At 44.3% G+C, this 72,089-nt stretch overlaps 1 protein-coding gene across 3 annotated transcripts; it reads right to left on the bottom strand.

The window, feature by feature from the left end:
* Window positions 1–31,857: 31,857 nt before the first annotated feature.
* LOC147615968 (uncharacterized) lies at window positions 31,858–70,453 on the bottom strand. Of its 3 annotated transcripts, none has more exons than XR_015262666.1 (3): window positions 69,326–70,453; window positions 32,999–33,138; window positions 31,858–32,849 (listed from the first exon to the last, which is right to left on the bottom strand). XR_015262666.1 is itself a non-coding variant. In XM_086778598.1 (2 exons), exons 1-2 carry the CDS (start codon window positions 70,266–70,268, stop codon window positions 33,131–33,133), a joined length of 951 nt encoding a protein of 316 aa, XP_086634724.1. In that variant the 5' UTR covers window positions 70,269–70,453; the 3' UTR covers window positions 32,458–33,130. The 3 variants fall into 3 exon arrangements, 1 of the variants encoding a protein (XP_086634724.1); XR_015262667.1 differs by having other exon boundaries at window positions 32,458–32,890; XM_086778598.1 differs by having other exon boundaries at window positions 32,458–33,138.
* Between the last annotated feature and the right edge of the window lie 1,636 nt (window positions 70,454–72,089).

The following is a 72,089-nucleotide window of genomic DNA, read 5'->3' as shown; positions in this document are numbered from 1 at the left end:
ATAACTAAGACTATCTTTTATGGATTTATAGGTGGCATGTGCAGTCTAGTATCCCAGTGATTTGGTCATTCTTTGAGACTGGTCACGGGAAGGGTGAGCATGATGGTGCAGGCGCGTGTGTGAAACGTGCCTTGAGGCGTCATCAGCTGCGACAGGATGCTCAGCGGTTCAGAGATGCGGGCCACGTAGTCGAGTGGTGCTCCCAACATTTGTGTGGGAGTGCAGCATCATCGTACCCCAGACGTGATGCTCGGATTGTCAGGAGATTTTTTTGGCATGTGGATGGTGGCACGATTGACCGCAGAGCCTCCCATGATTGTGACACAGTACCTGGCACCTTGGGCTTACATTCCATCAGGAGCACGTGCATGGCGGCCCCCATGATTTACACACGACGGTTTGCATGCTTCTGTGGAGCATGTATGGATGGCGATTGGTCACATTGTGCCTCGAGAGGATGGGCAGATGCATGGATACAGACATTCCTCTCCCCCGAGCATCCTTCACATCCAGTGGTGTCTGATGAGCACACAAGTCCTGCGTTCATGGTCAGTTATGATGACCTGACAGATTTGCTACAGGAGGGTGATGTATTTGCTGTTATTGCCAGTGAGGGAAATAGCGAGGGAGTAGACTACTATCTGATGAGTTGCACTAGGCCAAAGTGCATGCTTGACCAGGATACAGTGGATGATCATGGGTTTTCTTATGACGCCCATAGCATGATTGTGGCAGGCCGGTTCTACCAGCAGATTCGACTTCATCGGGGGGGAGTCTTGAGTTCCAACAGTGGAAGTGGGAGTTAGAGGCATTTCAGTTCTCTCATCTAGTGGTTGCTACCAGACTCACTCTTGTTCGAGTACAGAGCCGAAAACACAGTTCTCACCCTCGTTTTCGGCTTCGAGTGGATGACCATGAGAGCATTCTAGAGCAGTTGAGAGCTAGAGAGGGTGCTGCTGACTAGATCTCTATCTTGATAGTGACTAAACTCAGACTAGCTGGGTTAGCTCACTTACATTGTACTTAGATTTTTGGGCAGTGACTAACCTCAGACTAGCTGGGGTAGCTCATTTTCATTCTGATGTACTTATTTGATGTTTATATCATTATGAGTTTTCTCATTATTGAGTATCATTACATTTTAGTTGATGTTCTTGATTTTATTATATTTTTTCACACTTTGGCTATCATATTGTTTGTTGAAAATCTCCATGCCATCGTACCCAAACATGCTCTGATGGTGACCAAACTTTGCAAGCATGGGGAGGGGACCCACCCCCACACGCTTGCAAAGTTTGGTCACAATCAGACCATGTTTGGATTGGCAATTGGCGCCCAGTGCGGGTTTTTCAAGTCTCTTGGTGCTTAAGAGGCCATGGAAAATCCGGGCCTTCCCCATGCCATCGTACCCAAACATGCTCCGATGGGGACCAAACTTTGCAAGCATATGGGGGTGGGTCCCCCCCACATGCTTGCAAAGTTTGGTCCCCATCAGAGCATGTTTGGATTGGCAATTGGCGCCTAGTGCGGGTTTTTCAAGTCTCTTGGTGCTTAAGAGGCCATGGAAAATCCGGGCCTTCCCCATACCATCGTACCCAAACATGCTCCGATGGGGACCAAACTTTGCAAGCATGTGGGGGTGGGTCCCCCCCACATGCTTGCAAAGTTTGGTCCCCATCAGAGCATGTTTGGATTGGCAATTGGCGCCTAGTGCGGGTTTTTCAAGTCTCTTGGTGCTTAAGAGGCCATGGAAAATCCGGGCCTTCCCCATACCATCGTACCCAAACATGCTCCGATGGGGACCAAACTTTGCAAGCATGTGGGGGTGGGTCCCCCCCACATGATTGCAAAGTTTGGTCCCCATCGGAGCATGTTTGGATTGGCAATTGGCACCCAGTGCGGGTTTTTCAAGTCTCTTGGTGCTTAAGAGGCCATGGAAAATCCGGGCCTTCCCCATACCATCGTACCCAAACATGCTCCGATGGGGACCAAACTTTGCAAGCGTGTGGGAAGGACCCACCCCCACATGCTTGCAAAGTTTGGTCCCCATCGGAGCATGTTTGGGTACGATGGCATGGGGAAGGCCCGGATTTTCCATGGCCTCTTAAGCACCAAGAGACTTGAAAAACCCGCACTGGGCGCCAATTGCCAATCCAAACATGCTCTGATGGGGACCAGACTTTGCAATCATGTGGGGGGGACCCACCCCCACATGCTTGCAAAGTTTGGTCCCCATCGGAGCAAGTTTGGGTACGATGGTATGGGGAAGGCCCGGATTTTCCATGGCCTCTTAAGCACCAAGAGACTTGAAAAACCCGCACTAGGCGCCAATTGCCAATCCAAACATGCTCTGATGGGGACCAAACTTTGCAAGCATGTGGGGGGGACCCACCCCCACATGCTTGCAAAGTTTGGTCCCCATCGGAGCATGTTTGGGTACGATGGCATGGGGAAGGCCCAGATTTTCCATGGCCTCTTAAGCACCAAGAGACTTGAAAAACCCGCACTGGGCGCCAATTGCCAATCCAAACATGCTCTGATGGGGACCAAACTTTGCAAGCATGTGGGGGGGACCCACCCCCACATGCTTGCAAAGTTTGGTCCCCATCGGAGCATGTTTGGGTACGATGGTATGGGGAAGGCCCGGATTTTCCATGGCCTCTTAAGCACCAAGAGACTTGAAAAACCCGCACTGGGCGCCCATTGCCAATCCAAACATGTTTTGATTGTGACAAAACTTTGCAAGCATGTGGGGGTGGGTCCCCTCCCCATGCTTGCAAAGTTTGGTCACCATCAGAGCATGTTTGGGTACGATGGTATGGGGAAGGCCCGGATTTTCCATGGCCTCTTAAGCACCAAGAGACTTGAAAAACCCGCACTGGGCGCCAATTGCCAATCCAAACATGCTCTGATGGGGACCAAACTTTGCAAGCATGTGGGGGGCCCCATCAAACTTTGCAAGCATGTGGGGGGGACCCACCCCCACATGCTTGCAAAGTTTGGTCCCCATCGGAGCATGTTTGGGTACGATGCTATGGGGAAGGCCCGGATTTTCCATGGCCTCTTAAGCACCAAGAGACTTGAAAAACCCGCACTGGGCGCCCATTGCCGATCCAAACATGTTCTGATTGTGACCAAACTTTGCAAGCATGTGGGGGTGGGTCCCCTCCCCATGCTTGCAAAGTTTGGTCACCATCAGAGCATGTTTGGGTACGATGGTATGGGGAAGGCCCGGATTTTCCATGGCCTCTTAAGCACCAAGAGACTTGAAAAACCCGCACTGGGCGCCCATTGCCAATCCAAACATGCTCTGATGGGGACCAAACTTTGCAAGCATGTGGGGGGGACCCACCCCCACATGCTTGCAAAGTTTGGTCCCCATCGGAGCATGTTTGGGTACGATGGTATGGGGAAGGCCCGGATTTTCCATGGCCTCTTAAGCACCAAGAGACTTGAAAAACCCGCACTGGGCGCCAATTGCCAATCCAAACATGCTCTGATTGTGACCAAACTTTGCAAGCGTGTGGGGGGGACCCACCCCCACATGCTTGCAAAGTTTGGTCCCCATCGGAGCATGTTTGGGTACGATGGTATGGGGAAGGCCCGGATTTTCCATGGCCTCTTAAGCACCAAGAGACTTGAAAAACCCGCACTGGGTGCCAATTGCCAATCCAAACATGCTCTGATTGTGACCAAACTTTGCAAGCGTGTGGGGGGGACCCACCCCCACATGCTTGCAAAGTTTGGTCCCCATCGGAGCATGTTTGGGTACGATGGTATGGGGAAGGCCCGGATTTTCCATGGCCTCTTAAGCACCAAGAGACTTCAAAAACCCGCACTGGGCGCCAATTGCCAATCCAAACATGTTCTGATTGTGACCAAACTTTGCAAGCATGTGGGGGTGGGTCCCCTCCCCATGCTTGCAAAGTTTGGTCCCCATCAGAGCATGTTTGGGTACGATGGCATGGAGATTTTCAACAAACAATATGATAGCCAAAGTGTTAAGAAATATAATGAAATCAAGAACATCAACTAAAATGTAATGATACTCAATAATGGAGATTTTCAACAAACAATATGATAGCCAAAGTGTTAAGAAATATAATAAAATCAAGAACATCAACTAAAATGTAATGATACTCAATAATGAGAAAACTCATAATGATATAAACATCAAATAAGTACATCAGAATGAAAATGAGCTACCCCAGCTAGTCTGAGGTTAGTCACTGCCCAAAAATCTAAGTACAATGTAAGTGAGCTAACCCAGATAGTCTGAGTTTAGTCACTATCAACAGCAACCCAATCAAAATCGTCATCTCTAACTGCCGGTCGACGTGCGCGTCGAGGCTGCTGTGCACGTCGAGGAGGCTGTGCCGGCTGCGGGGGTCGTCGAATGTCTGCGGGGAGGTCTGCCTCAAAGGAAGGATCGTGAGCTGGTGCCGGTGTACTCGGGAGCTCACGAGTCCCAAAAGCTACTATGGCCCTCTCTCTCTCTCTATGTCGTGCTAATGCAAGACGCCTCTGTCTATAAACCCAAAATCGATAATCTGCAATGGTGCGTGTCTGCCACTCTGCTCGTGTAAGCTCCTCTGCTGTAAGGACACGCTGCTCATGAGAAGCAGCACTGCTGCTAGCACCATCACCCGCTGTGCCACTAGGGCCAGCACCACCAACGCGCTCAAATGCTGTCACCTGGCTCTCATGTAGGACTCTCTGGTAAGCGTCGAACTCATGTGAGCTCCACTCTATCTCAGGAGGCACCTCAGGCTCCTGGGCTCTATCGTCGAAGGCGTCGAGTCCCAAGTCCATAGCTGATGTAAAGTCGACTTGCCTGCCAGTCCTGGCATCTACTCGTACAAGGCCTGGGTGAAGATCATCGATGCCCAATACCCTGTACGTCGCTAAGTTGACGCGTGCACGGCAGGATGGGCATGCTGAGAACCGGACGAGCTCCTGGGTGATGCAAGACAACAAGTGGAAAATATGTCCACATCCTAGGGCATATCCTCCTGTACTATCAATGTCCTCGATACATAAACAGCAGCACGCATCACGTAGGAAGGGTGGTGCATCCTGCGGGAGAGGTCGTCGAAAAACCTCTGTGACAGGCCGTGGATATAACGGTAGGTAAGGCACTGTCACGTCCGATGATCTACGATACTCTCGAACATGCAGCATCAGCTGCTCTGCCCTGTGCTGGGCAATCTGCTCCATAATCTGATGATGCTGTGCCTCAGCTCTGGAGCTCTCTACCTCGGTCCGAGCCTACGCAAAAAAGTAAAGCATTAAAATATTTGATTAGTCTCTCATTAGGTATTACTTAAAGAAATTTGTAACTTAAACGTGCAAGAGAAACCTACCTGCTGGATGTCGGACTCTCTCAGATGCTGTGCCTCTGCAGTAGCTGCCTCTGCCATCTGTAATGCAGCTCGGAGGCGGTCTATCTCCGCTCTCGCCTCTACCAACTCCTGAGTGAGCCTCTGAGTGGCAGGTGTGGGAACCTGCGTGACACAATCAACCATGCTGCTCATGTAAAAATATAGAAAAGTACATATAAACATGAAGATAAATGACCAAAAAAACTTAAGACGTAATATATATGTAAATACCTCCACATCTGTCGTCGTCGGTATAGATCGTGAGAATAGGCGCACCACGTGCTGGATGCTCTCCGTGGTACTCCGTACGTCAATGCCGACCTGCGTGCCAAGAGCCTCTACTGTCGACAATGGCACAAAGGAAGGATCGTGAGCTGGTGCCGCACGAAGGGTTGGTGGAGGCCGCCTACCCTGGTCCTGGAGACGGCCTCGGCCAGCACCACCACCCGGACGATGGCTGGTGTAATCGACCTCCTCCCCTAAGACAAACTCCGCATATAACTGCTTTGCGAAGTATATGGGAATCTGGCGGTTGTTCGGCATCCTCCCATATGCGGCAACATATCGACTATAGATATGTGCCGCCATACGAGGATGCGAACACCGCGAAATAGTGAGGGGCTTGCCCGCCCCGGGCCTCATCCCACGACTATCGAGGAAAAGATCTAGGAAAGCCCCATCCCTAATAGGAGCAAGATCACAGACCTGACGATATGTCAGGCCATGTGACACAGGAGCAGCGCGATGGTGGGCTATCCACTCATCTACATAAACAATATCGTGAAGGCTACGAAGGGACGCAAGCATCGCCTCCAAGTCTGCCACGATATGTAATGTAGACGGATTGTCTCTAGCACTCCTACGGATAGCCGCTAACTCACGGTCTATCTCCGCGATGAGGTCCGCAATAGATGAGCGGCCCTCCTTGTGGCCCTCCTCGTGGCCCTCCATGCTAAAACCTAGGCCAAATGTGAAGGGTCCAATGTGAAGGGTCTAATGTGAAAGGTCTAATGCTTAGTGCTAAGTAGCACTAATTAAGCTAAAAACAAAGCTAATGGGCTCACTAATACTAATCCAAATCAAGAGCGCAAGAGAGTGAAAACGACTTGTGAAAATGAGGCAAAAAAAAAAGTTTTCCGGTTTTATAACCTCGATCGAGGTTCGGAAACATCATGCAATTTAGGGTTTGCAAGATTAACGCTCTGGATATTAGGGTTAGTGCAACATACGGCCAAGATACACACCTAATTCTAGGGTTGGGGAAGGATCGACGGCTGAGATTTGATATTACTATCTCGTTCGAGGTAAATGGACGGCCACGATTTAAAGGCATTACCACGACAAGGTATCTCGACGGTCAAGATTCATTATATACCTCGATCGAGATATTTAAACGGCCGAGATCGCATCTTCCAGCGTACGTGAATGGACGGTTTAGATTGCTTTTTCGTATCTCGATCGAGATAATTGGACGGTGGATATTGCATCTACGTATCTCGATCGAGATACTCGGACGGTGCAGATTGAATCTATGTATCTCGATCGAGATATTTGGACGGTTGAGATTTGAACTCAGTATCTCGATCGAGATATGGGGACGGTGGAGATTGTATCCGATTACCTCGAACAATGAATGGTCGCGATTGGATGTATATTTCTCGTTCGAGATACGTGGACGATGGAGATGTGCTAGTCAAATATGCCTACGGGGATACAGCGTGGCCCTGATGTGGATCCGAGTGGCATAGATATCTCGATCGAGATATTGTGGTGGCGGTGACATGTATTGGTGACATGGATGACGCCTGGAAACCCGGACCTGCTAGCGTGGCATTGGTTGGCATCTCGATCGAGATATGTCGATTTAGGCTCGGGAGGCACGTGTCGTCTTTTGATTCGCGGCACTATCACGATCGAGGTACTCCGCCCGAGATGCATGGATGTCCCAATTTTGGAGAGAGTGAACGAAAGTGAGTACCCTCATCTTGCAACCACCCATATTGCTTTGCCTTGTTGATTAGCGATCTTCTCTTTGCAATGTATCTTTGAAATTCCATAGCACGACCTACATTGTTTGCCTCCTTTGCTTCCTTTAGGCTAAGCAATGTAAAGCTTTGGGATACATTCAAGTATTACAAAGCAACCTAAAGCTTTGGGATACAATTCAAGTCATAAGAAAAACTATATTTGAAGGTATTATCTAGTACAAAACTTTCTTGCTACCAATCAAGCCTAGCAAGGGAAGTATATCAATCTAACAAAATTGATAATGATGCATGACTTCATGGTCTTAGAAACCAAGGGGGGCTCCAAAAACCACAACAAAATTTGCACCATAGACTGTAGGTGCTCTGTAATATTCCTAGCAAACCGCAACACCGTTGTGCAGTACACTTATAGGGAATGGAGAGGTCATTACGTGGCCTCCCGCTCATCAACATGGAAAAATGAGCCCTACTGATGCTACATGTAAAAACAAAATTGTCGATCTAGGTGGGAAGGTTGTGAAAATCCCTAACTTCTAGCTCCTGGGCTAAGAGGGCATCCTCATCAGGCTAGATGGCGACCTTGATAGAGAATAAGTATCATGCAAGTTCGGAAGCAGTGATTATGCCCATGAGGAGTTGAGTGCTTGTGTGCTCTCAAAGTGCTTGTACAAAATGGACAACAAGACAAAGGGTGCTCATTTATAGTGGCCAACATAACCATTACATGAAACCCTAGTTTTTGGAGAAATGTCACACACCAAAAAAATGGGTTTTTAAACACGAAAGATAGCATGGTTCCATATTAGGAAAAAAAGAACCATTTACATTCTCAATTATAACACCTGATTACATTCAATAGATAATATCCCCATAGATCAGCTACACATCAGCCCCCCTAGACCTCATTCAAGTCTATAGGGACCCATACTCTACCAACTCTCCTACTTGTAACCCTCCATGCCGCATGACATGCAGGTCATGTCCCTGTCCCCTCCACCTTGCTATTTTCTGACCCTTACTTTTTATTTTGGCAATTTGGGCCAATTTGGACATCGGAGCCCTCTCCCTTGAAAGGTTTCTTCCAAAGGTATAACGGAAGAACCAATCAAACATTTCTTTGAGATAGTTTGATCGAGTCCTGCCACCTCCATATCATGTGTTCTTGAAATAAACTCCCCTTGCACGGTAATGACCTTTCTCCATTCCTTGGGTGCTCCACATGTCAAGCGAGCTATAGGCATTCATAAAATATGCACCATGAGTGTACAAGATGTGTTGCGGATACCAAACAAACCACCATTTAGGAAAAGTGCATTAGAAGAAGAAATCTATTTTGCAAAATATTTAAAAGAATTATATTACCATGTAATGCACAATATTCAATCCACCCCATGTGTGGACCACAGCTTCAATGAAGCTTTGCAACTCTGCTTGAAATTGTTTATAGTTTTCATCTGTTGTGCTGCTTTGACTCATCAACCACACTACCTTATTGAAATTTTCCCACACTTGCTCATGCAAAACAACAATGTTTGTAGCCAAGCAGTCCAAAGTAGTACAAGCACAAAGGTCTTTCCACAGCTCCCATCTATCCGCCCCGCAGGAACATTTTCACCTTCCTTGGCATGTTGCATGTCTGCATTTCTCTGAACCTTGTCCCATTTGTTGAAAGGTTTCTGGAGAAACCTTCTCGCCTTACCTCCACCCATTGAAACCTTTTGAGAAACCATATGTAAAACTCCACAGGTCTTTTGGTTAACTCATATCTCCATGTTGCCCCCATGGCAACAAATGTCATTTAAAATCTTCTCCACGCTAGCAATCGCCTCATCCTGACAAGTTTTACCAAGCATAGTGAACACATAGTCTATGTGACACTTTAAGAGGCGGTCAAAGATACGCATGAAAGCATGCAAAGTACAAAAGTGAACATTCCTAAGAGGGAAAGGAATTATGGGGTTCCAGCTACTATCCCTGAAGTGCCTATTTGGAGGAGCCAACATAGGTGATGAAAGGACACCACCATCCCACTCTTCCTTTCAATTTCCTATTTCCTCGAATTCCTCTTCACACCATTGGCCGTCCCCCTACGTTTTTTTTTATTTCAATCCATGCATGCATCAAGGGCATGGGTGAGTTGTATTTGCACCTTGAGTGCAAACCTAGCATACACTTTATTGTCTTAAGATCCCCGCCAAGATGCCAATCAATGTCAAGGCTCCCTAAACCATCAACATCCAACTTCTCACCCCCTATTTGTGACTCCTTGGGAACCTCAAATGCTCCTAAACCACCATATATCTTTCTTTGATTGAACACTAAACGTTAGTGTGTGAAATATTGTCATTCCCTTAATCTTGAAAATCAATTGTGCTCTCTCTCTCATCATCGGGCCCTTCTACAACAGAGTGGTAGAGCAAATGGAGACTTAAAGGCTACCCGCTGCCATACACGCATTCTCTCTAGCCTTCTTCCCTTCACAATCTAGCACTCCTCCAACTTCAACAACAATGAAGGAGACCTTGGAACCTATAAAACACGAAAATCAAACAAAATGTTAAGTTGGTCCCTCTATAAATGAGCACAGACCTAATGCGTACAAGTTTACAAAACCTACTTACATGCAGAAGGCAACCCATAGAATAATATTATTGCCTTTCGTAGCTTTTGCATTTCAACAAAAATGTTGTTGAACTCACTGAATTTGAATGAAACATTACAATCCGCAGTCTCTTCTTTTCCCATGCTGCTGCAATGGAAAGTGTATCGTTGATGTGGTAGTAATCCCCAATCCTACATTTTACATCTTCATTGCTCACTCCCTTTACTAGACGAACCCTCTTTGGTGGCGGGAAAAGGTTGTGTGTGATACCTTTCTTTACGCGAAGGGTGTCTCCTAGCAATTGATGAAGAGCTTTGTAGCCCTGGCTACGTGCTAATTCCTACCTCATTGCATTGAATTAACAACATCAACATGATACTTTGGGAAACCTCTTGTATGATGTCATTAGAAACAGTCATACGTATCTTCTTACAATGGGGATCCCTAATCATTTTAACATGCTATCTCGTTTTGTGAAAGAGCGCAAGAGCTCATTACAATCCCCGGTATGATCATAACCTGTGGCATCTTGAAGGAATACTATAAAAACCAGCAAAATTACATTGACATTACACAATTGCACACATGATTTACATTGGCATTTTGAATTGGAAGTGCTAGAGAATAAGAAAGAGGAGCCATACCACACTGCTTGAATTCTCCACTTACTAGCTCCAATAGGAGTGCTTTTAATGTGGGAGATGGTCTGCGTAAGCTTTTCCACACACACTGCTCTCTCTTGATTTACACCCTCAAGCTCTTTGATTTTTTCTTGAGCCTAAAGTAGGCCTTGGTATACACTAGCAAGGTTAACTTGGAGCATATGCAAGTATGATGACAAGTAGAAGATGCTACCAGTGTCAGTTGTGTTAATCTCTTGCAGTAGCTGAGCATCCCATTCTCACCATCTCCCACATACTAAATAAATGATGGTAAGTCTTTGAAAGTGGGTGGGTAATGCGCTCCTGGGTCAGCTGGGTTGGGTCAGCTGGGTATAGATGTCCATCAACCCATAGATCCACATTAGTGTGACCCCCTTGTCTACGTACATTCCTCTCCTGTTCTGTGAGATTAACCTTGTCCGAAGTTGCATACTCTTCCAACACCCGCACATGCAAATCCACCTTGCGTCAATTCAATGGCACATTAGTGTTGGTGATTTCACGCAATGCCATGCTTATAAGGAGTTGATAGGAGAAAAGAAGAGGGAGGCCCTAAGATCATAGTAGAGAGAGAGAGAAAGAGAGAGATGGTTCAATTTTGGGGAGAAATGAGATTGAAAATTAAATTTTTGGCTTAGGTTAATTCGTAGCTTTCAGAACTTGCAATAGGTAAGTTTTCTAACCTGAGGTCCAAAATTAATTAAATTAAGGCCTAATTCTAATCATACGACCATTTTCTCTCTCTAAAAGCTAGTCAATTTCTCTCTCTATAATCTCTACCACTATGTCTCTTTTCTAACTTAGAAGGTCAATAATATGGAATATGCCAATTTATCCTAAGGTCAAAAGAAGGATAATTCACATCCCATGTGTAGCCTAATTAATTAAATCATAATTATATATTAATCTAAGATTAACCTAAAATTAGGGCTTGACTCAATTTGATGTGAAAAACCTAAGTCTTAACTTTACAAATCTTTCCTTAACCTATGGGTTGAATTTAGGTTCAATTACCCCTCCAATTTCACTTAACAAGTTGCACTATTGGCAATATTATTAACCTAAGAACATCCGTTTTTCTACGATTTATTTACAGAAATGCACTCTGTAAGGTTTAGCCTAAGATAGGGATTCTCATTCATTCCCTTTTTTAAAATTAAAGACTAAGGTTGAAAACAGTAATTAAAGACTAAGGTTGAAAACAGTAATTAAAGACTAAGGTTGAAAATAATAATTAAAGACTAAGGTTGAAAACAGTAGTTAATTATTCTAACATTCCAAAGGTTTTTGAGTAAAGGGTTTTGAACACTATTATTAATTTCTATTGGTTGTAAGCTATTTGTAGAAAATTTAAAAATATAAGACAACTAATAGGAAAATAAAAATCAAATTAGGAGATGAAAATAACATAATGCATTTGAGAATTATTAAAATTTTTTGAATTAAAATTGAACCTACTTGATGTGAGCTTGATTAATTGAGGCGAGGCAGTGCTGTAGGTGACCAAAGCTTGCCCAAGGGTCCACTTCTTCTTGGAGGAAGCACCAAGGGTCCACTTCTTCTCCATGCCCTTCTTCTTGGAGGCAACACCAAGCCAAATCTCCAAAAGGTAAAGTACTAGCATGTAGACCTATGGAAGGGAGGCATTGGAAAAATGAAGAGTCAGGGTCCTTTTTATAGTGGAACACCCCCCCTTTATGCATGGGAAGGCCCCCAATATGGTATAGCCACCATGCACCTTAGTTAACTCCATCTCACTTGAGTAAAAAGGGGCTAAACTCATATATAAAATTCAAATTGTGGGCTAGACTAAGGTGAACTCAAGTATCACTTAGTAAACTAATAGCATGAGGAGCCCGACACCACCAAACTACTTTGGCAAATACCATCTACCCAAAACCACAAGCAGGAAGACTTACCATTTTTCACAAACCATTTTCCTAATTCCACATGGTATTACAATAAACCATGGTTTTATCCCAACCCTTTAACCTTAGTCCTTAGCCTAATTAATTTAAATTTACCTTAGCCCTTTATTAAATAATACACAAATCTTAGCCTAGGTGCATTTAAATCATTTTTGGTGAGGTTTTCTCCAACATCTAATCTAGGTCCAAGTTTTTTGGGGTATATCCTACTTTCCAAATTTAATGACAATGTTAGTTTTCCCAAAATTTTTTGTTTACTAGGTGCTTCAATCCATGAATATCATGTGTGCACTTAGTCTGACCATTTAAAAGTGTTAAATTTTTATCTCTTTTTAAGGGATTGCTGATCAACATAGTTCCTCATTGTGTTTTACCAAGTCAATTTATCTGTTCACTTTACTATTTGTGGTGCACACATGCACACATATTGCAATTCTTACATGTGTACTTCTAAGGTCCACATTTGGGTCAAGCTAAAAAGTCTTAATGTTCCAACAAAATATACCTCTAAATTTCCTACGGCTTTTTTTTTTCTAAATTTGTGTAGCTCTGGTGGAAAAGAGAATACTTTTATCACTTTCTCTCTCCTCACAATTTTCTAATTTGGAATTTATTACACATAAACAATACAAGAGGGTAGGAGGGATCTTACATCCTTCCCCACTTAAGCTTTGAGATGTCCTCATCTCATAACTTAGGATAATCCCTTTCTAGGTTCTCCTCCTTCTCCCAAGTTGCATCCTCAGGAGGGAAAAGCTTCCATTTTACCAAATACTCCCTTAGGATTCTATTTCAAAGAGACTTTTCCCTAATGTCAAGAATTTCTTTAGGTTCTAATTGCATTTGACCTTGAATTCGCATGGCAACCTGATCATCTTCAAGAATATGTTCCGGACTAGAAACATACTTTTCAATGAGCTAACATGAAAAACATTATGTACCTGAAGATGTGGGGGGGTAAAATAAGTTCATATGCTTGATCCCCAATCTTTGGAGTGATCACATAAGGTCCACAATATCTTGGTGATAGCTTCTTATACTTGCCTAAAGATAGTGAACTTCTCTTAGGCCTCACTCGCAAAAATACCATGTCTTCTTCATCAAATTTACAAGGAGATCTTTTTAAATTTGCATATGCTTATTCCTACCCTATGCTCCCTTTATATCTTTCTTCTGTAAAAGGACTCATGCCAATACTTCGATGAGATGGGAAGCACTGTATGCAAATTCTACCAAGTGAAGATAATTCATCCATCTCCTTGGCTCACGACTACAGAATGCATGAAGGGTATATTTGATAACTTGATTTACTCTCTCTGCTTAGCCATCAGTCTCTAGGTGATAGGCGGTACTGAGGTTAAGATATGTACCGACTGCTTTAAAGAAAGCCCTCTAGAATAGAGAAGTGAACTTGGCATCACTATCACACTGACGATTCCACAAGGTAGGACATGTAGTCTAAAGATTTCACATAGAAATACTATAGCTACATCCACTACAGCAAATGTCTTGTTGGCTGGAATCATATGGGTTGCCTTAGTTAGACTATCAAAAATGAATCATACCCTGAACTCGAGAGTAACCTAGTGATGAAGTCCATACTTATACACTCCCATTTTATTTTTGGGATGTCCAAGGAATGCAATTTTCCACGTAATTTTACCCTCTCAGCTTTGAGCTTTGAAAAATGAGACACTGGCATACATGATATAACATAGCCCTCTTTTGTCCTAGCTATAAGAAGCTTCTTTTAATTACCATAAAAGTCTTCACATAGCATGGGTGTACTGCTATGGGGTTGTCATGTGCTTCCATCAAAATCCTTTTCTTGAAGTTTCCTTTATTATGGACGCATAATTGATTATTGAAGTATACGCATCCATCGTCAATTTTTAATCCTTGTACCTTGTTCCTCTCCAAGGTAGTTTTTCCTATTGTAATGAAGTAATGATAGGGTCAAAGAACTCATGTGACCCGATTCCTTCCTTAATTTGAGTAGGGAGTGGGTTAAAGACCATTGTTATGGAAAGCAAGGATGCTTTTCGACTCAAGGCATCATAGCACTAGCTGCATTTTCTTTACTAGACCTATATTTAATTTGAAGTCAAACTCTTGTTATATGCATAAATAGATGCATAAAGAATTTTTTATATCAAAATTAGATTCTCTTTAATTCTATGTTTAATTTCTATGAATATCTTTTTTGGAGAGGTCATAGGAGGAAAAGTGTTTCAAGCATGACTATGGTGGCCGACAGCATTGAAAGTTTTTAAAGGAGTGTGAAATGTGCCAAAGGCTAGGGCAGCCAAATGACGTAGACAGAATGCCCCACACCCCGATACTACCACTTGAGCCATTCTAGAAATGGGGTATGGATTTTGTAGGCCCATTCAAACTAGCGACTTGGAGAATAGGAGGGAACAGATACATACTGGTGGCTACATATTACTGCACAAAGTGGGTAGAGGCTAAGGCTTTGAAAGACTATGAGGCATCTTTAGTGGCAAAGTTTCTATACAAAACTATCACATGACAAGATTTGGATGCCCAATAGAAATAGTTAGGGAGACACTTCCGTAATAAAGTGATTAAGAAGCTGATAGAGCAACACATGATCATATATAAGAAATCAATATTCTACTACCCACATGCGAATAGCTAGGAAAAATCCACCAACTGAATCTTGAAAGGAATTATGGTCAAGACACTGAATGAAAAAAGGACAAACTGGGACACAAAGTTGCATTCTATGTTATGGGCATTTAGAACAGCTTACAAGAATACAACAAAACTTACGCCATTCAGCATGGTGTATGGACTGGAAGTAGTAGTGCCCATGGAGTTTCTCACACAAAGCCTCAGGATAGCCATGGCAAAAAGACTCTCCGAAAGAGTCAGAAGTGCACAGAATCAAGAAACTCCTCCAACTGGATGAAAAGAGACTACATAATGCATGACAACCAAGATTGTGCAGAAAAGAATAAAGCTCCAAGTGTGGGTAAAAATGCAAAGTTCAAAATCTTTGCAGAAGGTGATGCATTCTTGCTATTCTCATCAAGAATGGGACCTCACCCAGGAAGGTTGAAGATGAGATGAACATGCCCATTTGGAATCATCAAGAAAATTGAAATGGGAACCTTTGAACTGGCAAGCCTGGATGGTGAAAGGCTAAAGAAACTGGTGAATAGATATAGGCTGAAGCCTTATCAACGGAAGGATGCAAGAACATGAAGGGACCCAAGTAGAAGAAACGCATCTAGATCCGAAGAATCTCCAAGAAGAAAAATCCAAGTCTAGTCAAGATTAGGAATTTGAGTGACAGGATTTTGGAGCGAGCAAAAAAAAAGCTAAAAATAGAAACTATCAGTGTGCACAAAAAGCGAGGAGCTAGCTGGCTCCTTGGAGGTGGCAGGAAAATCAATGTTGCTGCCCTAAAAAAAGATGCATGGATGGAAATGGAAAAGCGTCCGATCACCTTTGCCTCACCACAACCTGACCATAAATGACCTCGCGACTTGTGCAATAGGCACTCATAGATAAATTTGAAAAGGATTGGAAAAATCATGAAAATATCAGGCAATTATGGTCATACGCACCATGACAACGGCTAGAAGATGCTGCACTTTCTCAATCGAATGCCTAATTTTCATGTTTATATTGTGCAAAAGCTCTCTGATTCACTATGCTTCCTACTCTCTCTTTTCTAAGCGTTGTTGTAACCCTTGCCTTCTTTCACTCAGCCCTAGCTATCTGTTACTACCTGACAAGATGATGGAATTTGAATATCTATCATCCACCCTATACAAGTAGATAAAAGTGCAGAGTGGTTGGAGAAAATGGACCTAAAGTAGTTCACAGAGCTGCCTTGGGAGGCCAAATATCACTATGTGATGTTCTGAAAGAACCATGCATCATCCTGAAAAACTACGCGTGTGCAAAAACAAAAAACAAAACCTAAAGAGGAATCTAAAATCCCTGCTTTTCTTCTTCCTCCTCAATCTTTTTGGATTCTTTTTCAAGATTTTGTGTGCTTTTGGGATTCCAGAATCCAGGGTCTCCCACAACCTAGATTCTAGAATCCAAATCACATATAACACTAACACACTAGCAAACTAAAACAGGATTCCAGAATCCAAAAACTCCAAACATCTCCTCACAAATTTTGTTGCTTAAATCCTAGTGACCTCTCGAAGAATCTTATTTGTCTCTCAACCTACATACTTGGACATGCAAACATGATTCCAGAATCCCAAAATTCCGAATTCTTCAAAACATGAGAGTTCTTGTTGATGTAAAATTTGAGTGAAAAAACTAGAACTTGGAAACTAGTAGCTAAATTTTGGAATCTGAAATCTCATATCTAGATTTCACAATCCAAATCTTGGATTTAAAAATCCTAATCTTGGATTTTAGATTTCCAAAATTACCCAACACACTTAATGTTGTTAGAAGCAAACTCTTTTGTAAAGCTTTTTAAAAATCTGAGTCTCTAACTTGGTGAATGGATTCTAGAATCCAAACTAGAGACTCACACCTCTAATTTTTAAAAAAGATAATTATTTAACTAAATTTATGTTTATTTTTACAAAATCTTAAATCCGTCCAATTTTATTAAGTGTTTTCTACTTTAAAACATTAAAATTTATAAACTATACATTTTGTTTCTATTTTCAATCGAAAAAAAATGTGAAAAGATGAAAATATTTTAATTTAAGAAATAGTCACGTTTTTAAATGCAATGCAACTAAAATCCAGTTGTGCCTATAACATCTTTCATGCTTAATCCTTACAAAAGTTTAATTTTAACAAACTAAAGCAAACATTAAAATTTTAAAAAATAACTAATTCTACCAATGTGACCAATTGCTGAGAAAAGGAAATGTGAAGCTAACCTTAAAATGAGAAATCTACTCAAAATTGCTTGAAATATGTATGGTACTGCAAAACTAGCAAACGAGTGCTCAAGAGCTCCAAACTCCACTTGTGAGTGTGTATAATGAACCATCCCTCTCCCTTTTAAATCCCTAAATTTTTTTAAAATTTGATTTTTTATAATTAATGTTTAAATTCTTTAAAATAAGGTTTTTTATATTTCTTTGATGATATTTCTCAAAAAAATAGGCTGCCTCCCTTTTCACAAGGTCTAACCTTACCATTTTTGCTAAAACACTTTTGCAAAGTGAAGCTCCTAAAACGAGCCAAGACAATCACAACCTTTTTCTTCTTCATTTTCTCAATCAACCTCCTTGGGCATGGATTTTGAAGTTGTTGACCAAATTCCAAGGTCTAGAAGGGTTTCTTTTTATGTGCCTGATCAGGATCAACCACAACCGTGCCTTAGCGCACTAGAGGACCTTGAAATTTATGAGTTATAAGGAAAGAACGTTATAATCAAGGATATCCATTTGCGCAACATGTTGGGAATATTGTTGTGCTAGGAATTGTTTGAGAAATTTGGGTTTTCAAACAATTTAACAAGAGTGACAAAATTTCTTCGGCACGAAGAGAAGACAACAAAATATTTTCTTAAGGTCTTTTGTGAGAACCTCCACCTCTTTGACTCCAATTTATAAAGTTTCAGACTTTGTAGTGTAGAGAAAGTTTTCTTAAAGTATTCGGTGTTTGCAATCAAAGAGTTAAAAGTGTTATCTCAACTACAACACTTGGGGGTTTTTCTTTGGCTTTCAATACTCATGAAATACCATAACTTTGTTTTCTAAGGAAATGGCTAGAAAACTTTGTATTTTTTAATGGGGAAGCTCCCAAACTCTAGTTTCACTCAATTTCCAGATAGTTTTACCAAAAGAAGAGTGTACAATCTTTATGTGGAGTCAATGAGGGACAGAGTGGGAATACCAACGAATGGATTACAATTTTGAATGACTGGCCTCAAGCCTCTCACAAAGCTTAACCCTCACATGTCCTCATAATTTTTCACTTTCCTCATTCCTGAGGATATGGAGACAATATTTTTTGCATGTGAAAATTGCCAAGAAGAGCAGGATGGGTGTTTGTTAAACTTGTGCAGAGCTGAAAGCAAAGCGGGATACATCAAAGAGTGCACAAGTTAAAATAATTAAATTTGGAGCTATGTCTTGTGGTGTAATGAAACATGGTTTTCTTTTGCACTTATTTCCAAGGTCATTAAACCTTTAAATATTTATTACAGTGCCCATTCTACAAGATTTAAAGATTCGTAGAGAACAACAAAGCACAAAGCATCATAAATTAGCAAAACATAAGAAAACATGCTTAGAGAAAAAGGAGAAGTACTTGGGCTTGGTCATTGATGGAATGGATCAAAAGAAAACCATGTTACCTCACTTCATACGTTCACCTAAAAATTTGAAGGAAGAAAATTTTATTTAACTTCATGTGGTTGGAGTATTAGTCTTCAATGGCATCACGTCATCTAAAGTCTTTCTAAATTTTCCCAACATTCATAATGATCCAAACTTGATAGTTACAATTATTCAAAAGATCATTGGAGAGTGGCCTAGTGATCTACCGTCTATTCTCTACTTACAACTAGATAACACTAGTAGAGAGAACAAAAATCAAGTGTTGCTTGCATTCTTGAACATGTTCATGCATAAGAAGATCTTCAAGAAGATTAAGCTTGGGTTCTTGTTGGTGGGACACACCCATGATTAGATCGACCAAATATTCAATAGATTCTCTGTCAATTGGCAAAGAAAAGTGCTATTGATCTTCCTCAAATTTGCTCTACTACAGGATGCATACATTCCACAGCCAAGTATAGAAATTATAGAGGAAATGTATGATTTTAGATCTTTTGTAGCAGGAGATGCCATACAAATGCATCTGAATCATTTGTGCAACTCAATTTCAACATCAGTTTCAAATTGAGCAACGGAAAGAAGAAACCCTCATGTGGTGCAAAAAGTACTCAAACTCTGATGTATGGCTCCCAAAGGAAGGTCTTAAGTTTCTATTTTTTATTCCACAACTTGGAATTGCCCGAGCAAAGTACATGTTAATATCTTCCACAAATGAGATGCTAAAGTCTTAGAAGGAGAATCGCTTGTTTGATTTTATTCAGTGCTTGACTAAAATTAAGGAGACAATATATGTTGCACATGTGTATTTTACAGCAAGCCCACTAGAATGGTGGGAAACATTTTTTGTGAAGCAAGAGAAACTCATTGAAGGGCTAGAAAATGATGCCTTTCAACTAGTTATTCCATTTGTGTGGCACGAAAATGAAATTCCTCTATGGAAACCAATATAGTTGCAACTAATGGTCCCAACGATTTGGTAATTAGAGAGGAGTTGTTAGCAATGGTTCATGGAGAAACAAGAGAAATGTATGTAGGACCTAGAAAGACCACAAAACGCCGACGACATAAATAAATGTGAAGTAAATATAAACAAGCTGAGTGAAGAAACAATGATTACTGTGCTCACCACTAACGATGAGAACAATCATCCATTTTAGTTGGCAAAAGTTAGAAAAAAATTTCAAGAGTGCAATGTTTTAAGTGATGTGGAAGTGTAATGTGGTACCAAATAACAGGAGAAGATCTGCTCAAAGGAAAGTGATCCAGGGATGTTGAAACAAAGCAAAAATGGAAAGAAAAGTGGTAGTCATAGACATGTGGACACATTCAATCTGTAGGACGTAGAAATCCTTGTGTATAGATTTGATTTGAAAAAATCCAGTCACTTGCATCAAAAAACTATTGAGATTTTAAAGCAAAAGGTAAAAGATCTCTTCTAGTTCTAAGGAAGAGAATATGATTTGTTCGTGTACTGAAGATTTCTTGTATTTTTATTAACAGAATAGAAAGCTGTTTTTCTTGCATAAAGTTGATCATTTTTTACAGTTTTGTTGATTTATTTGTGATGAAATATGCTCAAAAAAGTAAAAATTTAGTGTTGCTGAAAAACTTTCTAGACCAATTTATGTTTTTTTCCTCTCTTTTTTTCAAAAAGAACCATTTCAAAGGTTTTTTTTAGAAAATAGGCTTGATTGCACATTTGCATGATTTAGTGAACATTTTTCATGACTCGATATTCTCATCTCGAAATAAAGTGGGCAAAAAGAACGTTGATACACTATGTGGTTATCTTTCTGTGTAGAACTTCAAGCAAAAAGTTCTTATACTAAACAAGATATTCTCACATGATTTGACATTCTTCATCAAGGGTTCTCCTTAATACTATGTGGTCATCTTTCCATGTAGAAATTCTTCAAAGGTTCTCCTTTATACTATGTGGTCATCTTTCCATGTAGAAATTCAATCAAAAATTTCTTATACATTATGTGGTTGTCTTTCCATATAGAACTTTAAGCAAAACGTTCTTATACTAAGCAAGATATTCTCACATGATTTGACATTCTCTTAATTTAAATTCATCTTTGCAATACACCTCTCTATATAAAGCTCTCTATGACATTTTTGGAAAAGACGGTCAACGCACTCTTGCTATTGGTTTCACTTGTTAAACCAATCATATTGAGAATATAAACATTATGTTTCTATCTAAGGTCTCTTAAAACTCTACTCTCTTTAATTTGGTCATAGAGTAAGCTTTCTTTTTTCTTTCCCCAATGACAAAGCTTGATGCCTTCTAAAGGGTACTTCTTTAATTTCATGGGTAAGAACATGGTGAATACTTGTACCACTATTCCTCAACCAATCCATTCTAAGCATACCACCCTAGTCACTTAGGCCCATGACATGAAAGTGGCGCGTTGCTAGTTTTCACCTAAACTCAAGGTATATATGGCTAGTTCTTATTTAAGCTATTTTTCCAAGCAGTATTATTTTCTTAATGGAAATTATGCATTTTGTAGGATTCAACTTTAGCTTTGTGCCTTTGTATCTTCCTAGGCATAGACTAAGGTGATATGGGTGCTTGCCTATTCTTCTAAGTCATCAAAAATTATGCATTCCCAAGAGTATGCTAGAAGACCCCTTACTAACTAACTCAATGATTAATTCCATCTTCGTGCTCTAATTCCAAAGCCATTGTTTGATGTACTTGCGTACAGAAAAGGGAGAGAAAAGGAGTGTCCCTAGATTAACTTGTAAAATAAAACTGTTATCATAATATAAAGTTGGGGGTTTCACTCTCCAAGAATTGCTAGTATTAGTATCATAACATTTAGTTAGACTACGGTTTCTCTTCTTCTCTTAGGGTCCCTTAGATAGAATTATTCTCTTAGGGTCACTTAGATATAATTCTTCCTTGGTCGTTGTTGACCTGGCTCTCTGACGCCACTTGTAAGATACCTCCCGTACCATTCCTTCTTTTGAGGTATGGAGGGATCTCACTGGTAAGTAACACCCCAAGATATCTATGAAATATTGTCTTATCGAAAGCCAACCCTTGACTACTTGATGTTACAAATACATTTAAGATGTTGGGAGTCCTACCTAATACCTATTAATGATTGACATGAAAAGTACCCAACTAATCGGCTCCACCATACCACCCAACTAATCGGGTCCATCCTACTGCCCACTTTCTAGATCTGGAATACAGTCATCTATCAGGTTTTTTTATTACTAAGGATGTTGTGAATACAGATGCATCACATAACAAGGTTCCTTAATTTAATTCCCTTCAAAGGTTCCTTTATCTCTTAATGCCAACAAATTATTTAAAAAACAATACATTTATAATCATGAATGTGAATTACAACACAATCTAAAAAACATCCCTCAGTGCACCGAGTTAAATATGACCTAGGTTTACAACCATCATGCGGCGAAAAATCACTCCCTCTAGTGAAAGATCAGTGTCCCCTCACTCTCTTTGCACTAAGGTAGGACCTTTTCAGCTCATGCTTGTAAAGGACCCTCACCATGCCCTGAGGTGGGCCACCCTCGCATAGGCAGTCGCCCCAACTCTCATAAATATTGGATTCGGTTGCCCTGAGTGGGAAGTACTCAGTTTTCCCAAACACAAACCAATCTCATCAGAATGGTTATCCTAGCGAGAACCCCTAGTTCACATTTACATCCAAATTTTTTGCCTATATCATCGCCAACCACTGCTTGAGACCATGTTTGTTAACTCAAATAGACAATCCTATATAAGACAATCATTTTCATTTAAAATAATAGCCATTTTCTATAATGTGAAACAAAAAATCCTAATCTTAATCAATGGCTAATATTTCATTTAAAAGAATAACTATTTTTCCATAATGTGCAGCAAACAATCCTAATCTTAATCAATGGCTAATATTTCATTTAATATCTTACATTGGCACTCACAGCATGTGGAGATAATGAAGGGAATATTTCATTCCCAAGAAAGGTCGTAAACCATGGGAGTTCTCGTAGGCTCAAGGATAATTTAACCTATGCAAAAGGTACAAGGTCCACTCGTGTTGTGGGTTAAACCAAATACAAGTAGTCCTCCCCAACTTTGGCCACGCAAAATAGAGATGGTTAATCTGGGTGAAGATTTCACTTCGCATCTTTTGGTCAGTTAATTCGAGGTCCCACACTGACACAAGGGTCTTTTTCAAAATTTCGCTTAACTTACTTTTCAAAAATAGAAATCGGCTTCAATTACACTTCTAATTTATTGAACTAAATCTAAAAAGGATTTGGATTTTTAATTGAATTACTTGTGATGTTGAATCCATATATAGAAGAAACACCTAACTTGATGCAATTTGTTAGCCGACAATTTGAGTTCCAATTGCCTTGGTGTAGGCTACCTCCTCGCTTGTCTTCTTACATCTCACCATCACGTGTTTTAACTCATTGCTGCGTAGTGTTAAGGCATTGGATTTGTGTCCTCCACGATTGTAGGTTCAATCCCCCCCTCTCAGTCCGAACGCTCCCTCACCACCAACTACGATCATTCAAGGATCGTAATCCACCATCGCTTGGATTTGGCGATTCAGCGCAACAGGCACAGTGGAATGGGGATCGTGGATGATGGAACATCAATCCTATTGGCCGTAGGCGCATGATTTCATGCAAGCCTTCTTGTAGAGTATTTGACCACAGTATCAAGTGGTTAGTTGTGGGATTAATTAGTCTCTCTCAAGGCTTGGTCATTGCCTATAAAATTTGATGCATATTTGGAAGGGTGGTACTTGGGTGTGTGTATATGGAGAGAGAGAGAGGGGGGGGACAAAGTGAAAGTGAGAGAGAGTAGAGAGTGAGAGGGGTTGAAAGAGTAGGAGAAAAAGTTGGGGGAGAGAGAGAGAGAGAGAGAGAGAGAGAGAGAGAGAGAGAGAGAGAGAGAGAGAGAGGGGTTGAAAGAGTAGGAGAAAAAGTTGGGGGAGAGAGAGAGAGAGAGAGAGAGAGAGAGAGAGAGAGAGAGAGAGAGAGAGTAAGGGAGAGTGTGTAGGGTCTCAAGCGAGAGGCAAACTAGGAGGAATGGAAGAGAAAATGTGGGTGAAAGTGGTTATCCTTCCCGTCAGAGAAGAGGAGAAGGGCCTTTATGTAGTGTGAAGGGAGGGAGTAGCTAGTGTGTGTGTGTGTGTGTGAGAGAGAGAGAGAGAGAGAGTATCCCACAGTGGTTGACTGTAAGTCATGCCAAGTGAAGAGGAGCAAGAGGAAGGGGAAGCCCACACGACTAGTGGTGAAAAATGCCAAAGGAGGTGAAGCAATCAATGGTTGGCAATGGATGGTCAGGGGGTGATTTTGTGTGTAGAGATAGGGGCCCTGTGGTGGTGGTCACATGCAAAGAAGAGATAGGGGCCCTGTGGTGGTGGTCACATGCAAAGAAGAGAAAAGAAGAGAGAGAAGTATATCAACGACATTAGAAAGAGGGGCCTGGATGGGCAGCGTGTGAAGAAGAAGGGGGGGTGGTCGGCAAGGTGTTCACCACCTTCTCCACAACCCCCATGTGTGAACCGGCACTTGTAGCATGCTAGATTGAGATGATTTTTAATTAAAATCTTTACCATTACAATACGCGTAAAGTGTATCAATTCCCAATTTCTAATTTATTTGTGTTACAACTGGGTAACTAATTACAAATTTTAATAATTGTAGAGATGGTATGTTTATTTAAAAAAAGCATGTAAAATAGACATGTTTTATATTATCGTTTGCACTAAGCTATGGAGGAGGTTTCTTGAGTTGTACAATGGGCCTAGTACATCGTACAATCTTGTATATATATAAAAATGCATGGTTCTTACACTTCCTATTGAAAAGATACGTAAGCACACAAAAATATTGCAAAATAAAATTGATGAAAAGTTGGCTTTTTAAAAAAAAGATAAATAATACACTAAATGCTTTTACTTTGTAAGTTTGTGGGCATCCCGTAATTTTGAAAATCATAGCTCCCAAACGGTTGAGTTAATGAGAGTTTTGACTTCACTAGTACTCAACCCGCGTGTTGCTGCGGTGTGTAAAGACATTAAGAAGCAAAATGCAGGAATGGAAGCCAGAATACAAAGGGTCAATAGAATACAAAAAGCATCAATCGAAGGAATTTTTTCCTGTTATTTTTTAGAAATCCATGATTTCTTTTTTCTCTCCTCAGATTAGGCCTTGGTTGTCCATAATATGACTTCATAGCTATTTTTAAAATGTATGAAAAAAATGTGTGTGAGGGAGGGAGGGTGCTTTTGAGAGAGATCGGATCTCCTACGTGTCGTGCATGTGTATAGCGAGTGGGCGAGTGGAGATTTTATTCAATTCGTGTGAGTGCATGACCAACATACGTCGACGGGTGTGGCCGACGTATCAGGTCCTGCATGGCAGTCTCTTCTAGTGGGTGGGTCCTTCTTCTAGATGGAGGGGCGATTGGATGGGGAGATTGGGATCCACAGGCAGAGGAGGAGATGAAGCGCAGAGGTGAGGAGGTTGAGGTGGAGTGTGTCAAAAGGAAATGTGTCCCTGATTGGCTTAACGAACGTCTCTATAACCATGTGAAAAGCAAGGTATACTTGAAGCTGAGTCAAGATTTCATCAGAAGTCAAGTAGGGTTATCACATGGAACCCCTCTATTCAGACTCCTAAATCTGTTGAAGTTGACCTAGGTCAATTAGGTAACTTGGAATTGGGCATTAAGTTTGGTGCATTTCCTGGAGCTTGCTTCAAGTGCGGGGCTTTTGGGCACATTGCTAAAGATTGTCCGGCCGTGAAATCCACAAGAGAGGAGCCTAAAGAGGTGAATAGGGGGGGAAACAACAAGGAGAGTGGTCCGTTGGAGACTCAGAAACTAATTCTAAGGGGAAGGAAGTGATGTTAGATATCAGGGAGAATAAGAAAGAAGGGGGCTAGGATAAAGTTAAGACTAGAGACAATGTTAGGCAAAGTAAGGCTGAAGCTAGGAAAGCTTAGAGCAGTAGAGGTTATGAGAATAGGAGGAATGGGAGGGGGAAGAATTAGAATTCTATTATCTTCTCTTACCCTTATAGTCCACTGCTTGAGAGAGATAACTCCTTGTTGGTAGAACAATTTTCTCATAAAGCTCCAAGTGAAACTAGAAAGGAGATTAATCTTGCTCAGAATAGTTAGAAGGAATGTGAGGAAGTGGAAAGGGTTCCAGAAACTCCATTAACATGATGAATCATAGAGAGTTCAAAGAATGTACATGGAATGTGAAAGGGATCAAAGACGAGAAGAAAAATACCATTTTTTGGGACTTAGTGAAGTCTTGGGACTTGTCTGTTTTGGCTGTTTAGGAACACAATCTCTTTGGGAGAATTTCGAGAATAAATTACTTTAGGGGGTGGGATATTTTTTATGGCAACATTAATTCAGGCTATAGCGGGGTTATGACTATAGTTAAGAGGGATCTTAACCCTAGCATTATAGCTAATCATCCAGAGCGAAAATTTTGATAGTAGAGATTATAGTAATTGGTGAAAGAATATATGTCATTAATGTATATGGGACTCATAATCATAAGATTAGGAGCTGTATGTGGGATTGGATTGCTGGGGTAAATGTTCAAGTGCCTTGTGTTGTATTAGGAGACTTTAATATGGTAGAAAGAGCGGTTGACAGATGTGGTGGTAGCACTGTTTTATTACGAAAAGAAAAAGGGAAGTGGGAAGATCTTAGAAGGGGTTTGGGACTCGAGGATAGTTGGTACCTTGGGGACTGGAGAGATAAACCGGGGCATACCCATTTTAGTCTTCAATATCTATCCTCCTCATGAAGAATTGACAGAGTTTTCTTTAGTCAACAGGCTTCATGGGTGCCTCACACCTTGAGGGTGGTTGTGGGTTGCAGCTCTACTTTATTTGACCATCTCCCTCTGACGTGGGGTTGGTCTCATCTTGATGGGTCTAATATGGACTTTATCTCATTTCCCCACTAGGAAATTGAGAGTGAATAAGTTACTGCTGAAAAGACCCCCTTTTAGTGGAATATACGGAAGTAGCCGTCAATAAGTTAAAAAGGAGAAAGGGAGCTGAGGGCTTTTGGAAACAATTCGCCAACGAGATGCAAGGAATCATTAGGGCTGTGGGTAAATTGAGAGCTGAGGAAAGGAGAGGTGAGAAAAAAAATGGACTGCTCTCTACTAAAGGATCTGTTGTTGAAGATACAGACTGTAGGGCTGGATTCTAGTGACACTGAGTTGTATCTTAAGTGTCAAGCTTACATCAAAGTGGAGGAAGATCAATGTTTTAGAGAACATGAGTATTGGACCAGAAAGAGTCTTTTCAGTAATAAAAAGAAACCTAACAATAGGTTTTTTAAACTATCTAAGAAAAGGTTATAGTGTGATGGGGGGAAACATTCTGGATGAGGATGGCGCTCCTATACATGACACCAAATCACTTGCTCTAAAATGGGTCAAGTTCTTGAGTTCTACATTGAGTATGAAAGAAGACTATTCCTTGAGGAGGTTTCAAGCTGAAAACAGGTTGCTTGGTCTTCTTAATCAGAAAATGGATTCTGGCAAAGCTAAATGGTTAGAATGACATATTCAGATGGATGAGTGTTGGTGTGCTCTACTAAAGCTAGGTAGGGAGAAGGCTCTTGGGTGGGATGGTCTCTCAACTGAATTTTTCATAACCTTTTGGCCCTCATTAAAAGAGGTGGTGGCTGACATTTCTAAGAAAGCTTTTAAATTGGGTCTCTGGGACAAGGCCTTTAAAGAAGGATTGGAGAAATTCATTCCTAAAATAGACTGATTTGCAACAAGTTTGGGCATTGGAGGCCTCTCACCTTATTGACTGTTATGTATAAAATCTTAGCCAAGGTGATTGCTCTCAGAATTACTCCTATGCTGCAAGAGATCATCTCCAAAAATCAACATGGATTTATTAAAGACAAGTCTATTTATGATAACATCTTTGCTGCTCTATTGGGTAGAGATGTGGCCATTAAAACTCAGCAGAAATGTATTATGATGCAATTGGACCTTGAGAAAGTCTATGATAGGATACATTGGTCATTTATTGCAAGAGTGATGGAAAGAATGGGTTTTGGTACTAGAATGGCCACTCTCTCCTTGGGTGGATACTCTAAAAGTGCTCCTCAATGGAAGAATAGTAGGGGGCTTTGAAATCAAGAGGTCAGTCAGAAAAGGGTGCCCATTAGCCACCTTACTGTTTGCTATTGCTTCTCATCCTCTAATCCTGTCACTAGAGTTGGCCTGCAGGGGAAGGGAAGATTACTTGCCTAAAACTCAAACACAGTGAGCAACTGGTCATTCAATGCTTTGCTGATGATTCTCTGCTATTCTTAGAAGCTAAGAACAGTAATGTGAGAGTGGCCTTTGAGATTGTTCAGGATTTTGCTGATGCCTCAGGTTCTAAATGTAATATTCTAAAGTCTAGGATCATAAGCTTGACTGAGGACAATGATTTTGATCTTCAGAGATGGGAATGTGAGGTGGTACAAAAGGGTCACATTGTTAGACTTCTTGGGGTTCCCTTTGGGGTAGGTCTTACCTAGGATGCTATCTCAAGTCTCTACTTGGTCTTTGATGATAAGGGAGTTGGTGGAATTGGCTAAGGTATTGGTCAAAGGTAGATGGGGGGACTTAACCTGGATAGACAAATTGTTTTCATTTGCCCCTCTGAAAATCACATGCTCTCATTTCTACAAAATGCTCTGCAATTGCTGGAAAGATAATATGAGCCTTATGGTTTGGGATGGTGGGGGGAGGGTAACTGGGAACTCCATGCTCTCATTAGGGTTATAGTGGACTCACAAGTTTAATCCCCCCTTTCTTGCTCTGGATACTGGTGACTAAGAGTCTTAATAACAAAGGCATTAGACATCTAACTGGCTGTTGGGACAGAGATGCTGATGGTGGAAACAGTTAAATCTATTATCTATGGAGTTTTAGCTAACCAGAAAAGAGAGAGACTTGATGATTCAGGTGCTGGAGTTGCTGCACAGTGAATTATGCTCCACAGCCACCACTGATATCTCAGTCTGGATAAAGAACTAGTCTTGGAATAATGGGGTCAAATTGAAGAATGGCAAAACTAAAGACATCTATGCACTTATGAGGAAAGGGGATGCTAATGTTAACAAAATATGGAATGTAAAGTGGAGTGATTCTAGCTGGAAAAAGAGATGGCACTTGATATGGAACTGTCAGGTGCCCAGGAAATTTCAAGTCTTTTTGTGGAAGGTTTGTATGTGGGCACTTCCCATTGGGTATAAACTGCATAAAAGAAACATGGCTAGTGGCATTTTCCCTAGATGCAAGTCTTCTATAGAAAGTGGTAAGCATGTGTTTTGGGACTGCCTTGCCTTAAGGAGCACCTGGGGTAAAATGACTAGGTGGATATAGAAGGGGTTAAATATGCAAACCTTTTGGGAGGAGGACTGGCTACTTGGGAAGTGGGCAATCAGTGATGAACTCAGTGGATTGCTTTTTAACATTGTTAGAACTTGCATTTTATGGGAAATCTGGACCAGCAGATATGAAATTGTTTTTTTGAAGATTACATGTACAAGATTGCAAGATACTGAGTTGATGTATAAATCTATTTGCATGTGTTGGTCTATATGTAATGTAAATAAAATTTGGTCTGTGGAGCTGGATTTGCTGATTCAGAATTTGCAGAGGAATATACCTCGATTATGTCCTTGTTATCTTGGCAAAGCTTCATGCATACTAGGGGTCTTTCCCTAATGTGGATTTGTTGGATGTAGGTGAGGTGCTGGATTGAGAAGAAAATGCCTGTCTCCCAAAACTCAAGATGGTACCGCAAACAAAAGGAATTGGATTATACTTTCGTGGCTTTTATTGAGAACCTTATTGGCACTAGACCTATTGTCAAGGTTTGGTCAAAGCATGGACGAATGCTAGAAAAACAATCTCATCATACTTTCGTGGCTTTTATTGAGAACCTTATTGGCACTAGACCTATTGTCAAGGTTTGGTCAAAGCATGGACGAATGCTAGAAAAACAATCTCCCCGGGGCTGTGCTACTGAGGCCATGATGGAGGCCTGCTTACTAAATTTGGGATATTAGATCTCATGGGATCAATCCAATTTTTTATGTGAAGATGGAAGAAGAGATTTTCTCTGTTAAATTTTACATGAGATCAAAAAGGAGTAGTTTATTGTGGTTGTCGCGGTGATATAGGACAGAGTTGGATAGTCGGGTGTTGGAGGTGCTATATGATGTATGGTTGATTTTGAATAGTTAATATAAATACTTTATTGAAAAAAAATGTATGAAAAAAATTTTCCTATGGAGGAAAATTTATGATGACTACCCTAGGCATTTAAACAATAGGAAATTATGACCATTGCTCAACGGTCCCGATTTGTGCAAGTAACTGGGCGGAGACGGAGATGCCCTGACGTCGAGTGGCACGGCAAAAGCTACAGCCAGTTCTTTTCTTTTTCTTTCATATGCAAAGTTTTCTAGTAAATTGTTAGCTATCGTGTGCTGGCTCTAATGGCTCTGGTGCATGCAAAGAGGAGAAGCCCTCAAAGCATGGGTCGCCATGGCTAGTCGTTGCAGGCGCTATTATATGCAGGAGTGATGGATTAATCTTCTTCGCGATCATCTACAATACTGTATTCCTAATTAGGAGCTCGCTATTGCAATGGTCGGAACTCGTTTCTTAAGTCCACATTGTTTCACTTATAAAAATCTTTGCTTTCTAATGTTTCGGCTCACACCAACTAATTAACTCATCATCATCCCTTCTGAATTAACTAGTAGGAGACTAACAAAAGTTATCCAACAAACCATAAAGGTTCCCTCATTAATTAAATTTTTTACTCATTATAGGCCCCTATTGAATGGATAGGTCCAAAAGAAACTCTGACACAAACCATCTCACACAGAAGTGGGGAGGGAATTCATGGCTCCAACATCACATTGAAGTCTCATTTAAAGTTGTTGCTCGTGTTTTTTTTCCCTTGTGCTACATCTAGTTCTCAAAAGCAAACCCTGACAACAACCGTCTCACCTAATACATGCTAGAAATGGGGACTCAAGGTTTCAATGGCTCCTCGACCTCAACTCTTAATCCAAATAAGGCTATTCACCTCAACTATTAATCCAAATAAGGCTATTGACGAGTCGTCTCCATAGATATTTCGTTCTTGATGAAAATAATAATAATCGGATGGAGGCGAAATCTCAATACTTGCCTTATTCAAACTAGATGCCTAATGCCTCTAATGCATAGGCAAAGGAGCAGTTCAACATCCCCATGACACCAGAAGGCACAACACGAGCCTTCCCCCCTGTCCCCAACTAACAGACACCTCCCTAGAAGTGAGAACCCTAGATGTCGCACAAAACGAAGGAAACCCGTTGTTTTTCCCTGTATCTCTAGGCATCTCTTCTGTTGCACGCAAAGAGAGACCCCAAGTGGCCTCCATCCTCGTCACCACCACAATCTCTGTGTAGAACCCATTCTTGTAGGAGGGTCCTCACTCCTTACAGTAGCGGCTTCCTCCCACGAAGGGGGACTCTCGCTCATTTGTGCCAAATCATCCGTCTCCCTCAAAGGGGGCTCCTCTCCGAACCATACGAGCACGTCGCCGCGCATACGGCTCTCTACCCCAACAACTTGCTTTAGAGGACCCTTTGACAAACCGGGTTCACAATCTTTCTTCACCCATCTCCCTCAAAGGGGGCTTACTCTCATCTCTACGACTATTGATTTTGCTCCACCGTTGTTATTTAATCAACTCTCAATTGCTCCTCCAATGAAGAGGGGGGGTGGGGGGCACTCACTCGTTTGTTTCTGTAGCTTCCGCCTCAACCCACCAACCGAAGTTGAGAGAGAGAGAGAGAGAGAGAGAGGCAACGGTTGATGAGAGAGTCAAAAGTATTATTCACAATATTCACATTAACCTTAGTCAAACCATCTAATAGTCTCCTCATTCTCATTAATTCATTTTCTTTTCTTTTCTTACTCATCGTAGGCCCTATTGGAACAAGGTTTACATATACATGTTTTATCTGAGGTGGTTGCTAGTTTGCTACATTCAGTTCTCTAGTCACATAGTTGCATATCAAAGATCAAAAAATTGAAGGTGACATCATTAATATTTACTCCCATTTCATTTTAAGATTATGGGTAGCGTAATTTATGATTTTTTCTTTTTTGAGGATCAAGGCTCGAAAAAAACAAGTTTATAAACAGTTCATCTGCCTTGATGAAATAGGCAACTAAAATATATGCTTCTTGCTATGATAGTCCTTAAATTAGACACTAGTTTTTCTTGTACTTGTGAGTTATGCAACAATTTAGCTCTCAATTAAACATGAGTTTTCTTGCAATCACAAAATTAAATACCATCATTTCTTTCCACCAAACCAGTTGGTCCACTCGTTTGTTACGGTGAAGAATCAAACTTAAGACATAAATGCATTGTGGACACCAATTGGATAGCCATCATAGCTAGAAACCACTGCGATGTCATAAAATGTATGTGAACGGCTAATGGTTGTAACTTTTTGAGCATGTATACACCATAACAAAAATGCATGCGAATTCAGCTAAATCCATCAACCTTACCTTATGTCTTAATTTCAAGCATATAAAAAAAATGCCATGAAAATTATGTCAAGCACAACATTATATCAAAAAGTATGACGGCATGCCACACAAACTCATAACCCTCCTGAATTGCTAAACAATCATGCCAACAGACGCATACTTCCTAGACAAAAGATGGTGACTACGTTTCAATTTACAAATTCAACGAAAAGATTGTTTACAAGCACCATAGATGTCTCCTGTTTTCTCCAAAGATTTGTTGAAAGAAAGAGAAGGAAGCACACTTCCCTAGTTCAGAAGTATGCCGAAATGGAGCCCTCCCTAGAGGTGCACGTAGTCTCCAAGTCAATTTTTTTTAAAAAAAATTTGCTCCTTCACAATCATGACTGTAATCAATGGAGCTTCAGTTATTCCTTTGCCCTGGTGACTAAAATGAAAAGGAAATAGTGTCTTTCTTCCCATTTATCAACGTCATAAAGCTGTAATAAGTACTATGAAAGAAGATCAAAAGATGTAAGGGTGAATAACAGATCACCTTGCTTCATCAAAAAATTGGATCTTCTTTTTCTCTAAGAGAGTTGTTGAGTTCGAATACAAGTAACGAGTTGAACATAGTTGATACATGTCAGTCAGTCATTCTTAGACGATATCTGCATCCTCTAAAGAACTAGCCCCCTGCCATTACAACATGCATAAATTTACATATTGTGACTAGTCAAGGATTGAACAATGGGTTGATTCGATACATCTGCACTAAGAGAAGATTTACAATTAAGAAAACAGAAAACCAAAGCAGCATTGAAATGCATGATGTATAAGAGAGCCTAGTTGTACACCACCTCTGATTGTTGAGACTGCCTGCTCAAGTTTGGCTCCTCTCTCTCTCTCTCTCTCTCTCTCTCTCTCTCTCTCTCTCACACACACACACACACACAAACTTCCGCCGACCTTGTTTCCTTTGGTAGACGGTTTTTTTTCATGTTTTTTTTACATCCATGTTGTTGCATAGATTACTTTGGTCTTACAAACCTTTTGGGTCTTTGATAAACGTTAATAGAATCCTCTCTCTCTCTCTCTCTCTCTCTCTCCCCCCCCCCACCCACCCACCCCTCCCTCAATGTGAATGAGAAACAGGTCAGTCGGTATTTTGACAGTGGAGTCTCGAGACATCTCACCTTTATCAAGGATTTGTTTACGCCTTTAAGGCAACCCACAAGGGAAGAAAGTCACTTGTGCAAACAATTCTTCTTATCCTATCAAACAGATTGGTGAGATCATTCTCACTGCCGCAAACGGTTCAGATATCTAGATATCTGCATTACAGAAGTACTCTATGTACCATGCATAAAGAAGAATTTGTTGTCTATCTTCTCTTTTGCTAAAAGAACCTCCGGACATCAGTTGTGTGCGAACACAGGGCTGGTCATAATTTATAAGTGAGTTTTGGTCATCCAAAACTTAATAAAGTGTGTATACACTCACTTATAAATTAATGCTAGTTTCTAAGCCTAGGTTTTGACCAATACTTACCATAACATAACCATGCCAACAGACAATTTCACACGCACCGTTCACAAGCGGAAGTCCCCTTATCCGGAACTACACATTGGTTAAGCCAGCATGAAAACAGCATGCAAATTCAATTTGCAGGCAAGCACATGGGGGATTTATGGTGGCAGGGGGGAGGAAAGAGACAAGGGAGCAAGGGAGAATGGAAGTAGGGGTTTGGTGTCTTCTTGGGGTTTGGTGTCTTCTTGTAGTTTACAATATGTAATCTAGTGGTGTAGTTTGAAAACTTGATTGGTTTACTACTCTTTTAAGCTAACCACACATGGAACAATTTGTAGAGTACATGTAGGTCTTTGTGCTTCTAGCATTGTCACAAGCACCTATACACTGTGGTACACAGTGACAAACTGGCTCATCAACACTGCAAAAACCATGTATAGAAGTAGTACCTTTTAGGATATTTTTTCGTATGCCGTGACCCCTTTGTGAGCCTGAGTCCGGGACGTGTCACGCACGAGCTACGTAGGTCAGTCTCCCGGCCATAGAGGTCAATGTCAAGTCACTAGTCAGTCCTCTTAACTCACTGTGGAGAATTTAGCAAGTGTTCATATAGGTGCATGTAGATGTCAGCCATAGCCACAGGATGCATGTTAGGCATTCAGTTGCATTCCATGTAGAAGGGGGCCAGCCCCAAAGATGGGCTAGCCTTGCAAAGGGTAGCCAACCCCCAAGCCATACACCTAGACCTTGGCCCAGCAAACACCTAAAGAATAAAGTTCCTCAATGAAACAATGGTGTCGATGGATGACTGAAAAAGAAGAGCGAGACCGTGAAGCAAGATTGGCCAAACAGCTGGCAAAGAAAGCCAAACGCAAGGCCAAAGAGGAGCGATTGAGGACGGAGCTTGAAGCGAAGGCGAACCGCAAGCGACAGGCCCCAGAACACTTGAGGGACCAGTACCAACAGACACTCCGGACTTTGGTAACTTCTTTCGACGCTTCTCAATCCTCCACAACCCCAGCCATAGCCTCGACAATAGTTATTCGTGCCTCACCGAACTTCACCGAGTACGACGCCAAGTGCGACAATTCGGTTGTGAATCAGTTTATTCACCAGTTTGTTGCCCACTTTCCAAATCATAGAAACCCAAGACAAAGTCCCTTTGGTGACTCCACACCTCATAGGCGATGCAGTCACTTGGTGGCAACATTGGTCCCATTTGCGAACAGATTCTTACACTGGCTTACGGACTATGATTGGGACACCTTTGTCTCCGATTTTAAGACTAGGTTCCTACCTCCACAGTACATGACAAATCTTGAACATGAGTTCTACAAACTCATTCAAAAAGGTTTCCCTGTACTCACCTACTCCAACAAAGTGATCACATCAGCTCAACGGTTGGGGAAATCCGAGGAGGAGAAGCTCAAGAAGTTCATTCGGGGATTGAATCCAAACATTCAGTTCTTCCTCGAGTATCCAAAGTTATTGGTGGACCATCTCAAAGCTATGAACCTGCCGCCAAACTAAACAGGAGGGAATGTCACATGCACCCATGCACTACTATGGGACACGGTGACAAATTGGCTCACCAACAGTGCAAGAATCATATACAAAAGTAGAATATTTTGTCGTATGCCGTGACCCCTTTGTGAACCCTAGTCCGGGACATGTCAGGCACAAGCTACGTAGGTCAGTCTCCGAGCCATAGAGGTCAATGTCAAGTCAGTCCTCTTAACCCACTGTAACTTGGTAGAACACAATGCTAATCAAACACTTAAATACACTAAGATTTGATGGATACTTGTTCAAATACAAGAAGTAAATTGCTGAATTGACAAGAGACACACAGAGCTGGAACGGCCGACCCCTCCCTCAAATAAAGTATATTGATCTTGGGAGAATCAAGTACATAGTGTCATGGGCATTTCTGACTAAATTTCCATACCAATGCATATAAATACAGTATTGCAAACAAGTGGTTGTCAATGTAGACTTGCATCCCACACTACCCTCTCAAGTGCCCATGTTCCCTACCATCTGCTCTCTATTGTTCCACCAACACATGGTAGCAACAATCTGCAAGAGAGCACGTAGGATAAGAGAACACTACACAGGGTATGTGATCTTGTAATCCGGTTCCTCCCTCCTGCTACTTGCTCCCAAATTTAAGCATAAAAGCTTACCAATAGCAAGTAGAGTCGATGACAGCGAAAGCGATGGAAGTCCTTGGAGTGTTGAGATCTTTGATTTGTCGCCTTTCTTTGCGACAAAAGTCATCAAGAGGATGAAGGGAACCTTGGAAAAGCTTCCCCTATGGTTCAACTTGAGAAAGAAAGGCTGAAATTAGGGTTTTCAGCAAAAAGACCAGAAATTACAGCAAAAACGAGAGCTGTTTTGCTGAATTTCAGTCATTGGGAGTGAGTAGGAGAGTGATTAGTACTTGGAAACACTCTTGGAAGCTTGGCAAACACCCTAGCAAGTTGGGTATAGCTATGGAGAGCTTGGAAATGGAGAGAAATGGTGGAAAAACAGAGTTTTCAGTCTCCAAAAATCTTCATGAAGAGAAAACACGAATTTTCTCTTAATAAGTGAATTGAGGTCCAATCAGGTAAAGGGACATGGGGAGATGCCCATTTATGAGTAAAGGGGAGGATCAAGTCCTGGACATTGAGTCTTGTCCGCCTCGGGACTTCAATGAGTGTAAACTTGGAAGCGGTCATAATTTATAAGTGACTTTTGGACACCCAAACTTTAATGAAGTGGGGAATACACTCACTTATAAATATTGGCTAATTCCTAAGGACTATTTGAGCCTAGATTGGGTAATACTTACCACCTATTCACATGCCACACAACCATGTCAGCAGACAGTTTCACACGCACGTTCACGGGCGAGCGTCCCCTTACCCAGAACTACACATTGGTCAAGCAAGCATGCAATTTCAATTGCAAGCAAGCACATAAAGATGCTATGCAATGCAGCATTGGTATGGACAATCCCCGTTCATGAGACTATACCAAAATAGACGTGCTCCAGGCAAGTACACGAGGTACCAGACCCAATGGAACACCAATCCACCAAGCATTTCCGGGCATGTACACGGAGGCACAAGTCCCAACGGAAAGCCAAGTCTACAGTATCACATAAGTGGCATCAATCCCCGGCATAAACAACTGCCATGGACACCAATCCAATGTACATACATGATAAGAAAGCACGGGTGGACCAATTGGGTGGCCAAATGGTGACATCCCCCCGGCTTCTAAACAGTTGTCTGCAACAAAAAAGCATCCAAATATGTCTAAAGCACATACGGGCAATCTTTGAAGAACTCTTCATCTACCCATTTAGCATCAATGGGAAGATAGTTCCTAAACTTCACAAGGTAACGCCTCACAACTTTGCCTGCAGCAAGCTTGCGTTCTTTGTGATACACAATCTGCTCTGGCTGCAAGATCTCCTCAAGCTCATCCACTTCTGGTGGATCCTCAATCAATCTGAAAGCCACTTCATGGATCTTCTCGATCACTCGAAAAGGCCTATAGTACCTGGTTGCAAGCTTAGGATATGCACCCTCTTTGCCAGGCCTCTTTGCAAGTCTTGCTTTCTCAAATTTCAGCAATACCCAATCATTCTCTTTAACATCCTGTCGGCAGCCTTTTTATGTTTGTCTTGTGACCTTACAATGGCTGTCCGCACCTGAGCAAAAGCGATATCCAAGTCTCTTACATACTCATCAGCTGCAAATATCTCATTCTTTGTGCTAAGGATGGGTGGCAAAACCACCTTACCATAAACAATCTCAAACGGAGCCTTTCCCGTAGATGCATGCACTGTGTTGTTGTATGCAAATTCCATAAGCGGTAAGTACTTCTCCCAAGAAGACTTCTGATCCGCCACATAACATTTCAAGAGATCCAACACGGCTGAATTTGCAGCCTCACTTTGCCCATCCGTTTGAGGGTGATAAGCTGATGAGAAGTCCAATTTGGTGCCCATGTTATCAAATAAGGCCTGCCAAAAGAGACTTGTAGTCCTGGGATCTCTATCCCCCACAATGGACTTCGGCATTCCATGATGTTTGAACACTTGTGCAAAATATATTTTAACCATATGCTCAGCTTTGATGGTCTTTCTGACTGCCAAGAAATGAGCTTGCTTGCTAAACCTGTAAGATTCCTCCCCATGCCTCTCAAGATGTCCAGCATCTTCCTCCTGTAATCAAATCCTTTTTCAGAAATATAAAAGATCTTGTTTCTACCTATTTTGACCTAGAGAGAGAAAATATTCTAGAGAGAGAATATTCAGATTTGAATATTTTTGGATAGAAAAATATCTCTTCTTATTAAAATAAGTTCCCCCGAAGAAACAGAAGTTCAAAAATATTTTCAGAAGGTGCATTAGAAATCAAGTATAATCCGATGGTGGCCACTCTTGTTACAAACAAGAGTAGAACCCTCAAACCATCAAGCCAAAGGAAAGCTCCCAAGAATTTATATAAGTTAGAAATCTTATATTTTTCTTTATTCTTTTTATGCTTTCTAATTTTTGTGTTGTTTGAAATAATAAATGGATGCTATGTCTTGTGGAAAGGCTTTTCCCCTCTCTCATTCTTAAAATCAGCCCTTCTTTATCCTAGTTAAGTGAACTAATAGTTAGAATTAAACTTTCATATAATTTCTCATTTAAAAGTAAAAATTATTTAGTTTAGAATGCTTAAAATCCATTTGAGGTTAATAGTAAAAATAAATATGAAAATTTGAAAAATGGTCAGCCATACAAAGGAGGTTATGGCGAAATTTTTTTAAAAATTAAAAATGAGTATTATCTTTTATTATTCTAAAAGAGTAATCCCTATCGTTTCTATATTCTAAAAGTATTATTTTCATGCATAGAAGATGCATATTGATTATTTTTTTTTATGCATAAAAGAATAATTTTTTTATTATGAAAGTGTTACTTTCATCAAAATAGATTTTTATGCATAAAAGAATAATTTTTTTTTATTATGAAAGTGTTACTTTCATCAAAATGAATTTTTTTGCATAAAAGAATAATTTTTTTTATTATGAAAGTGTTACTTTCATCAAAATGGATTTCTATACATAAAAGAATAATTTTCTTTTATGAAAGTGTTACTTTCATCAAAATGGATTTTATAATAAAAGAATAATTTTTTTTTTTCAATTAATGTGTATGCACTTCGCTGTTACAAGATAGACAAAAGGTGAACACCGAAGAGTCGCCTGCGAGCTCCGCTCCTCCCCCCCCCCACTGCTTCTCGCCATCGCGCCTCACTTTCCCCCTCCGCCAGCCCTCCGCGGTCTCCTCCGCCCTCTCCCCCGCCTTCTTCATCGCGCCCCTCTACGTCTCCTCCCCTCCGCCTTCTGCCTCGCGTTCTCCCCCGCCTTCACCCCCCCGCCTCCACTCCCCCGCCTCCCTCCTCTTCTCCGCTTTCTTCCCCCCCGCCTTCTCTTCCTTCGCCTCCTTCCTCGCTGCATTCCCCGCCTCTCCCCCCGCCGTTTACTTCCTTCCCCCATCCTTTTTCCTCCGCCTCTCTAACCTCCTTCGCCTCCCCCTCTCTTCTCTCCCCCGCCACCTCTCCCCCCTCCGCCTTCTCTCTCCTCCCTTCCGTCCCGCCCCTCCGCCCACCGCTATCTCCTCCCCGCCTCAGCTTCCCCCCCCCCCCCCCCCCCCCCCGCCCCCGCTATCCTGTAGCCCTCCGCTTCTCTTTTTCCTCGCAGGGCTGTGTCCCTCCCGTTGGTGACCCCGGTTTCTGGCTTTTTCCCTCTGGAGGACTCCATGGAAGCCGCTCCGACTAACCCTGCCGATTCCGGTCTCCGTCTGGAGTTCACAGCTGAAGATCTTCAGTTGTTTGTTTCCACAGTTTCCGCTCTTGAGGCCTCCTCCTTGGTCTGCAAGATAGTGGGTAGCCGTCCGATGCGGAGAGAGCTTCGCGACCTTCTGCAAGGCAGCCTTGTTGGCGTGCCCGCCAAGATCGTCAGCGTGGATTTTTTGGGACGTGGCTACTATCAGGTGGATTTCGAGTCCCCACAGGCAGCTCAGATGGTGCTGGCTCGGAGCCCCATTGCCCTCCGCTCTTCCCGGGCGTTCCTGGCGCGATGGACTCATGGTTTCGACCCCGCTTCTGACCCGCTAGCAGGTGCGACAGGTTTCCCCGTCACTATCTGTTTTCCTGGACTCCGTAGGGAGTACTTGCCCCTCTTGTCATCCATTGGCAAGGCGTTCGGGCAGGTGGTGGAGACGCCTCAGACAGCGGCTTCAGTGATTGCTCGGGCAGCAGGACTCCCGGCCATTCGGGTTGTGGTTCCGTCACCGGAGTCCCTCCCGAAGACGATCCTTCTCCCTTGTCTTTCTGGAGGACATATGATACAGCGCGTGGAGTATTCGGGCCTCCCCGGCCAGTGTTACATATGTCAGGAGATGGGCCATCTCGCACGCGCCTGTCCCCGCAAGGGGGCTCATCCTTCACGTTATGCCGCCTCCGGACCCCCTGCAGGAGACCCGAGGGGTGGCCATCCACTTCAGAGACCGGACATCCCTGGCTCGTCACAGCAGGCGCCATCATCTGACGAGCAGGCCCCGGCGGAGGATGCCGCGCAGTCCCAGGAGGCTGGCGGATGGCAGGAGGTTCGCCGGCGGAAACGCCCGGCCCGCAGGGACCGTCGTCGCAGACGCCAGCAGGCAGCACAGGCTGGCGGACAGGCTGGCGGACAGGCGACTCCGGCTGGCGTACAGGCACCTATCCGCACTTATGCTCCTGTCAGGGATAGGCGGCCAGCAGGTCCCACCCCGATGGACGAGGATTCAGACTCAGTGCCCGTTGAGGCCGCTGGTGGAGCCTCCCACGTGGAGACCCCGCTCCCGCCTCCCCCCGCGGGGGGCCCCCCCCCCCCTCCTTGGAGCAGATTCCTGAGGATCCTGGGCCGCACTCTTCGACCCCCGGCTCCCCTTCCCCTCATCCGGAGAGCACTCCTTCCACCCTCCCTTCTCCCCCCCCAGCCCCCCCCTCCCGCCTCCCCCGGCGGCCCCCCCCGACACCTATCCTCTGGCAGATGCCTCTCCATCCTCTCCTCGCTCTCCCCCCTCCTCGCCACGAGCCCCCATCCCTCCCTCGGCCTCTCCAGGATACTTCGCCAGACCACCCACTGCCCCGGGGCAGCGCAGCTGGGTAGGCCAGAGCTCAGTCCAGCGGCTGTTCCACCGCCACTTCGGGCCGGTGGAGATGGCGATCCTCGCCTCGCCCGCCACAGAGTTCTCTCCAGCCTCCCCTGGGGGGCCCCCGCGAGTGATGGGGCTACCAGTGGATTACGGTTTTTTCAGGTGCCTCCAGCTGGATGCTGGCCCTTTCGAGACACTGGTCGCGCCCTTGCGAGTTTGCGTGGTGTGCCATCCCTCTCGTTCTCCCTCTGTGGTGAGCAGCATGGTGGCTTTCTCCTTTCCTCTCAGTGTTGCCCCAGACACAGCATGGGATTGCAACTCTGTAGAGGAAGTTTTGCGTGATCAGATACTGGAGTTTTCTCACCACTTCAGTGACTTGGGGCTCACGGACCTATTGCAGACCCGATTACACTCAGCCCGCATGAGCCTGTTTGGTATAGGAGACTGGCGGGCGGATCCGGTCCACACCTCAGTTGAGGCGGTGCTTCTGATTCTCCTCCATGCCGCCCCGAGGGTGCAGCCCACCTTTAGATACATATATGCAGAGGATTGGTCTCACGCCTATGCCCTGGACAGGGCGAAGGCGGAGTGGGGCTGGACACAGAGACAGGTCACCCTCTTTTTGGAGAGACTCCGCACCCGGACAGACAGTGATTATTCTCCCTCCAAGCCGGCGCCCAAGACTCACAGAGTGGAGGGCAGATCATCCGGGCCGGCTGAGAGGGGTGAGCCAGTGGAGGCTGCTTCACTTGCCATAGCTCATCCATGAGGATCCTCTCATGGAACATCCAGGGTCTCGGTGGACATCGCTGCTACATTGGCCGGGGCAGACTTCGCCAGGAGATCCAGAGGGCTCTCGTTGGAGGACCCATCGATATCCTTTTCATCCAGGAGCACCACCTTTCTGCCGGGCGTACCCGCACCTGCGGGAAGATCTTGCCAGGCAGGAGTCACACTTTTTGGTCACCGGCATATGGCTCCCAGGGGAACCAGGGTGGAGTATGCATCTCAGTCAGCGAGCAGCTTCTATCTGAAGTTGTGGACTCTCGCATTCTGGTCCAGGGTCGTGCGCAGTGGATCATCCTTCGGGTTGGGGAAGACCGCATTGGCTTCCTCAACTTCTATGCCCCTAATGGGGCGACCGGGAGAGCCGAGTTCTGGAGCACCATTAGGCAGTCCCTCCCCTTGGCAGACCACTGGTGCCTCGGAGGGGATTGCAACATGCTGGAGGATGCAGAGGACAGGATGGGGGGCAGCCAGGAGTCCATTCATGGGCCGGAGCTAGCTGCCTGGGAGGAACTAGTGCTTCAGGTGAGAGGCCAGGTTCCGTGGACTCTCCCGGAGTTTGGCAGGTTGCAGGGGAGCCTATCTTTCTCGCGCTCGGATAGACGGGCCACAGGGGTTAACCTATCCCGCATCGACAGGTTTTACATTGATGAGTGGGCCTGTGATAGAGGTGGCACAGTGGGCATACTTGCAGGCTCCTCGTTTTCAGACCACTATCCAGTGCTTCTCCAGATCGAGGACCCCACGAGAGGAGAGCAGGGCCAGAGCGTCCGGATTCCAGATTGTCTCATAGAGGAGCCCGAGATTGCGATCAGAGTTGAGCAGGTCTGGCAGGAGCTGCAGTTCAGGAGAGGATCGGCAGCCAGCGATCTTGCCAGTGGCTTGCAGGAGATCAGCCAGATGCTCAGACAGGCTGCCTTGGACCGGCTGGAGGCTTTCAGAGAGCAGGAGAGGAGCCTACGGAGGAGTCTAGCGTCCCTCCAGAGACTCCAGGAGAGGGATCCTACGAGCCCTTGGATCTCAGAGCAGATGGAGTCAGCTCGCACGGAGATCAGATCCATCGAGGAGAGGAGGGTGGAGTTCCGATTCCATGCTCGGGCTTCCTTTTGGACACAGGCTGGGGACAGAGTGACTCGAGATTTCTTTGAGGCGACAGGGCCTCGCTTCAGACGAGAGGGTCTCAAGCGTCTCCGGCAGGCTGATGGCCAGGTTGTGGTGGATCCCCCCAGGGTTCGGGCTATAGCCACAGATTTTTACAGGGACCTTCTCTCTGCTGAGCCAGCAGATGACAGGGTGAGAGAGGCTCGGGAGGCAGTCTGGAGCTTCACGAGACCGGTTGTGCCGGCCCATTTACAGCACTCCCTTCTCTCCCCCTTCTCGGATACGGAACTGGAGGAGGCTCTTCAGGCATTACCTCGGGGCAAATGCCCAGGAGAGGACGGTCTTTCGGTGGCTTTCTTCCAGAGGTACTGGGGCCTCTTACACAGGGGCTTCAGATTGGCATTCCAGGAGATTATGGAGTCAGGAGTCATGCCGGACAGCATGGCTGAGGGGTTGATCCACTTGATCCCCAAAGAGGGAGGAGACAGACTGGAGATTAGACAGTGGAGACCGATCACCTTGCTAGGCACGGCCTACAAGGTCCTAGCTAAGGCGATCAGCAGGCGGCTTCAGCCTCACCTTCCGGACATCATCCACCCCACGCAGACTGGCTTCATCCAGGATAGGAGCATTCTGGATAACATTTTCTCCTTCTGGGAGGCTACGGCTCTGGCTAGATTTCGACAGGAGGATCTGGCAGTGCTCCTTCTCGACTTCGAGAAGGCATATGATCGGGTGGACTGGGCCTTCTTGGAAGGCACTATGGAGAGGATGGGCTTCCCCCCTCAGTGGATCCGTGGGGTCTCTGCACTCTACTCATCGGCTCATAGCCAGGTGCTAATACAGGGCGTGCGCGGAGAGAGGTTCCAGCTCTCGCGCTCGGTGCGGCAGGGGTGTCCCTTAGCGCCTTTTCTTTTTCTTTTTGTGGCGGAGGCCATGAGCACTTTTTTGACGGCACAGGATACAGGTTTGCGGGGCCTCCAGCTTCCCATCCGTACCTCGGAGGAGCTCCTAGACTCGGAGTTTGCGGATGACACTGCTGTCTATCTTCAGGGAGGTGAGGAGAACCTCCGCCGCTTCGCCTTAGCCATGGACAGGTTTTGCAGAGCTTCGGGCGCTTTGATCAACTGGCACAAGTCGTGTGGGCTGTGGGTCAGCTCTATGCCCCCCCCGACTTGGAGGCCAGTTGACGGTTTTCAGTGGCTGCCCCCCGGCACTACAGTGCGTTATTTGGGATGTTATGTGGGCATTGACATATCTCCGGAGCAGCAGATAGCCCCCCTTCTTCTGAGCATTCGGAAGAAGCTTCTGTATTGGAGTACCGCTCGTTTATCTCTGGCTGGCCGAGTAGTTGTGGCCAACCAGGTTCTGCTTGCTACTATGTGGTACATCACTTCCTGCTGGGCCTTCTCTCGGGCATGCATTGGCCAGGTGCAGCGGCTCATCAGGAACTTTCTTTGGTCCGGTGGCGACGGGCGGCCCGCCAGGGCCAAGGTGGCATGGGCGGTGATCACTCAGCCGAGGGAGAGAGGCGGCCTGGGCATTGTTGATCCTATTTGCCAAAGCCGAGCATTGCTTGGCAAGTTGGTAGTTCGTGGCCTCCTGCCAGGCGCTGAGCCGTGGAAGGAGTTTCTTGTTTCCAGGATGCTCAGCCGCACCCCCTCTCTTAGCGGCCCCTGGACCCCCAGCATTAGGTGGATCTTTACAGAGCAGCGATCCAGAGGAGTGGGCCTTGGCTTCGAGGAGCGTTTTGCAGCTAGCCTTCTGAGGGCCTGGTCGCATCTGAGGCCGTCACTCTTCCAGACTCCTCCGGGCACCGATGAGGAGCGCCTGAGGCAGCCATTGATCTAGAACCCCTTGATTCGACTTCCCAGTGGCCATATGGTTGGATCGCGGTCTCACGTGTCGTGGGGCCCGTTGAGCTCCGGCCCAGCCCAGTCCCTAGACGACTGGATATGTTTTCAGCAGCTGCCTCTAGAGGCTCAGGAGAGGAGACTCAGTGGGATGAGGGGCAGAGAGTTGATGAGACAGGACATTGAGGCGGCCATCCCCCGGGAGTGGCGGACCCCAGTACAGGACCCTCCACCTCCACAGTGGATGGGCGTCTTTACTCGGCATGAGATCCTTCTAGCGGTCTGCGGCACAGCGGAGAGAGTCGCCCCACTCACTTTCGAGGTGGGAGAGGGTGGCCAGCTTCAGAGGACACGACTAGATTTGGATGGGCTCCAGGGTTGTATCCTTCAGAGGGTGCGGGTGGTCGGCTTCCATCAGAGACAGTGGCATGTAGACCCCTCACCGGCCTCGATAGGGGAGGACTGTTCTTGGAGATTATGGGCTTGGGACAGCAGGCCTCTTATTCGCCTTCAGTGGGATCCAGGTGAGTGGTTTTGGCAAGATCCCTACTTGGCCCCTACCAGCCCAGGCATCCCCTTTTTTCAGTACACAGCGAGGCTGGGGCGGCGGATTCAGAGGCACAGGATAGCGAGCACCCCGGCGGCGGCCGAGCATTGGTGGCGACAGGGGCTCTCCCCGGCCTTTCTTAGGGACTTCTGGCAGCGCCTTTGGGCCAGCTTCCGGCCCCGGAAGGTGACGCTTTTTCTCTGGCTCACAGCGCATAGAGGACTGGCTGTGGGGGCTTGGCTAGCTTTTGGCAGACACCCAGCGTCCTGCCCTCGGTGCGGCCATGCACAGGAGTCGCAGCGGCACTGCTTATGGGATTGCCCACAGGCTCAGCAGGTCTGGCAGCGCGCTCTCAGGATGGTTTTTGCAGGCTCACCAGGTGAGATGCTGGTGACGTGGGGTGCGGTGGCTTGGGCCACGGACAGCGGCCCGCCCCTTGGATATGAGGACATCCCTGGCAGCGCGACCATCCAGGTCTCTGACAGGGCGATGGCGGTGGTTCCGACGCCAGACTTCTCTTCGGCAGCCCCTCAGGAGGGGGTCGGGCACAGATGGGAGATGATCAGCAGCATGACGGCTTGGCACATATGGAGAGCCCGATGCAGGGAGGCCATTGACCGCCAGGCGACTCCACCGGCGGAGGTCATACAGGCCCTCTGGGTGGACATCATTCACACCTTGAGAGGACACTGGGGGAAACTCCAGGGCGACTCGGATCGCATGAGAGGGCGCCGCAAGGCTTTCCTCCGCACTTGGCACCCTGGCCCTTTCCTCACCGCGAGGGGCGAGGAAGTCACTTGGCACTACAGGCCTCCAGTCTGGCTTTTCTCACCTCCCATATGTACTACTAGGTAGCCCCCCCCCAGAGAGCGGCCAGCCACCGGGGGTGGAGCTCAGGAGTTCACTGTGTTTTATCCCTCCTTGCGAGGTGAGCTTTGTAGCCTTATGGCGTTTTCTCATTAACTAATAGAAGGATCTTTTTCCCGGGAAAAAAAAAAAAAAAAAAAAAATTTATTATAAAAGTGTTACTTTCATCAAAATGAATTTTTATGCATAAAAGAATAATTTTTTTTTATTATGAAAGTGTTACTTTCATCAAAATGGATTTTTATGCATAAAAGAATAAATTTTTTTATTATGAAAGTGTTACTTTCATCAAAATGGATTTTTATGCATAAAAGAATAAATTTTTTTTTATGAAAGTGTTACTTTCATCAAAATGGATTTTTATGCATAAAAGAATAATTTTCTTTATTATGAAAGTGTTACTTTCATCAAAATGGATTTTTATGCATAAAAGAATAATTTTTTTTATTATGAAAGTGTTACTTTCATCAAAATGGATTTTTAAGCATAAAAGAATAATTTTTATTATTATGAAAGTGTTACTTTCATCAAAATGGATTTTTATGCATAAAAGAATAATTTTTTTTATTATAAAAGTGTTACTTTTATCATTATTGATTTTTACGCATAAAGGGATGCATTAAAAAAAATTTATTATAAAAGTGTTACTTTCATCATTATTGATTTTTATGCATAAAGGGATGCACAAAAGAAAAAAAAATTATTCTAAAAGTATTACTTTTATCATTATTGAATTTTATGCATAAAAGTATGCATGAAAGAATAATTTTTTAATTATAAAAGTGTTACTTTCATCATTATTGATTTTTATGCATAAAAGAAAAAAAATATTATAAAAGTGTTACTTTTATCGTTACTGATTTTTATGCATAAAAATATGCATGAAAGAATATTTTTTTATTATAAAAGCGTTACTTTCATCATTATTGATTTTTATGCATAAAGAGATGCATGAAAGAATTTTTTTTAAATTATAAAAGTGTTACTTTTATTATTATGTATAAAAGTATGCATGAAAGAATATTTTTTGGTATTTTGTAAAGCTTCTCAATCAATAAAGAAGTTCCTAGGGGGGGGCGACCGTTCCAGCTCAATGTTGTGTTCCTTTTATTATTGTTTATTATCATTTGCGCTGCGTCTTCACATCTTTTGTTGGGCATCTGAAGTGTTTGTCCATCACTCCGGGTTCCCGTTCAGTTTCATTGGTATCACAGCCCAACCTTTCTAGCAAAGTAGGCTTGACAGCAACACTTGGGAAGGAAAAGATCTTGGTGGAATCCGGGTTCAATAGCTTCTCTATCATGGACAGGTCAGCTTTGTTGCGTAATAATCTAGACAAGCTTCTTGAGCAGTTGACTATTATACTTCATGAGACTCTTGACAAACAGCAACAGTCCTTTTGTGAGGAATTGGATACACTGTTGAAACGATTGGCTGAAAAAGAAGCCTTATTGACATTCTATAGAAGGGACCCTTATGTTAATAGACTTCTTCAAGGCAGAGTGGCTCGAGATCGAGGTGTTATGGACATCTTTGGGGATCTTGCTCAAGTATATGCAGAAAATGTTAGAAGTCATCTCCTGTCTTAGGTGATGCCAGGAGCACCCCAGTGCTGGCCGACTCCATGTTGATCAGTCGTGGGCTACTGGGCTGCTGGCCGACTGGATTTCATCAGTCGTGGGCACCTGTTTGCTGGCCGACTGCATTTATGCAGTCGTGGGACCTTTTTATCAATCGTGGGCATTCTTTCTGCTGGCCGACTGCCCTTCCAGGGAGGTATATATAGGCCCCCAGCCCCCATACCTTATTTGTATCATTTCTCGGGATCTTCTTGTGTATATCAGAGCAGAGTTACACGCCTACATCTCTCTCTCTCTCTCTCTTGTGCTGTTTTTCTGCCTATGTTTTTGCTCGTGTTCCCAGATCTGGTCATCATCTCCGCTGCGTATTCTGACATGGTATCAGAGCCTAGGCTCTAGATAGGTCTTGGGATTTGTGTGAGCAAGAGGGGGACTGTTTTGTGGCTGATTGGTGGACTGTTTTGGGCTGATCGGGAAGAGGAGAAGCAAGAGGAAGGCGGGCTGATTTGCTGGACAGCCACTTGCAGGTTTTAGTTCTTCTTTGTTCCCACCCAGCCACCCTTTTCAGAGTACATCCCCGCAATGGCAGATCTGTTTGAGATGGCCGAGAGACATGTGAAGATCCCGACACTCCCCACGTTCCCGGTGGACCGTCAGTTGGACGGGAGAAACTACGGCATATGGAAGGTGATGATGGAGGAGTCTTACGACCTCGCCAATTTCGTCGTTGTTGGTGTTCCACGGCCGGAAGTAGAGGAAGGCATTTTCTTCAGGCAGGGAGGAGATTGGAGGACTCGCCGCAACGGATACTCGGGAGTGGATTCTCGATAGTGGTGCTTCCAAGCACATGACTCCTTCCCGTTCCGGTTTACAGGATCTCTGCAGGTGTTCTAGTCATATTCTTACTGGGGATACGTCCACTATCCCAGTTCACAGTGAGGGCAAGATGGAGATAGTTCCCGATGGGGCAGAGGGGGGAAGCATTCCTCCCAGGTGTTGTATGTTCCGGCACTTGGTTTTCATCTGTTGTCAGTGCATCAGGTTTGCAAGACTGGCGTACGGGTGGAGTTTGATGAGCATTTTGTTGCTCTCCTCGGGACAAAGAAACAGGCCAAGTGGTTTGGGAAGGCGGAGTGGAGAATGGAGTTTACAGGCTTTCAGCACTCTCTCTCCCAGGTCCTCAGGATTGTGATGAGTGGCAGTCTGGTAATGGCTACTCAAGTGTGGATACGCTGTAGGTGCGGGCTTTCCGAGACCAGGTGGTGGATAGCTTGCCAGTAGATGGCAGCAGTTGGCAGGAACTTTCCAGTACTGATGTTGGTAGTTCTTGTGTTCGTGAGTCAGAGGAAGCTGAACAGGTCACTTATGCTCTGATGTCTCGTAGTGTTCGGGACATAGAACTTCCAGTAGTTGAGGATGTTCTTTCCACGGGGACCTTTCGGAAAGCCCGGCAGGTGGCAGTTGATTACTTGCAGAAGGAGGTGGTTTCTCCAGGCTTTGTGGTTCCAGATTCAGAGGGGGTGGTTGACAGGTTTCATCAGGTTTCCAGGACTTATTTGTGCACCGTAACAGGTGTTGATCCTTGTGAGCAGTGTGATGTCTCTGTGACTCAGAAGCTGTATGGTTCATTGATCTGGTTGATGGACACCGGATTGGACGGGAGCTTCCTGATGAGGCAGTTGAGCTCTTGGTTGCAGATGTCTCTTTGGGAGGCAGGATTGCGTTTCCTGTGGTTTCTGCGGCATGCGAAGGATCATGGACTCTTGTACACAGGAGGGGGATTGTTGGATGGAGTCCGACTCCACGGTTGAAGTGACTCAGTTTGGGGAGGAGATTCGGACACGAGGGGATCTGCTTATGGCCCAGGAGCAGTTTTACGGAGCAGCAGGAGGTTACATTGCAGGTTTGGGCTTCCACCGGAGGAACCCATGGTCATCCAGAGGCACTTTGTTCGTGAACAGATCGTTTGCTGATGACATCTTGCTGGAGTTCTGTTCGACGGAGGACGGTACGGTGGACCTCTTCACGAAGTCGCTCTCTCAAGATTTGCTCAGGCGGCACCCCAGCTCCCAGTGGTTGGTTTCACAGCCAGGAGCTGAGAGGGGGTGTTAGAAGTCATCTCCTGTCTAGATTTATACATCAGAGCCTTTATTGTGGGTGTGCCCGCCCTTATGAGGTGTTTTATCATTTTTCCTCACTCCCCGTAGTTTTCCCCTATTTTTTCCCATTTTTTTGAGGCTTGGGAGGGCTGCCAGGTGATGCCAGGAGCACCCCAGTGCTGGCCGACTCCATGTCGATCAGTCGTGGGCTGCTGGGCTGCTGGCCGACTGGATTTCATCAGTCGTGGGCACCTGTTTGCTGGCCGACTGCATTTATGCAGTCGTGGGACCTTTTTATCAGTCGTGGGCATTCTTTCTGCTGGCCGACTGCCCTTCCAGCTATGCCCTTCTCTAAACAAAAAGCATCAAATACTTTAGATAAGTATTCCCCCCCTCTGTCAGTTCTGAGAGTCTGCACTTTTTGTCCTGTTGCATTTTCAACCATGTTGACATAATGTCGAAAATGCATAAAGACATCAGATTTGTTCTTCAAAGCATACACCCAGGCATATCTGGAAAAGTCATCAATAAAAGTAACAAAATACCAATGACCTCCCAAGGATTGTGTCCTCATTGGACCACATACATCACTGTGAATGAGCTGCAATTTGCGGACAGCTCTAACAACTCCATCCTTTTTGAAAGCCTGACGATGCATCTTTCCCAAAATACATCCCTCACACACATGCCTGGGAGGAGTCTCTAAATTAGGTAGGGCATCTACCATTTTCAGCTTCTAAAGTGCCATGAGACTGCCATAATTTACATGCCCAAACCTAGCATGCCACAACTCTGCATCCTGCATAGCAGATGTAGAGGTAGAAACAACACATGCACTGTGCCTCTCATAAGGATCAAGACGGTACAAACCGCGACATAAGGTCCCTGTAGCAACCAAAGCAAAGTCACTTTCCCTGTCACGGACCATACATTTAGTATCCTCAAAGGAAACAACCAGCCCTCTCTTTGCAAAAGAAGACACTGAGAGAAGATTCTTCTTTATCCCAGGCACATACAATACATCCTGAAGGAGAAACTCTGAGCCATTAATGGCTGTAAGCATAACATCCCCTGTGCCCTGAACTAGATAAGAAGCATTATTTGCACACGTAACCTTTCTGCCACAAGAAGAAGGTACCATCTTGCCAAACAAATCCTTTCTGGACGTGATGTGCCTTGAGGCACCACTGTCAAAGAACCATACATCACCACTTTCACTCACACTGAGTGAATGAACCTCATTTGAGGGATCATAGCTGCAAGTAAAGCAAGTAAAGAAGCACCAATCCTCTTCCACAAGGTTGGCTGTGGCATCATCTTTCTTGTTATCCACATCTGAAGAGTCTTCAACTGAATTACCAGACTCTTTCTTCTTTTCCTTGGCTATCCTCTTATAACATTCATGAATATAGTGACCTGGCTTCTTGCAGTAATGGCACTTACCCTTCTTTTTAGGTTTCTGTGCATCATCCTTCTCTTTACTAGATGGCTGTCCTGATTCTGACTTAGGCTTATATGCACCAGATTTTCCTTTGCCCTTGTTCTTGGCAAAGAATGCTTGCTCACCACCCCTTTGCATGACATTTTTCCGAGTCTGCTCTTCCTGCAACAAAAGTCCAACCAATTCCTGAAAGGATAGAGGGACAGGATTACCCCTCATGGACAAGTGAAGAGATGTATGAAAACCCAAATAAGAGCTCGGTAAAGAGTTAAGTGTAGTGGTGACCATCTCAGCATCAGAAATGATTTCATCAATATTCAAGAGCTGTTATCTCAAATCCTGAATCTTCGTAAGATGATCCTGCATAGAATCACCCTCATCCATGCACAAGTGTGATAGTTCCCGCTTCAAAAAGGCAACTCTAGCCTCATTGCGAGCCTGATACATGTGCTCCAAAGTATCCCATGCAGCCTGAGATGTCCTGCATGAACGGATATGCGGAATAATGGACCTCTTAACTGAAAGTGCAATCAAAGAGAGTGCCTGAGCATCCCTGGAATCCCACCTAGTTTGTTCCTGTGTAGGTGCCTGAGGAGCTGGTAGTACAACCTGCTGCCTGCCATGTTGTGGAGGGGTAGCTGGGGCCACATGCATAGGCCTTGCCTCAGCTCCACTTACATAATTCCACAAATTCTTTGCAACTAGCAGATTCCTGATCATAAAGCTCCACAGGGAATAGTTGGTTCCATCCAACTTATCTTCCTGGGTTAAAATCCCAAACACATCAGCAGTGTTCTGTGCCATGAGAGCAAACTGTAACCTGCAAAAGAGACTGACTGCACAAGAGTCCACAAATATTGCTGGAGACTGTCTATTTCACACAGATAGACAGCACAGCAACAAAAGCCCCAAATTTCTGGTGGCTCAAATTTCTCTGATTCCCACAAAAAACCTGTGGGAGCTGTCACAGATTGTGCAGCAACACAAAAACAGCAAAAGCCCCAAATTTCGGACTTGATTTGCTGACAAAATTCACAGTTAAGCTCCAAAATTCAGCAGGTAGACTCACCCGAGTTGCTGCTGCAGATTGCTGAGGTACGAACTGATGCAGAAGACGGTACAACGCTGTACGGAAGGCTGTACGGACAGCAAACAGCAACCAGCAGGTGCTGTGCGGAACTGTACGGACAGAAAACAGCAGATAGGGCTGTACGACAGCTGTACGGCTGCTGTACGATCAGAAAACAGCAGCAAAACTGGTCGTACAGACCTGTACGGACAGAAAAACAGCAACCAGCAGCCACACGTGCTGCACAGATGCTGTACGGCCTGTAGAAAAGCGACCAGCACTGCTTTTTGCACCAGAACAGTGCCCGAGACACACAGAAAGCAATCGCCCAGGTCTGTAGAAGGAGGGCAACCTGTTTTTCAGCACCAGAAGCAGGCGACCAGCACAGTAGAGAGTGTTCTTCGCGACGAAAGTGCTTCACCAGCAGTAGGGAAGGCGGGAGCAGGAACAACAACCAGCTCTGATACCAATTGTGAGTGAGAGACGGTGTGGAGCACGCGAAGAAACAGAAGAAAAACGTGTGGAGGCCTGGAGCAAAACGATGGAGCTCAAATTATGAAGATAAGATTGTTACAAAACTTAGGGCATATAATAACCCTAACTGGTGCCCGTTTCACATAACGGTAAGTTGGGCGCCTTATTGGGCGCGGGGAAAAAACCTCACTTAAAGTGAGTAAAAAGTGCCCGGCCGGTCCTAATACATTGGCCACTGCCCATAATAATGTCAGGACATTATTTCTAACAGATCTGGTCATCATCTCCGCTGCGTATTCTGACAGAAAATCCCAGAGAACTAGCTTATAGATATCTTTGGGAGAATGAAATATCCAAGTCAATTCTATTAACCAACATATCATTCCAGATCCTCCTCTACAGTACAAGAACCAACAACCAGAGGGTTTAGACTGAAACTCTTGCTACGAAAAGAAGAGAGCTAGATCTTCTTCGATGACTCCTTCGGATAGGCACGAGGATTTGGAGAGGACTCTTGATCTTCCTCCGGGCTTTGAGGAAGTTCCTCGAAAGAGGACAAAACCAAGCACAAAGTTAAAAACGGTGTTGGTTTCCAACTTGATCAAATTCTCGGTCCCCACAGTTTACAGGAAACCCAAAAGCCATTACCGTTTTCCCCTACTTGTGGAGTCACATCACTGTGCAAAATTGATCATTTTGAGTGATTCAGAGGACGAGTATGCAGCCGAGTCTCAGGAGCTATGAGATCATCTATTATCGAGGATTTCTGTCACCAATTGGCCGACCATTTGGTCCATCTCCAATTTTTGCGTCTCGTTCACTTGAGGCCAGGCTGGTGTCTTGTGTGAAGAGGCCAGTATTTTGCTGACATGGATGGGAGCCAGACTGGTGCCACCCGTGTGTTAGCAGGATGACATGGATGGGAGCCAGACTGGTGCCACCCGTGTGTTAGCGGGATGGTGTCGTATGGACGGGAGCCAGACCAGTGCCACCCGTGTATGACCTGGACTGTGTTCGACCCATGGGATTGTCACGCCATGGAAGAGCCAGTATTTGTGCCGTGTTTTGCCTATGGGACTGTCACACCATAGGGAGACTCGTGCCTGGAACTGTGTCTTACCTATGGGACTGTCACTCCATAGGAAGATCAGGTTTTTATGTTTTTATGTCGTGCCAGTTTTGTGCCGACAGATATTTTGTACTTGCTCCATGAACGGGAGATATGTCCATATTACTATTTGCACATGCACACATATTTTGCATGTTTGAAACTGTTTTCGTATGACATGCATTTGTGTGTTTGCCTGCTTGACATGTTACTTACTGAGCGGAGACGCCTGCCAGTGAGTCGTGAAATCTGCTCTGTATTCTGACAAGTTTTGGTGCATGTGAACAGGTGGTAAGTATATCGCACATGTTATTTTTATTATTTTATTTCTAACCTTTAGTTTTATAAGGTTAAGTGTTCACATTCATTTAAAGGTGGGCACCCCCTTTGGGCACCCACTTAGGGGCCAAGGTGGGGAGCCCCACTTAAGTGAGTGTGGGGGTGGGCATTGTCACCTACCCATACTCCCCACCCACATGCAAACGTGGGAATCACCAAAATAAACTTCACTTTAAATTTTATAAAAAAAAGGCTTCCTCTATCAAGCGTAGATGATCACCCGCTTCGTGGAAACCAACTGTCGGCGATCATCCCGTCTGCGCTGCCCTCTCCTCTGCGCTGGTGTTACCTGCAGGCTGCACATCTTCACCAGCAAACTACCCTCTCTTTCCTCTCCAACAGGCGGCTGCCTACCCTGCACAACAGCTGCCACCTTTTGAGGGCTACGCTTCTATTCCTACAGCCAGCCGGCTCTTTGCAGCCAGACGATTCTTACCTCCAGGGCGGCTGTTTCTGCTATTATATGGTCAGCTGATTTTCCACGCCAACCTCTCTACGTTCAGCCAGTGCTCTGCCTTGCCCACAGGCGCCTATACTACAGTTTGCTGTACAGTCTATTACAGCAGCCGGCTGTAGATTCATCACCAGCAGGTGTGCGTGAGCTCATCTACAGTAGACAGCTGCACTTACATCACCCCCTCTCCTGCAGGCGCCTGTCCACAGCAATTTACTTCTTCTCCAGCTGCTATACCCCCTATTGGTAGATGTGTTACTGCAGCCAGGAGGCCATATCTTTCTATAGGCAGCTACTTCTCACAACAAGTAACTGCACACATGGGTATTGGATTTCTCTATCTGCCAACCACAAGTGAAATTCCAGGTTTAAATAAAAGTATTTTGTGTTTAAATCTGATAAGGGATTCCCGACTCCCTCTACGGCCAACACCCGTTCGGTGCCGGGTTGTCCAAGCTCTATTGGAGAACCTCGGTCCAAAGGTGCTGAGATCGGGAGAGCCAGGCGTTAGTACGAGAGCGCCTGTTTGTGCGTGGTCTCGGAACACCAGTGAGGCGCTCTCCGCGGAGTCCAGTGAAAGCACAGGACCGTAGAGATTGGACCACACTAGTGGTCGTTTTGATTCGAGCTTCTACATCGAAATTCGACTTCGGGCCTATTTGTTTGGTACTGTTTTCATATGTACATGGACATCATCTGGTTCTTGGAACCCATGGAGCATTGTATTCATTAAATACTCCCAATAAATATATCATATATTGAGGGGGGGGTCGGCCCGTTCCGGCCCCAGTGCTGGTGTCCATCTTTCCATTTCATTTCATTTCAATTTCAAGTTGTATTAAGTTGTCCATTTCAAATTTGTGGTTTTAAAGTTGTGCTATTAAGCGTGTGGGTGACGGGATCAGTTTCAATTTCTCTTTGTGGAGCAACTTTTTGTACATGAGGATAGTTTTTGGCATAGCTTGAGCCATACTTTTTGGTATCCTCCGATTATCATGCTCCCTTTGTGGTGAAGTACTACTTTTTTGTAAGTTGTACTTCTTTTCGGTTCAAGTAATCTATGTATATACTCAGAATTGCAAACTCACCCTCGCATGATGAAAGTGCAAGGAGCAAGTGTGTTCTTTTGAGTGTGTTTCAATAAAGCCGAGACTTTTTTTTTTAAAGACAACGTCGTCTTGAATTTTTTCTAGAATGAATCTCTACTTTTCTTGTACTATGGCCGCAACGCCTATTACTAATTGTTGGTTCTAGAAAAGGTTTTTCTATGGTTTTGATAAATAGTTTATGGTTTTGGTCTTGTGTATTGGAGGCTCCTAGCAGTATGGGATGCTAGAACTGTCGCCTACACAAGGATCTCATATGGGGGGTATTCTAGTGGTATGGGACGCTAGAATATGTCGCATATGCGGTTACAAGATTATGAATTATTTATAAGTATCATGGATTGGTTGATTCTAGTATGTGACTTGTTTTGAAACCAACATAGCAAGTATTCTATGCTCATATGGTTGGTCGAAGATATGCAAGGCTGTCCTGGACCACAGCGTGCCAATTGAGCTTCCCTGGCTTGTGTGAACATGTGCTTATTGTGGCGACTTTGCGGAGAAGGATTTCTCACATCAATCATACCATGGCACATTTCTTTTGCATGTATGTGGATGGATTCCCAGGAAGGACTCTGGTGTGAGCCCACTGACATGGCAAGAGGGCATGTATGGCTTCTGAGGCTTGACATGGTAACATGTATGGCTTGTGAGGCTTGACATGATAGGACATGTGTGGCTTCTGAGGCTTGACATAACAGAGCATGTATGACTTCTGAGGCTTGACATAGTAACATGTATGGCTTGTGAGGTTTGACATGGCAGAGAATGTATGACTTCTGAGGCTTGAAATGGTAACATGTGTGGCTTGTAAAGTTTGACATGGCAGCCATGGCACATTTCTTTTGCATGTATGTGGATGGATTCCCAGGAAGGACTCTGGTGTGAGCCCACTGACATGGCAAGAGGGCATGTATGGCTTCTGAGGCTTGACATGGTAACATGTATGGCTTGTGAGGCTTGACATGATAGGACATGTGTGGCTTCTGAGGCTTGACATAACAGAGCATGTATGACTTCTGAGGCTTGACATAGTAACATGTATGGCTTGTGAGGTTTGACATGGCAGAGAATGTATGACTTCTGAGGCTTGACATGGTAACATGTGTGGCTTGTAAAGTTTGACATGGCAGAGCATGTGTGGCTTGTGAGGTTTGACATGGCAGAGCATGTATGACTTCTGAGACTTGACATGGTAACATGTGTGGCTTGTGAAGTTTGACATGGCAGAGCATGTGTGGCTTGTGAGGTTTGACATGGCAGAGCATGTATGACTTCTGAGGCTTGACATGGTAACATGTATGGCTTGTGAGGTTTGACATGGCAGAGCATGTATGACCTCTGAGGCTTGACATGGTAACATGTATGGCTTGTGAGGTTTGACATGGCAGAGCATGTATGACTTATGAGGCTTGACATGGTAACATGTGTGGCTTGTGAAGTTTGACATGGCAGAACATGTGTGGCTTGTGAGGTTTGACATCAAACGACATGTGTAACTTCTGAGGCTCGACGTGACGGAAACATGTATGGCTTATGAAGCCTACATGACAGCACATGACTAGCAAACCTGGTGCTCATTTCGTACTTATGTTTTGGGAAGGATTCAACATCCGTGAACATTCAGAAAGGCAGCTTATGGATTTATGGATATTTGGGACACAGTTGGCTCTTGTGCTTGTGTCTGGTTATTCTCAAAGTTATTGACTCAGGATAAGGATACAGTTTCTCGATACGGTTGGCTCTTGTGCCCGTATCTAACTTCGGATCGTGGATCTGGGATTATGGCTTTAATGTTGTACTTATGACATACTACTGATGGGTAGTGGATCTGGTATTCTTGAAAGATATCTCAGTGGTACCAGGTTCATGCAGTTGCGGACAACTGCTTTATAAGACGGAGGGGATGTCACCGTTTGGTCCCTCACCCGTCTCGACCAGTGTTTTATACACTAGGTAGAACCAAGGTGTGAAAAGGGATTTTTCCACGGGAGCAGCAAAGCCACATGATGGAAGACGCCTCTGTAAAGCCAAGTTTTGTTACAGAACGTGTGAAGGCTTATCTGGCATATTTCTACCTAAAGGCAGTTTACAGGACATGAGTTTACAGGATTTTACTCACTTATGGTTTATAAGGATTTTTGTTCACACTTACTTATAAGTGGGTGGACATATGGGGATTTGAACAAGGAGCTTATATATGAGCTGACTGGTCAGACTGCAGGCCATATCGTGGGCAGTGGACAGATTTTCTCTCTTTCCCTTGCACCAGACATACAATGGGCAGTAGGCAGCTTTTCTCTCTCTTGTTCCGAACAGTTTAGAGGGCTGTTTTTGACTACCTTTGCACAGATTTTGGGAGGATCTTCGTGGATCATGGACTTATCAAAGTATTGTGGCAGGCCGTACAGTGGTATAGTGGCCAGGAAGGACTTCTCTCCCTTTTTGCTCAGGTTGTACAGTGGTACACCAGCTGGGCAAAATCAAGGGCTGTTTTTGGAGACACAAGATTGTGTTTGACTCCTGTGCAAGTGTTTGCTGAGGAAGTTTGTGGAAAGATCTGGTGTTGTTTACACCCGCACCTTGGTATTTTGTAAAGCTTCTCAATCAATAAATAAGTTCCTGGGGGGGGGGGGGGGGGGGGGCCGTTCCGGCTCAGTATTGTGTTCCTTTTATTATTGTTTATTATCATTTCCACTACGTCTTCACATCTTTTGTTGGGCATCTGAAGTGTTTGTCCATCGCTCCGGGTTCCCATTCGGTTTCACCATGTAGAAGAAGGCCAGCCCTAAGGCCAGCCCCAAAAGATGGGCTAGCCTTGCAAGGGGTAGCCAACCCCCTAGCCATACACCTAGACCCTGTCATCAGCCCCTTGTGAGCTTGGGCACCAGTCGGCCAGCAGCAACCACCCCAGCAGCCCAACCAGACCATAATCAGCCAACCAGGCATATTAAATGTCATTTTCACCCAATCGTTGGAAATTCTGCAGGCCGACAGCCTCCTCAGGCAGCCGACCAGCATCCTAAAAAGGCATGCCATATTCAGTCCATAAATCACCAGGTAAAATTCAGCGATCATCAAGCTAAGTCAAGCATGTATGCCTAGGCTCGTGCCTATGCATACCTACAGCCACTCTTGTGCTTTCAGCCCAAGGCAAAGAAGCTCGGTCTCTTCAGGACACCCACCATCAATCTCGAGCCAGTGTATCTCTCTCGAAGATAGCTTCACAGTCGCCTACAGCTTATGCATAATTATGCCCAACGTTTGGTCGCTTTGTCCTTGCGTTTGGCGGTCGGTCAATCAATTTGTCAGCTAAGTCTTGTGGACATAGTTCAGCTTGTATACATTTCTCCAAAAGAAGAAATAAAGCAAATACTCCTGCTTGTGGGTGCGGGGGAGGGGGGGGTGTTTCGGTGGGTAATTCGGGACCCCATCTGGTGTTGTCTCTACTACATCTCTTTCATATTCATGTATGTTGTTTTAAAGGATTGCGAAAGACTTACTAAACTCAGGTTTAAAGAAAAGCTTCGTTGTTTCACATGGTCCTAGCTCGGCGCAAACTACAAGCACTTACATCCATGCTACTTACATTGACTGCAACTTGTCACGTGTGTAACATCAATATCTGCTATTTGATTTTTAAACCTTAAATAGGGGGTACTTGAATTTCATGATTGGGACTCATATGCTTAGAAAGGGGTATAGTTTATTTTTTAGAGAAACTTAAATAGGGGGTTGCTATGAGTTTCATGCACGCAGGGATGATGTCCCCTTTCTATGGAAAGTGAATTCCTTAGGCCAAGCCTCCACCATGTCGGGAGACAAGTCACATCAAGAAGAAAGCCAGCATAAAGTTATGGAGGCACAAAGCTTCCAACACAACACACCGATAGAAAGTACGCTTCCACCAAGCACAGAAGAGCTCCTGAGAATAATGGAGTAGGTAAATTCTCTGAACATGCAGCTTGCCGCAAAAAAAGAGAAGCCCAAAGAAGGCATGTCAAATCTAGCACATATGTTCTTCACTATGGAGGAACAAAGAAGAAAAGACGAAGATAGAGACATGAATGTTGGGTTTTATGCTGTGTATGCACCCAGAGGAGTGCTAGTGATCATCAGTAGGTTATTGGGGCACTTTTTACTTCAGTTAGTGGAGGTTTTTTCCCCCAGTTTAGTTCATTTTCACTTATATGCAGTTTATAAGTGTTTTGGTCCACCCGGCACATTTATGGCCGGTCATGTGAACACTTATCCTTTAGGGGTCACTATCATGTGGCTTGTACTTCATATTTTTTATTCATTGAGATATCTATTGCAGTCGTGTTCACTCCATCAGCTTGGTTTTCCACGCCTGTTTGTTTTCTGTAAACCCTAACCCTAACCCTGTTTTCTCTTCATTTGGTATCAGAGCTTGAAGCTCAGCTCTTGCCGTGCCCATACGCTGCCAGTACTCCTGAGCGCCGTACAGTTACTGTACAGCCCGTACAACAGTACCTGCTAGTACTGTTCCAGCTCTGCGCAGCAGAAAGGTGCTTCCGTACAGTCAGCGCTGCCTTACTGTACCTGACCGTACACTGCGCCGCCTTCATTAACACCTGTGCGCCGCCTTCATTTCAGTACAAGTCAGCGCTGCCTTCAGTACCCGTACTGTACCTGCATACAGTCGCAGCAGCTGACGTGTACCTGCTCATACCCGACTGTACCTGGTGACTATACAAATCTGCGCATGCTGTGTACCTGCTTCAGTACCCGACTGTACCTGCTTCGACTGTACCTGCTTTGACTGTACCTGCTGTGCGACTTCCAGATCTGCAGAGTACTCAAACGCACTGTTCAGTACAGTGCTCTGTCTGAAAGTACATCCGTCGTACTTTCACCGTACCTGCAATTTGCTCCGTACAGTACACTGCACCTGCACAGTACAACAGTCATTTGCGTTGAAATCTCAACTCTGGTAAGCAGTACAAGTCTTGAATATTGGGCATTTTTATTTTCTCTGTGAAAATATACAGGCACAACAGGCAGATTTTCTAGCAAGGAAATATACAGGTTTTTTGCACAGTTTGGGTGCAGCAAATTTTGGGGCATTTTGGCATTGTGTACGCCATTTGCTGCTCTACTCAGTCATTGGTGCATTAAGCTGCACATTCAGAGGATTGAGAGTGCAGGCAGATTTGGGTGAACTGTATTCAGTGGAGTACAGTTGTTATCAGGGTTTTTGCTTTTGGGTTTTTTGGTAAACAGGTACAACATTGTGCGTAAAGCATAATGGCAAATCAACAGCAAAGTGATGTATTCACATATTTGTCTAAGGAAGACAAATTGGATGGCACGAACTACTCCTTGTGGAGTTTTATGCTGAAAAATGTGCTTGTGGCAAAAGGTCTTTGGGATTTTGTTAGTGGTGATGAACCACGTCCAGGTCCATTGGCTCCAGAGACCCCTCCCCAAGGGGGTGCTCGTGGACGAGGACAACAGGTACAGGCTCCAGGACAGCTATTGCCTGTTCAGAGAACAAATGCTCAAAAGACATGGGATGCCAGGGATGCACAAGCATTGTCACTCATTGCATTGTCAGTTCAGAGGTCCATTATACCTCATATTCGTTCAGCTGGCACTTCACAGAATGCATGGGTGACTTTGGAGCAAATGTATGCTGCTCGTAATGAGGCTAGGATCTCATTTTTGAAAAGAGAGCTTGAAAATCAGAAAATGAATGAAGGAGATGATATGTCTAGCCACTTGAACAAGCTGCAGGATTTGAGAGAGCAACTCATCAATGTGGATGAGATTATTCCTGAGACACAGCTTGTGTCCACCATCTTGCACTCTTTGCCAAGATCTTACTTGGCTTTCCATACCTCTTTGAACCTCAGCATGAGGAATGCTGTTGAACCCCTCAAGTATCAGGAACTTGTTGCTCTCTTACTACAAGAGGAGCAAATGAGGAAGAATATGAATATGAACACAAATGCTGAACAAGCATTTACTACAGGTCAAAAGGGCAAAGGGAAATCTCAGCCAAAGAGTGCAAATCAAAATTCAGGTGATGGTGGTTCTTCACAAGATACCAAGAAAGGTGATGGACAGCCCAAGAAGAAGGGAAAATGTCATTACTGTAAGAAGCCAGGTCACTACATCACGGAATGTAGGAAGAGGATTGCCAAAGAGAAGGCAAAAGAAGCTGGGATGTCTGTTAATGATGCTCCTAAAGCTCCTCCCGAGACTGCTTCTTTTGTTGAGGACAGGGATTACTGTTTCTATACACGCAGCTATGATGCCTCTTGGTCTTCACAGGCACTCAGTATGACAGAGCATGCATGTACTTGGTATTTTGATAGTGGTGCCTCAAAGCATATCACATCTCGCAGGGATTTGTTTAGTCATGTTGGCCCTGCCCCTGTTGGCAAAACTGTTCAGTGTGCCAACAATGCTTCATATCCAGTGTGTGGCATTGGGGAGATTCAGCTTACAGCCATTGATGGCTCCATTCTCCGCCTTACAGATGCCTTATATGTACCAGGGATAAAGAAGAATTTGTTGTCCATTTCTTCTTTAGCACATTGTGGAATGCAAGTCCACTTTGATGATGATAAATGCATGGTCAGAGACAAAGCAAATGCCTTGACCTTGATGCTTACTGGTACATTATGTCATGGACTTTATGAGTTGGATGCATTTCAGCCAGTGGATCAGTCTGCTTATCATGCATTCACTCTTACTCCAGCTATGGTTGATGCGGAGTTATGGCATGCTCGCATGGGGCATGTAAATTTTGGTAGTCTTATGCTTATGCAGCGACATAATATGTTTACAGATCTACCTCTCATGGAGAAGCCTCCAGATCACATTTGTGAAGGATGTATTTTGGGAAAAATGCACAGGTTTTCCTTCCCACGTGATCAGGCTCTAAGAGCAACTGCAAAGTTGCAACTTATACACAGTGATCTTTGTGGTCCCATGCAGACGAAGTCATTAGGTGGTTGCTTTTATTTTGCAACATTTATTGATGACTTCTCACGTATATGCTGGGTCTATCCTTTGACACAGAAATCACAGGTATATGATGCATTTTTGGCCTTTGTAGCACTTGCTGAGACAGAGTCTGGATGCAAGGTGAAGACTCTCCGTTCTGACCGAGGGGGGGAATATATGTCACATGTGCTGAATTCTTTTCTTGGGAGTAGAGGTATAAAACATCAGTATACTACTCCTTACACTCCACAGCAGAATGGAGTTGCAGAAAGGAAAAATCGGTCACTCATGGAGATGGCCAGATGTATGCTAAAGGCAAAAAGACTACCACATATCTTTTGGGTGGAAGCAGTAATGTGTGCTTGTCATATTTTGAATCGATGTCCCACAAAGGCATTGGTTTCTATTACTCCTTTTGAGGCTTGGCATGGCCGCAAGCCTTCTGTATCGCATTTTCGTATCTTTGGGTGCCTTGCATATGCACACATACCCAAAGAGTTGAGGAGGAAGCTTGATGATAAAGCCACAAAATGCATTTTTGTTGGGTATAGCCGTGAGAGCAAGGGCTACAGGTTATATGACCCACTCTCCAGGAAGATATTTATCAGCCGGGATGTGATTTTTGATGAAAAATCAGAATTATCCATGGCTGGTTATGAGGCAAATCAGGTTGAAAATGATGTATTTGAAGGTCTTCTACCCATGGAGTTTCATTCCACAGTTGGTGATCCAGCTCATGAGGGTAATGGACAGCCAGCAAATGATGTAGGTGGTGCAGAAATTCAGCAGCCAAATGAGCCAGAAGCTGAACCAAATATGGGACAGCAGGCACCACAGGTCAGACATATACCTAGATGGTATTTGAGGACACTACAGGACAGCCATTTAGAGGGTCCTCTTGCTGGTCGTACTCGTAGGGAGACAAGGACCAATGAGCATGCACACATCATGGATTTGAATCTGGTTATGGCAGCCAGTTTACAGGATGATGATGAGCCTGATTCATTTGTGGATGCACGAGATAATGTGCATTGGAACAAAGCCATGCAGGATGAGATTGATTCTATTAAAAAGAATCAAACATGGGATTTGGTTGATCTGCCCAAAGGCAAGAAAGCCATTGGTACTAAATGGGTCTACAAGTTGAAAAGACATGCAGATGGATCCATTGACAGGTACAAAGCCCGTCTAGTTGCAAAGGGCTATGCACAGAAGAAGGGCATTGATTATGAGGAGACATTTGCTCCTACATCCCGTATGTCGACACTTAGGTGTGTCATTGCATTGGCTGCACATCGTGGTTGGGTTGTTCACCAGTTGGACATAAAGACTGCATTCCTACATGGGGACCTCGAGGAGGAAGTTTATGTATTTCAGCCCATGGGATTTGCAGAACATGGTCATGAGGGGAAAGTATGCAGGCTGAAAAAGGCCTTGTATGGTTTGAAACAAGCTCCACGAGCTTGGTATGCAAAAATAGATGCTTTTCTACTCACTCAGGGATTTGTGAACAGTCCATCAGAGACCACTTTGTATGTGAAGAAAGAAGAGACAGATCTGCTGGTCATCAGTCTTTATGTGGATGATCTCTTGCTCATGGGATCAAATGATGACAAAATTGCAGCATTTAAAGAGATACTGCAACAGACATTTGACATGTCTGACTTGGGCCTTGTACATTACTATTTGGGCATACAGTTTGTGCAGGATAACAGAGGCATTGGGTTGTTGCAATCACGTTATGTTGCTAAACTTCTGGAGAAGTTTAAATTTCAGGATTGCAAGCCTATTAGTACTCCTATGGAGCCTGGGATGAAACTGTCACTACAAGATGACAGTGTTTCCTTTGATGCCACTACATATGCTCAGGCTGTTGGGTGCCTCATATACTTGTGTAATACAAGGCCAGATATTCAGTATGCAGTCTCTCAGTTGAGCAGATTCATGCACAGCCCACGGTTGTCACATTGGCAAGCTGTGAAGCGTGTATTCCGTTATTTGCAGGGTACCTTGTCTCTTGGGTTGCTTTATCCTGAGGGGGGTGACATGCAGTTACATGCTTACAGTGATTCAGATTGGGCTGGTGATTTTGATACCAGACATTCCACTAGTGGGAATTGTTTCTTCCTTGGCGCTTCATGCATTTCTTGGCTGAGCAAGAAACAGACCACAGTGGCCACTTCATCTTGTGAGGCAGAGTACAGAGCAGCCTACACTACTACTGTTGAGTGTGTTTGGCTGCGTCGTCTTATGACTGATATGGATATTTCAGTGGAGGAGCCTACACCTATCTATACTGATAGTCAGAGTGCCATTGCTGTGGCCAGGAATCCTGTGTTTCATGCTCGCACGAAACACATTGAGATTCACTATCATTTTGTTCGGGAGAGACTCCAGGCAGGAGATATCAGTCTGATCTACTGTCCTACAGATCAGAATGTGGCAGACATCTTCACCAAGGCATTACCACGTCCGAAATTTGAAGCATTCCGCAATGCTTTGAATTTGTTTCCTTTTGGTGGATGATGTACAGTGATCACATATCACTCCAGGGGGGTTTGTTGGGTTTTATGCTGTGTATGCACCCAGAGGAGTGCTAGTGATCATCAGTAGGTTACTGGGGCACTTTTTACTTCAGTTAGTGGAGGTTTTTTCCCCCAGTTTAGTTCATTTTCACTTATATGCAGTTTATAAGTGTTTTGGTCCACCCGGCACATTTATGGCCGGTCATGTGAACACTTATCCTTTAGGGGTCACTATCATGTGGCTTGTACTTCATATTTTTTATTCATTGAGATATCTATTGCAGTCGTGTTCACTCCATCAGCTTGGTTTTCCACGCCTGTTTGTTTTCTGTAAACCCTAACCCTAACCCTGTTTTCTCTTCAATGAAGAAGCAAGAAGAAAAGCAGAAGGACAAAAAAATAGAGAAGAACAGAGACGTGCGGAGGAACAACGACATAAGGAAGCCACACGCAAATATGAGGAAGCCCAGCACCGTCGAGAAGCCGCCGACCGAGAGTTTTAGCAAAGACTCAACTGGGAGGCTGTGCAAATCTGGCATCAACCAACACCGTCATAGGAACCTCTCCAAATTTTAGTAAGTATGATGAGATCATGCTCCTGTTACTCAATTTATTCATCAATTGGAAGCACATTTTCCTTTAGCTAAAATTACAGATCCACAAGACAAAGTCCATGTGCCACCACCCCAACTCATTACGAAAGCTGTTACTTGGTGGCAGCATTGGTCACAACTTCACACAAACCCCATCATAAGCCAATTCCAATTCGATTGGACTACCTTTGTGGCTGAACTCAAAGCCCGTTTTCTTCCACCACAATACATGACCAATCTTGAGGACAAGTTTTACAAACTCACTCAAGAGTCAAGGTGGTTCCCCTATTTTGACCTATTCCAACAAGGTCATTACCATGGCCCAGCAGTCGGGCATATTGGAAGAAGATAAGCTCAAGCAGTTCTTTCGAGGTTTAGACACTTAACATTAGGTACCCAATTAGGAATTTTGAGCCTCAAACTTATGCACAGGCATTGACCCTCGCTCAGAATCAAGAACTGATGCTGAACGGAGGTAAGCCCAAGCAAGTATAGTCTACCCCTAAGCCCCAACAGCAGTCATCTACCCAAGGTAAGGGGGCTTTAGAACAACAAACACCAAAAGGACCAAAAGAAAAACTCTCAAGGTCAATTGGGCAATAGGAAGGATTCTACGCCGCCCAAGAAGACTCCTGAGGAAAAAGCTAAGGAGGGCGTCACTGGAGGTTATCTCCAGCCGGATGAACAGACATGGTACGGGACAGAGAATCGTTGTTTCTTCTGTCACACTGTGGGACACGGGAAGAAAGATTGCACTAAGTTGCAGGCTGAAAAGTCTACTAAGGCATCCACTTCCATAGTAGCAACTGTAGCAGCCCCATCCACACCTCCGCCATCAACCTCTTAATGTCGTTCAGCTTTTGTCCGCTTTGAATTCGGTGCCACTAGTATGATAAGCAAGAGGGTGAGGTTGTGGGACAGACAAAGGCTCTCATCCATGCCTATGGCACTGCAAGGGGACAGCAATTCATTGTCCTCTTTGACATGGGCAGTTCTGAGGATGCCATCTCTCCGCAGTTGGCAAACAAGATGAGTTGTACCTTTCCTTACCATTTAGATGTGGACGGGTCTACACTTGGTCTACGCACACATATCTCTCATAAAGCTCAGCAATTTGAGTTTCAGGTTCAGAGGGCAACATTCCAGCCGGATTTCATCGTCTCCCCTCTTTTAGGGTGTGACATGATCCTCGGGATCCAGTGGTTTAGACAGTATGCACCTATTCCTGATTGGAGGCAGGACACTTTCACTATCATTGACGGTTTTCCTAAGCCTGTCATGATTCCCGGAGATTGGAGCATTCCTGGAATTCCACTCATTTCTCACATTTAGGCCAAGGTGAGCCACAATCCATTTGTGTTATCTCATAATTCACCAAGAGCTCAAAAGGGCCAGGACAGCCAAGGGCTTGCTAACGCAAAGGAGTGAAGGACTACACAGTGCAGGTCAAAGGCAGAGTTATCTCAGCCAAGAAAGGTCAAGTTTCTTGTATTTTCTTTTCAGATTTGCATCATTCTAATAAAGCAAATACACCATTCGTGGTGGGGGCCCTACAGAGGGTATTTCGGACCCAATACTCTCTCTCTCTCTCTCTCTCTCTCTCTCTCTCTCTCTCTCTCTCTCTCTCTCTATTTTTTGCACATCTTCATTCAGTTTTGTGCGTTAATTCCGTCGTGAAAAGTGTGCTGATTTCTAAGCAATGAAGTTACCGATCTCCCCTGAAGCTTCCGCATGTTACATCTGGAGGGTTAACTTTGGAACTAAGTTGAATTTTTTCAGTGCATTCCACCCACAGACGGACAGCCAGATGGAGATTTTCAATCAATTGGCGTTCAACATGCTAAAGTGTTATGTTCATGACCAACAAGGTAAGTGGAAACAGTTTTTGCCTTTGGTTCAACCTGTGTTGAATGACTCTTTTTCTTCAGCTATTGGATGGTCCTTAGTGTTTGTAGTCTGTGGAAGACTTGTTGGCTAAAGTGCAGGAGGCCTATACTCAATAGGCCAAGAGATGTAATCGAGATTGGATGAAGCAAAGGTTGAAACAGGTGGACAAGCGATGCCCAAAGTTATTGTTTCGGAGCTTCGGACCTTTTCCCATTCTAAAGAAGATCAACGAGGTGTCTATGAAGCTAAAGCTACCTCCCAGTTGGACCATGCATGATGTGTTCCATGTCAATAGGTTGAAGACTTATATTGGACCTCCTCTCTCTGATGTCCACAATGAACAGGAACTAGACATAGTGGACGAGCTGACGTTATGGTTTCGGAACAGATCCTCCTGCATCATTTCAAGCACGGCTCCAACCGAAAAGAAAGCCCGTTCCTCACAAAGTTTCAAGAGACTAAGGGACACATGAAGCAGTGTGGCTTGACAATAACTTCTTCGAAGATTATCCGGCATTATTGATGGACTACTAGGAGGCTTTGCAACTTCCGTCAAGTTAAGCAAAAGGGGATGTCACATGCATCCCGCACTTGAATGCCACGTAGATCTATGTAACAGGTGCAGGACCTAGAGTGGTAACTGGTCCCTTGTGAGCCCTAGTCCAAGACGAATTAGCTAAGGTCCCACTCTAAGCATCCATGGTTAGGTGTACAAGTCTCGTACATGGCCTTGGTCAAGAGTGCAAGTCCCACATGTGAAGTTGTGCCAGTCCATAGAACTGTAAGCCACCCTCTAGAATGATGAGAGGTGTTCCGGGCATTGATAGACTTGTAGCCAGATGCTAGGGCACCTTAGGAGCATATAGCTGCATGTAGAACTGCATAGAGTGCAGGGCCATGGGTATACCCATGTTGCCCTACAGGGCAACCCATGGGCCATGTCTTTGGCCCACAAGCCCCATAGCATATATTGGCAAGCCCTTATATGGCATAGGCCTAGTCGGCCACAGCCCCTTGGGGGCAAAGGCAGGCTGTCGGCCAGGCCAGAGCCAACCCAACTAATTTTGGACTCATTGTTTGCCACTTGAGGACCCCTTTGGTAATCGTTTTAACATCTCCATCGACTGTGTTTGTTCCCAATGTGTGAGACTACTTTGTTCCTGATACAAAGACACAGTGCCCTTGCTGAGCTACCTTCCATGTCTAGCTCAGCCAAACTCCCTAACTCCATCTACACTCTCTAGAGTCTAGGTTAAACTCCATGCCCAGGAAGGGTGTGGTATCATCAAAAACTTGTGTTCTCTTCATCTAAAATCACATCCAATTAAGAAAACTCGTTATTATAACTCTGCATAATGCTTACCTGGATAGTGTTTACGGCTCGAAGAAAGCAAGGGACCATCCTCTTTATGGCTGAGACAGCGAGAGATTCGTGGAGAGCTGTTCATAGCACGATGTAGCTGACGTGCCAACTCCTCATCTGCAAGGGCCGGAGGGATCTGTGAGCTCCTGTCATGCTGAGGTTCTTGCTTCTTCTGCTCAACATCCTTGTTTCTACTATGGTGTTGTCTGCTTGGGTTTCTCCTTGGTTTCAGAGCTTCATCAGAGGCAGCTATGGCATCTTCTTCCTTAGCCTTACAGCCAGGGTTTCTTCTCGTTTTCAAAGCTTTATTGCAGGTGGCTTGTTCTTCCTTAGCCTTACTGCTAGGGTTTGTTCTTGGTTTCAGAACTCCAACGCAGGCGGCTATGGCGTCTTCTTCTTCCTCCTTGGCCCCTACTACTGCACTTACAACCCTCTCAGGAGCTATGGCGACTTTTTCTGCTTCAAAATAAGCCTTAATCGTTACAGCATCCACATCTTCTACATCCTTCTCTGTTTCAGCTATGGACAAAACCTTGGCGTCTAGATCCTTCTCTGTAGCGAAAGCCAGCACTTCTGCAGCAACGTTTTTTTTCTTCTTCGTCTTCTTCATCGTCACAGGAGAAGAGGTTCTATGGCGCTTGGATTTACTCTGCCTTCTGTTATCAGAATCCATGCTTTCCTCAGCACAGTTCAGAGCATGTGCAGCACCTCTTTCTCCATCTTCTACAGACTCGTGATCGTGTTCTTCATGTTTCGCCGTGGCTCCTTCTTCTAGGTTAGCTTTTACCTCCATCTCTTTCCTGGGGCCTGCACATGAAGAAGAGGAAGGGGAGGACCATCCGTTCTGCTTGAATCCAGCCAGCAAACGCTTGCGAGGGGGTAGAGGGGCAACGGCTTCAGGTCTGCAAGAGAGGGACTCCGAGGCGATGGAGTCCTCAGACATGGCGAGGACGAAAGGGAGGGATCAGAGAAAGGAGGAGGCGCTGTTGCAAAAAATAGAATTTAGCACGATGGAGGATCGTGATGATGATTGTGATCCTCTCTTACTTTTAATCATCATCGTCTTCTTTAGCTTCGGAGCCGTCCCAAAGCCAAAGAGCTCCGGAGTCCAAACCTCATATCCTCACCACGTGCCAAACGTTGGTTGACTGTGAAGTGGTAGTTAACTAGACTTGTTTTTCAAAGTTTAATAAAGAGGGCCTATGAAATAGCCTTTAAAGTTATATATAGACTCTACTCGTCGGTTATGTGGAGTTAAACTTGTACATTCACAAGTTTGCTGATAGTCCAATTAATTAAATGCCACTACGTGGCATTTCTTTAATAGAGTGATATAACCTTAGTCCATTGTATGAATAAAATGACAATTGTTTTATTCCTTCACAAAGAGTAAATAGTTACAATTTTATTTCACAAACACAAAGATGGCCAAGTTTTATTATTCTCCAAACCGACGGGCCCTTCAGGAGGAGTGATGATTCACGGTGGAGGAACATTCTACTTGTTGGATTCAGACGGCCAGCTACTACAAACCGGGGCTTGCGTAGCGGCGAGGTGGCTAAGGGAGGTAGGCAAACAGACATCGGAGCAGATACAGACACGGCTTTCCTTCTTCTGCAACAAGTACAATCAGCCATGGCAAAAAGGATATGAAAAGTAAACATCACAACTCGCATATAAACAACTTTGAGAAACACACATGCCACCCATGCCATCAGAAATCGAATATCAGCCTTAATTGACCACGGATTAATTAATGAAAAAAAAATTGCACACATATTCCAAGTATGCTTTATTTTTTATAGTCATCACCAGTGTTCACAAAAAACATTATTCCTAACAATTCTCAAAATCTTTAAGCTCAAGAATTTGAAGGTTTTTTTTTAGATTTTATAGGTTTTAAGCAATATTATAGCTAAAATATCTTAAAATTTGCAGGTTCTGATGACCTACTACTATAAACTTTGAAGGTTGTTTTTAAAAGTTTACCATTCACCTGACACTAAACCTCAATTTTCGTGAACACTGGTCATCACGCTCAGTGTCACAAATAAACTTTTTTTCTAACCAGTGAAAAAAGGACGCCTTCAAGCTCAACCGGTTTTTATTGAAAAAATGCATAGATTAACCAATTTCACAACTAAAATATCAAAAATTTGAATCTTTAAATCCAAGGCTAGGCTACATTGTAACCGCTTTTTCTCAATTGAGCTGTGAATTACATCAAAGGATGGATTGGTCATGCTCTTTTTCGACCTCAAGCTCTCTCTCGCTCTCTCTCTCTCGCTCTCTCTTTATTTTAGTCCTTTTTTTTACTCACTCTCTCTATCTTTCCTCTCTAACCTTCTCTCTCACTCTTTCAGTCCCTTTCTTTGCTCAAGCTCTTTATCCTCCCTCTCTCTCTTCCCTTCTCTTTGTTAACTCTCTCTATCCTTCTCTCTTTTGTATCTCCTTATCTCTCTCTCTATCTTCTCTTATCTCCACTTCTCTTGGCTCTCGCTCTCTCTCTATCCCTCTCTCTCTCTACCCTTCTCTTTGCTCTCTCTCTCTCTCTCTCTCTCTCTCTCTCTCTCTCTCTCTCTCTCTGAGTCCTTTTTTTTGCTCACTCTCTTTATCTTTCCTCTCTATCCTTCTCTCTCACTCTTTCAATCCCTTTCTTTGCTCAAGCTCTTTATCCTCCCTCTCTCTTCCCTTCTCTTTGCTCTCACTCCGTGCCTCGCTTTCTCTCTCACTCTTTGCCTCGCTTTCTCTTCCCTTCTCTTTG

Source organism: Cibotium barometz, chromosome 39, assembly GCF_041138505.1.
Source record: "Cibotium barometz isolate CiBa-2024 chromosome 39, ASM4113850v1, whole genome shotgun sequence".
Classification (NCBI taxonomy): domain Eukaryota; kingdom Viridiplantae; phylum Streptophyta; class Polypodiopsida; order Cyatheales; family Cibotiaceae; genus Cibotium; species Cibotium barometz.
This window is presented reverse-complemented; position numbering and strand designations above follow the sequence as displayed.

Bases quoted from the DNA above. Each gene is read 5' to 3' on its own strand.
- LOC147615968 (XM_086778598.1), bottom strand. From the start codon at position 70,268: ATGTCTGAGGACTCCATCGCCTCGGAGTCCCTCTCTTGCAGACCTGAA.